At 40.6% G+C, this 72,089-nt stretch overlaps 6 protein-coding genes across 10 annotated transcripts; 3 read left to right on the top strand and 3 right to left on the bottom strand.

Annotated features, from left to right (window-relative positions):
* Window positions 1-3,455: 3,455 nt before the first annotated feature.
* Window positions 3,456-14,964, top strand: LOC308097275 (protein phosphatase 1 regulatory subunit 3A). 2 transcript variants are annotated; one of them, XM_080444964.1, is made up of 5 exons: window positions 3,456-4,479; window positions 9,509-9,558; window positions 9,748-9,830; window positions 11,124-11,150; window positions 12,773-12,909. In XM_080444964.1, the coding sequence occupies exons 1-4, from the start codon at window positions 3,635-3,637 to the stop codon at window positions 11,148-11,150; spliced, it is 1,005 nt and encodes a 334-aa protein (XP_080301090.1). In that variant the 5' UTR covers window positions 3,456-3,634; the 3' UTR covers window positions 12,773-12,909. The 2 variants fall into 2 exon arrangements, with proteins under 2 accessions (XP_080301090.1, XP_080301089.1); XM_080444963.1 differs by lacking the exon at window positions 11,124-11,150 and having other exon boundaries at window positions 12,773-14,964.
* An 8,851-nt stretch (window positions 14,965-23,815) lies between these two features.
* LOC308097293 (putative G-protein coupled receptor 173) lies at window positions 23,816-28,266 on the top strand. The gene is made up of 2 exons (XM_080445003.1): window positions 23,816-24,712; window positions 25,830-28,266. The coding sequence occupies exon 2, from the start codon at window positions 25,975-25,977 to the stop codon at window positions 27,178-27,180; it is 1,206 nt and encodes a 401-aa protein (XP_080301129.1). The 5' UTR covers window positions 23,816-24,712; window positions 25,830-25,974; the 3' UTR covers window positions 27,181-28,266.
* A 2,539-nt stretch (window positions 28,267-30,805) lies between these two features.
* Window positions 30,806-32,320, top strand: LOC308096570 (E3 ubiquitin-protein ligase TRIM39-like; the record flags this gene model as incomplete). Its single annotated transcript, XM_080443987.1, has 1 exon — window positions 30,806-32,320. One exon carries the CDS (start codon window positions 30,806-30,808, stop codon window positions 32,318-32,320), a length of 1,515 nt encoding a protein of 504 aa, XP_080300113.1.
* Window positions 32,321-34,143: 1,823 nt separating this feature from the next.
* On the bottom strand, window positions 34,144-40,573 carry LOC308097299 (eukaryotic translation initiation factor 4E type 2-like). The gene is made up of 3 exons (XM_080445012.1): window positions 40,277-40,573; window positions 38,518-38,715; window positions 34,144-36,893 (listed from the first exon to the last, which is right to left on the bottom strand). The coding sequence occupies exons 1-3, from the start codon at window positions 40,428-40,430 to the stop codon at window positions 36,541-36,543; spliced, it is 705 nt and encodes a 234-aa protein (XP_080301138.1). The 5' UTR covers window positions 40,431-40,573; the 3' UTR covers window positions 34,144-36,540.
* Window positions 40,574-42,568: 1,995 nt separating this feature from the next.
* On the bottom strand, window positions 42,569-51,504 carry wdr13 (WD repeat domain 13). Its single transcript, XM_080444997.1, has 10 exons — window positions 51,476-51,504; window positions 49,894-49,983; window positions 49,114-49,345; window positions 47,004-47,116; window positions 46,550-46,680; window positions 45,923-46,230; window positions 44,621-44,801; window positions 44,188-44,329; window positions 43,741-43,859; window positions 42,569-43,263 (listed from the first exon to the last, which is right to left on the bottom strand). The coding sequence occupies exons 2-10, from the start codon at window positions 49,932-49,934 to the stop codon at window positions 43,079-43,081; spliced, it is 1,452 nt and encodes a 483-aa protein (XP_080301123.1). The 5' UTR covers window positions 49,935-49,983; window positions 51,476-51,504; the 3' UTR covers window positions 42,569-43,078.
* A 4,124-nt stretch (window positions 51,505-55,628) lies between these two features.
* Window positions 55,629-62,963, bottom strand: LOC308097294 (protein-serine O-palmitoleoyltransferase porcupine-like; the record flags this gene model as incomplete). Of its 4 annotated transcripts, XM_080445005.1 has the most annotated exons (13): window positions 55,629-55,730; window positions 56,718-56,828; window positions 57,276-57,361; window positions 57,553-57,616; window positions 58,160-58,236; window positions 59,073-59,173; window positions 59,273-59,398; window positions 60,235-60,267; window positions 60,794-60,924; window positions 61,046-61,227; window positions 61,654-61,697; window positions 62,344-62,536; window positions 62,828-62,963. In XM_080445005.1, the coding sequence occupies 13 exons, from the start codon at window positions 62,961-62,963 to the stop codon at window positions 55,629-55,631; spliced, it is 1,386 nt and encodes a 461-aa protein (XP_080301131.1). The 4 variants fall into 4 exon arrangements, with proteins under 4 accessions (XP_080301131.1, XP_080301130.1, XP_080301132.1 ...); XM_080445004.1 differs by lacking the exon at window positions 60,235-60,267 and having other exon boundaries at window positions 59,273-59,434; XM_080445006.1 differs by lacking the exon at window positions 60,235-60,267.
* Window positions 62,964-72,089: the final 9,126 nt, after the last annotated feature.

Here is a 72,089-nt window from a genome sequence, read left to right as displayed (position 1 = left end):
CCCTAAAGATACACCTTCAGGAGGCTGCAATTTCGAAAATGGCCCCTGTCTAAGTCTTAACCTACCCCCCCCCTACCCCTTCATTTTCCTCTTTTGTATATATATATATATATTTTCTCTCTTCATACCAGTAACCTGAAAGCTGATTGTATGACATAGTAGTGTGTATATCTGTCTGCCTCTTATATATCATCATGATTTGTGTGCATGGGGTTCTCATCTTAAACAAGCTTAGTGCTTAATGAGAGTTCCAGTTTAGTAGACCTTGTATTGTGAATTTGTACTTCCATGTACTGTTATGTACTGTCATGTACTATTCTCATGTCTTACTAAATAAACTACATCAATCAATCAATCAATCAATCAATCTAGGCTATGTTGTGATAGAAATCATTGCTGTGCAGTGTTTGTTCAGTAACAGGGTCTCCCCGTATCTCCAGCTCTTTAGTGAAAAGAAACATTTTCATGTGGGACACCAATTTCATCCAATCAGTAGAGAGAACCCATGCGTAATCTTCAAAGCTTCAAACAAAAACAAAACAATGAAACAATTTCAATTATTATTATCCTGTAGTAGGCTATCTTTCATTGGATAAAAGTTGGTATCCCGACCTGAAAATATATTTTCTGATTACTAAAGAGCTGGAGAGAAGGGGAGACCCCTGTAACTGAACAAACATTGCAATGATTACTATCAGAATATAGAGCAATTTAACACTTATTTAACCAAAAAAAATAATTTAACCGTAATTAAGACCGTGAACCTAGCATCCATTCTGGGGCTTTTCGAACATGTAGAATTATAGTATTTTGTTGTTGCCTGTGGTGCTTGTTTTTTATTGGTTTTGTATTTTTATTATATTGCATTTATTTGCAATTCTTTGACTTTGATGTCTAATTTTAACATGTTTGAAATAAAGCTATTCATTCAAAAGATATTTTGGTTCAATGGGCACGTCACGCACATGGCACCATCTTGTGATGTTTTCAGCTATTACTTTCAATGGTGTTATGTCACGTTCTCTTTCTATATAGGGTTTAAGTGGTTAAATTGATGCATGAAAAAAACTGAATATTTGTTAATCATACTGTATCCCAAGTTGCAAGTTGCTCTGTTTTTGATGATGTTGTTGTTGGGCTCTCCGAACCACAGACTATCTCACATTGTGAACCTGTTCAAAGATAATGGTGGGCAGTGGCGTAAAGTGCATTTACTTAAGTACTGTATCCTACTTAAGTATAATGTTTAGGTATTTTTTACTTTACTGGAATATTTCCAATTTTCTGTACTTTTACTCTACTCCACTAGGCTACATCTCAGAGACAAATATTATACTTTTACTCCACTACAATTATTTGAAAACTTTTGTCACTAGTTATTGATTTTTATTACAAAACATATACCCACTTCAGCCCTATATACATTTTGGCCATTTAAAAATAGCAGATCAAGCTCACAATGCCTATTTTCAAAAGTTTCTGATTTGAAAACTTGTGAAATGGTACATTGACATTCTGCATAATGAGTACTTTCTACTTTTGGTACTTTAAGTACATTTTGATAAATACATTTTGAATTCCGTACTTTTACTTGTAGCAGAGTATTTCTACATTGCAGTATTGATACTTTTTCCACCAGTGCTCCAGAACGTAGATGACACAGATAAAAAAGCAGTTGCCTGGTAACCAACCATCGAATCACAACGCCACTAACTGTCCCTCTGGGCTATGGAATCTAGACTGCTGCAGCGATGACCGACAAAATATTTCTCCGCGATTGGTTAAAGCAGACCGCGCAAACTCTCTCCACCAATCATTAATTAGGGATATTATTTTTCTCGGCATTTCTGTTTCATTTCTCGTACTGACTGTGTGTGAGAGACACAGCAACACTTGTATTCACAATCACAACTAAATGTCAACATAACACCACCAGCAACTCAACCTCCGCGGGGAAATGGGAGAGACATGCCTGTCATGTCATGGTAACACATAACATAATTACATACAAAAAACAACACATGAATGACCCACTATAATACCCATCTGGCTTTTGTTTAGTGGGTATGGTTAATCGGCATTAATTCCTATAGGACAGATGACTGCAGTAGGCAGGCATGGACCAGGGTAGGTAAGGCTATTATAGGTATTTATTGGCTCCAACATGATGAAATTTGAAAACATGACATTACTGTATAGAGTCTGTTGGTTGTAGTGGACTAGTCTAGAACTGCACCTCATATTGTGTTTTCATTTTACTAGAGTAGGCTTAGGCTAGCTTCTTTACCATAGTCGTATGAATAGGCCTATAGCCTAATTTTCTTCATCAGAGGTGATGTAAGCACGTGCGCAAAATGACAGTATACACACACACACACACACACACACACACACACACACACACACACACACACACAGGCACGCACAGATGTATGGCTGCAGTTGAACTTAATTTGGGAAAATGACAGTATATTCAGTGGGTGTGTGTGTGTGTGTGTGTGTGTGTGTGTGTGTGTGTGTGTGTGTGTGTGTGTGTGTGTGTGTATATATATATATATACATATATATATATATATATATATATATATATATATATATATATATATATATATATATATATATATATACACACACACATACACACTGTATAGGCTGCAGTTGAACTTAAGTTGGGCCCCTCCTTTTCCAATATATCATTAGACCTTTTTCAGAGCAACCATATTGACATAAATAGTTGTGTTACAGTTACTTCCTTAACAGGTGTTACCTATAATAGTCTACAAATTAATTAAGGCTCTAGTCTGTTCCAGTTGAGCCTTAATTAGTAGGCTGTCACTGCAGACCTAACACCTGTGATTGTGAAGGAAGTAATAACATTAGCTACTGTACATAATTTGTGTCACTCACTATGACTGCCGTGAAAAGAGTCTAATAATGCTAAAATAATGTGCATTGTTGCATTCAATGTAAATTATTTATAAGAAATAAATGCCAACATTATTCTCTGAGACTCTCATGGTGTGTGTCTGGGAGTCTGATGATGCAACGCGCGTAGCGCAATAATATGACGCACAGACATTTCCGTCTCCTGTAAAAGTAACAGCAATGTGATATTCACCTGTTTTCTAGGCTGTGTGTTTTCCACTCCAATGAAATTCAATGAAACTGGTCAGATGACCAATGATATCCAATGAAATCGACAGGAAGTGGAAAACACACAGCCTAGGAAACAGGTGAATAACATCCGTATAATAAAATAGTTGAGCAGTGGGCGTGTAGCCTTCTGCCCGAACCAAACGACACTACACATGGGGGGGGGGGGGGTAAGGGTTATACCAACTTTAAACGACACGTTTGGGCCACCGAGTGCCGTGCGGGTCAGTGCTAAAATTAAACCGCGGCGCGTAACGTGCGTAACGTGCATACTAAGGTCATGCAGACCAGAGGGACTGACAGATGAGACTGAGAGATGATCACAAGGGCTGGCAGTCAAGGTAGCTCCTGCATGGGTGACACGCAACGCCGCACGTCCTCCTAAACTCGGTGCACTGCTGTGTGTACTCTATGTACTCTGCTGATCAAACACGCACGACACATTGCCACAGCTTCACCGAGAAAGAACCGCCGCGCAAACATGTCTTTCCTAGCCATCCCATGCCAAGAGGGTCTAGTGTTGAAGACGATGAGAGGCGGCAGGGCGGCAGAGGAAGGAAACTCGGATGAAGATGATGACGCCGAGGAGGTGTTTGAGGAGGGGGACGTGCGTCTGATCCCGAGATCATCCCCGGTGCCGAGGAAGCGCGGCGCGTCCATCTACGACGAGACCATCGAGTACATGCGGATCCACCAGGCCGGGCTGATCAAGAGGAGCGTGGCGTTCGCCGACACGGCAGGCGGAGATCTGGTCGAGGTCAAGGAGTTCTATCAGTTCGATTCGGACGACGAGGACGCCGACGCGAAGTGGGAGAAGGAGGAAGCTCGGTACCGAAAACTGCAAAAAGAGCCGATTTATAACGTGCAGCCGGAGTTCGTCGCCAAGTCCGGCGCCGACCTGGAGGAGGCGGTGATGAAGAACAAGGTGGAAGTTGAGCTGCTGTCTCCGGCTGAAGACGAGCCGCTCGCCTTCACCGGGATCGTCCGAGTCCTTAACGTCTCTTTCAACAAAGCCGTTTACATCAGATCGACCATGGATAACTGGGCTTCTTATTTTGACTACCCGGCCGATTATGTCCAGGGTTCTCACGAAGCCAACACTGATAAGTTTTCTTTCAAAATGTCTTTTGCGCCACCGTATAACACGCACGGCTCCCGCATCGAGTTCGTGGTTCGCTATGAAACCTCTGATGGTGATTACTGGGCGAATAACTCGCAGTGCAATTATGTGGTGACTCTTCTCCTGTCTTATGAGGACGATTCGGCTCAAGATAAGTCTGACCTGCGAGAAATCAGAGGCATTATGAGGCCACCAAAAGACTACAGGTAAATATGCTGTCCTGTCCTGCTACAACTCAACGCAACTTTATTTACAGGTGTAAAGTAAACTAAAGTGGGTGAAATTCTCCCACACCACATCACATCATTGCAGTTTCAAGAAAGGTGGATAGAAATAGAGAAAGACAGAAATAGGGGGGTGGGGCAGTAAAAATAGCAGCAGATGTAATATAACATAGATAAGGTGCATTGTTGAAGGATAATTTCAATAAAATGAGGCCATTAAAAAGCAGAAGTTATAATAACAGTGCATACATCCCAGTGTTAAGAGCAGAAGGTGAGAGATGAATGGCATTTTACAGGCAGGTCACCAAATATCTATCCTTTTCATCAATGGGAAAATATCAGATGGGAAGGTATCTTTCTGTTGTAAGCATGCTTGCCCCCATGAGAACCTGTCCTGCATGAATCTCAATCACAAGCAGAGATAACAGCTAGGCCACATCTGCAGTTTACTGGACAGAGTTCTATTCAGGGCTTGTTCTGCTTTTCTAGTTAAAGGGATATTTCACTTTCAAAAAAACTTTTGGTGATTTTATCATCTACTCAAGCCTTTGTGAGCCCCCAGACAGTTTTTAAGTTGCTCGATTCAGTATTTAGATATTTGATATTCATTTTATCAGACACGCCCCCTTCCTATACAAACCCATTGTAACTTCAAACTCCATTTTAACCATGTTAGATTCATCAAAAACACCAGTCCTTGGTCCTGGTGACTCACCCTGCCTTCCTAATGCGTGAGGGGGGCGTGTTTTTCCGAGAATTCTTTTAATTTTATTTTTTTATTGTATAATTTTTTTTTCATTTTCCCAAAAAAAAATTAAAAATAAATGAAAAAAGTAATTGAAAAAACACGGCCCCTCGCATATTAGGGGGGCGGTATGAGTCACCAGAACCAAGGACGGGTGTTTTTGATGAATCTAACATGTTAAAAATGGAGTTTGAAGTTTGTATAGGAAGGGGGCGTGTCTGATAAAATGAATATCTAATATCTAAATATTGAATCAAGCTACTTAAAAACTGTCTGCGGGGCTCACAAAAGCCTGAGTAGACGATAAAATCACCAAAAGTTTTTTTGAAAGTGAAATATTCCTTTAAGTATTCTTTTGATCTCTAAGCCTAGACTCAAGGTCCCAAACATTAAAGCTATACTGTAAGATACAGCTGCCTTAGCTAACAGGAATGGAATATAGAAGACAACAGTGTTTTGCTGGGGGCTATAATAAGCCACAGTGACAGACTGGGTGTCCAGCTTCATTCTGTGGGTCTGATTTATGGAATAAGAGGTCAATTTTAAAATGTCAAAGAGCAGACTGTTGTGACTACATACGATATGTGTGTAAGCTCCTAAATAAAATAAAACGTTTATTCAGGCAAACTTGCTGTGGATTTAGTGATGCAGTCAGATAGCTCAGTCACAGTCTTCATATTTTGCAAGGGTAGGACACACCCCTCCCAGGTGTGTGTGTGTGTGTGTGTGTGTGTGTGTGTGTGTGTGTGTGTGTGTGTGTGTGTGTGTGTGTGTGTGTGTGTGTGTGTGTGTGTGTGTGTGTGTGTGTGTGTGTGTGTGTGTGTGTGTGTGTGTGTGTGTGTGTGTGTGTGGTGGATCAGAAATAGGAAAAGGTCAGGTGTCATTTTCATGCACCAAGACTTATTCTACCCTTGACCTTTTCCATCCCTGGACAAGGAGAAACTAAAGCTGACATCAGACCAGTCCAATTTCAATGGAATAGATTGGCAAAGCAAAAGTTTTTTTGCGTAGTGTAACTCTGGCAAACACACCCTTTGCTCATGCCCATAGGGGACATTATCCACATGAACCCTAGTGTCCCTATTCTGGGGCGAACATTCAGGGTAAAAAGGTCTCCATTCAGGGGACCTAGTATAAGACTTCTGGGGGACTCTGGTCAACTAAGCACGCACTGTAGAGTTTAAGTGTTTAACTGAGAGGAAGATTTTAAAAGCATAATTTACTGTTTGGGGGTGTCAACTCACATGATGAATCTAGAGGGTTCAAACCAAGCCCCCGAGCTTGAAGACCTATAAAAGGACTGGATCTTTGAGCATCCAGGATATAAACTGATTTAGTTGTCACCTGGGTCTTCTTAGCACCATGTGTCTTTATAAACAAGAGAGGAGCTAGATGGGTTGCTAAGGTTGGGTGAGCCGTTGGTTGAAGTATGGGGGATGGGGGAGCAGAGGCCCCATCTATAAACACACTGCTACCACTACCACAACACTGACATGAACTCTTCAACTATTCCACATTTATTCATTTTTGGTGATCTCAACTAGGACTAATACTTGTTTACAGGGTTATTTATGCGGTCACGGTGAAAAGAAAATCTAAAATGGGTCTAAAATATATTGATACATTCTGCAGGGCAAGAACTCAACTTAACTGAACTTCATCTGATTACAGGTTTACAGGTGTAAAAAGTGGGTGAAATTCTTTGCCGTAGAAGCTCCACGATTGCTGTTTGAAGAAACGTGGAAAGAGAAAGAAAGAAACAGAAAAATAGATCAGATATCAACATGGCCGTGTGAAATATATACATAACATGCATGATACATACATATTACATACTGTAAGGTGTGTGGTAAAGATAGCAGTGGGATGACACTGTAAAAATAGCAGCTGATGTAATTACATAATATGTACGGTCGATGGGTTAAGGAAAAATCAATAAAAAGAGGCAATTAAAAGTACAAGATTATAACAACCGTGGGAGAGTGTATAAATAGTGATAGGCATATAGTCATATACACAGAAGAAAATCCTCTGTCTCGTCAGGACAGTATCGGTTTCAAATATTAGCCTAAATTGCGTTCATTTAGCCAATGTCTTGTCAGTATACAGTAGATATGTACCCATTTCTGGTCAACACAACATAACCGTTTCACCTGCGTCACAAGGTGTAGCAACACAACCACTACAACTTCTCCCTAGTGTTAGCATACCTCCATCACATTTAAACACACGTGTACCCAACTTACTCAAAACCAGGTGTCTAGCCGCCTATAAGAGGGTCTGTCTGTCTGTCTGTCTGTCTGTCTGTTTGTCTCGAGCTAACCTGGCAAACCAGCGACAAAGTGCACCATTTATAGAGCACACTGCCTGTAGGCTACTGAAGTACCTTCACAAATACTGTATGTACTTTTTTTTTAATATTCAACTTTAATCTAATTGTTAATCTAATCATGGAAATAAGGAGGGCTCTGATCGGGCTGTGCCAATATTTTGAGTCATAAGTCATATGTCATCTATGACTGATCTCATAGATGTCAGTAGATGACTGAAGTCACAGGCTGGCCATTAAGTCCGAGATCCACATTGGAGCCACGCCATTCCCACGTTGATCATTGATCCACATTTATTATTATTATTATTAGTAGTAGTAGTAGTAGTAGTAGTAGTAGTATTATTATCATTTTATTTATCCAGGTTAGGTTTGCTGAGCATTAATGCTCTTTTTCAGCAACGCTTTGCTACACACTGTTAGTGACTCATTCACACCTCGGAGCTTCCCAGTTCAACCACAGTTGTTTGCCACTGAGCAGCTCTACTGGAGCTGTTGGGGGTTGAGTGCCACAAGCGAGATCGTCTAACCTTTAGAGCATACGGTTAGATCCTCTAACCTTTAGGTTCCCCGTGCAATACGCACGGGGAACCTCAGGACCATGGTGGCTGGCCATTCAGAGATCTATTTACGTATCTCTTGTCACATGCTGATCATCGTCTTGGTCTTGAGTTCATTTGACAACCTTTGGAGTATAACTGCCAAGTATGTGTGAAAGACATTTCTAGACCAGTCCTGTGTCTTCTTTCTGATTATAAACATAAAATTATGTTCTCGGCTCGCATTATTTATTAAGTCTTCATGCTATAAACTAAATGCTCATTTAATATCGAAGATCAACATGCACACTTAAAAAAAAACAGGTGCTAAGGTGCATAACTTTAGTGAATAAAACGTTATTTTGCTCAATCTGTATGATAGAGTATGTTAATACAAGAAAATGTATATCTGGTGGTTGTAGTTGGTCTACCTACACTTCTATCGGAAAATATTGGGAGAGGAGGTGAGGGGAGTGGGTCTGGGGGGATTCTGGGGAAGATAATAATAATAATTATTATTATTATGATACACTTTATTTTATAGCACCATACAAAACAATGCCACAAAGTGCTTCGCAGAAGAGTTCATTTCACATAAAATATACCAATACAACATACTGTAGCAATAACAAATGCAACAAGATAACATTAATTAATTAAAACGGTTGGGGATTAAAAGCAGCTTTGTTTTCAGGAGGTATTTAAAACAAGGCACAAACTCAGCAAGCCAGATAGTGTGAACCTCTGTCTGCATACATTATGTCCTCCTGGTAAATATCCCTGCTGTCAGTTGACCATAACATTCTCCTCCTCCATGTGTATCAGAGGAACATGTGGTTGTCACTGCCCTCTACAGGACAACAGAGGGAGGGTTGGCAGCGACAGGGAGTGCAGAACACATGGCGGAACTGGCAATGACTGAATTGTGGAGAAAATGAAAACAAACAATTATTCAAAAAGAATGCAAGCTTACTCCCAGACACTTAGTCATTAATAGACTTTAATTTGTTGATATTTTTGGTCCTCTGACCTTTGCCAAGATATTGAATTTAATCATATAGTTTATTTGTATACTTTTAAATATTGTTTGGGGAAAAACTGGAAACCTAGGGCAGAGATGGATTCAAACTCGGGTCCACGTGACTCAGCCACAAGGAGCATATGGTCAGTGTAACTGGCTGAACCACCCGGCACTCCTATTTATGAATGTTTATCACCTGTGGGAATTATATTCACTCTACTGTACCACAGTGTTATTACTGTGCTATTAGGCTACTTAAATGCCAGCTGTTTGTGAGATTTTATGCTCGACGAAAGAACAGATTGTATGTTCTTTTGGGTGTTTTTTTGTCTGTTTAAATGCAAAATATTCGAATCAAAATATGATTTCTTTTTCAGCGCTGTCGATTTCAATTTTGAGATAAACAACCGCAATGGGGATGATGAAGGTACAAAATGACTTCTAATATAACATTAAAGTGTAATTAAATATGACGGTGTTGCATGATGTTTTCTTTCATACAAGCAAATGTTTTTATTTATATTTGTAAATGGAAATATATAACAAATGTAGTTCTGTGAAACACAATCACAGCACAAACCAACCGTCAAAGTATTTTGTATTGTTAAATTTACAGAGCACCCAGGGCCCTCCAGGTCAGATGATTTCAGGAGTAATCCCATCTGCCCAATCATGCCACCACCCGAGATTGACATAGAGGTAAGGCAAGGGTAAAATATGATGGACCAATACAGATGTGCTTTTCATGTTGGCTATAGAGTGCTACAGGGAGCAAGTTTTTTCTTTTCTTAGGATGGCAGGGGAAAACATTAATAGTGAATGAGCCAAAAAGTGTCTTCGTGTTCGGAGTCATCAATCACGTTCCAAAAAAGGCAGATGCACTGATAGAAGCAGGCGTGAGCCCCGTGAGGTGCACCTGAGTGAGGCATAAAAGCTATAGCATACTCCAACTGTACACAAACTTTGTATGTCAAGGGTAGGTCAAAAGAACAAAATGACGTCATAACAACTTAGGCAGTGTGTTTCAGAACTTTGATTGGTAGTTCTTGCACCTCCAACAATTTCTAACTAGCCGAACAAACAGACACACGATGCGCTCCGGATTTATATCGTTTTATTATTTCTGCAATCTGTCATTAATGTACGATGGACTGTTTTGATGAGGAACAACAAATGTAATGTTTTATTGCTTCCCTTTTTGTACAGAGTCTCCGGTACAGCGTCTGTATTGTCCTGTTCCTCATTGCTCCTTGTAGATGTCTCCCGCACCAGACAGAAAATAAAATCTACTATAGCATTATACATAATAATATGTGTAATGACACATATATGATATACACAACCAAGATGGCATTTAATTAATGGGAGAGAGATAGCACACAGTTTGTTTACTGTGTCTGTCGCCAGAAATGGCAAAATCACTGAGACACGTTGAGACAACGTATCCGGGGTTTTCAGAAATGTAAAATGCCAAAATGGTCGACTGCCATTAAAACCTAAATGAAAAGGAACATCATTGGATGACCCTGAATATGAGGACATTTGTCTCATTAATTATTCATAAGTCATCCTGTCATCTTAGGGGAAAAAAGGCCTACAGGGATGATGTCATTTTGTAGTCCAACCCGGAAGTTACCTTCAGCATAGGTTATGACGGCAGAGTTTGAATGGAATTATTGCATTGAGGTTTTCTTTCACGAGTTTTAGGACTACAAACTGTATCATTCTATTCAAGAAATGAATGGCTTACCTGCCAGCAGAAGAACTACATTTAGTAAATTGTTAGCTGTATGATTTCCAAGTAATTTTAATTTGCATGCGGTACAATCCCATTTAACCGTCAAACATGCTGAGTGCAATATCCCTTCATGAAAATTACATGTCTAATAAACGCATAATTATGCAGCATAATAATAAGTCATTTTGTAACGGGGAAAAATAATCTAATCGTCCATTTGATTACCTTGGCTTGATTGATTATATTGTTCACAGCTCATTGAAGCTTCAGCAACAACTTAGGTAATGTCTGGCTGCACCGCTGACTGCATGACTTTCATATTATTCATATAATTACAGTGGCATGCACAGTATTCTTGTCACTTTCACCATTTACTTAACCACTTAAACCGTATATACTTAGTTGACCGGAGTCCCCCAGGGCTCTATACTAGGCCCCCTCCTGTTTTCGCTATGCACTGAATATTTTTGTCGAAAATATCCGATCTGGCACGGATTGCATGGCCTAGCGGGCTCCAATGTAGCCTGACAGCGTGTCGCGGGTTCGAGGCCTTTGCTGCGTGTCACTCCCCATCTCTCTCTACCCGTTTCCTGTCTAACTTCACTTCACTATCAATAAAGGCATAAAAAGGCCCCAAAAAAATACGATCGACAAGCTCACAACACATTGCAACGTGATGTGTAGTGAGCTTGGAGATGTGCTATCTTCCCCGAATGTTCGCCCCCAGGATAGACACTATGGTTCAAGTGGTTAATTACTCATAGTTGTGGTCCTATTTAATTTGATTTCATGATGTTATGATATTCAAGTGACACATGCCTCATTTATTCTTGGAGGATAAATTGTCGCTTGCCGTCAAGAACTGATTTCCAAGCTAACAGCGCGTTCATTCTAATGTTATGTTTGTTTCATTGTTGTTTGTTGTAGAGGAGTCAATCCCACTCCCTAATATAACCTAATCAAATCGGAGGGAGTTACTTTTATTATAGTTGGTGGTTTTGGTGCAAAGGTTTGTTTTGTTTATATTTTATGTGTTTCACTTAAATCATGTCTCTTTCATCGACTCAAGACTCAAACAAAATGTCGGCATGGTTAAAGCTACAATCCAGGACTTATTTAAATGAATAAAATTTTATTTTACCCAATCTTTATGGTGGAGTATGTTAAACAATATAATTAGTACATCTGCAGTAGTACATCTAGTGGTTGATAATGTCAATAAAGTTATTTGAAGCTGATGGTGCACCGGTTTGAACACTAGATGCGCCACCACCTTTACTGTAGTTCAAAGATCATCTGCCGGGAAAGGGAGGCAAAACTTGGATTTGGATTGTAGCTTTAATAATATATGATCCATTGTTATCCATCTGTAATTGCTTTTTATGATTTGAGTGGCAAATCAGTTTTTGGTGAAACATTTACTTCATCACGAATATGAACTATAATGAGGGAGAGAGCAGTTGCACAGCTTGTGCAGAAACTGGGATCATTGTAGGACAGGCGCCATCATTTTGGCAAAAAAGGTTTTGAATCAGTGCCACATAAGTCACATCAAATTGGAAATCAGAAATTCAATAAAAAGGTGAAAGTTTCAATAATTTTGCATAAAGTTGATTTATCAGTAGTCCCATATAGCCTATAGTTAAGCATTAACATGATCAGATAAACCACTGTCACATATTGTCACTGTATGCTGAATTTCTGATTAAAAAAACGAAGGACTCCACCATTTCTCTAGTGGTTTGTATCTCTTCATAATTACATTGTTGGCATGAAATGCACCTCACAGAAAAGCATTAAGATGCACTACAATGCTTTTCCTCTGTCTGCATGTACCTTTGGTGTAATAACCTTTCCTCTTTGTGTTGATACTCTCATGGCTCTCACCTTATTCTTTTTACAGACACACACCTCATCTAGTCCCCGACTCCCACACCACCCAGAGCCTCCATCTGTTGATGGTACACCGTCCATTACCACTGTCTCCTCAGGTGAACAAAAATCCCCTTGTGTGTCTTCTGAAACCACGTCACATCCTTATGATGACGAGTTGTCCATCATATACCAAGCCAGCGAACCCATTCAGCCAACTGAGTCAGGACATTTGCACAAAACCCAAAGTGAATTTGTTAACGAAACCTCAGAGCAACTCAAAGACACTCATCTCTGCACATCGCTCCCTGCTTCAACCTCTGACCCAGCACACCCACATGAATGTAGCACCCATTCAGCCACAGAGGAGCAGATAGGGCTCTCCACACTCAGTAACCCTCAACCAGAAATTGTTACCAACCCGTCTGTCACTGAGATCCCAGCCCACACACGTTTAGATCAAAACACGGCCGAATGGAGCTTGTTTCCTTCAGCCTCCGAGGATGTAAAGGTGGAAGCAGAACCAATCGTTTCCATGGAAACGATTGAAAGTCTCAAGCAAGTGGTTAAAGATCCTGTCACAGAAGACGGACCTCAGTTATCTATTATAACTCATGGGCCTCCGGATTCTACATTACATTCTTCAGAGGATCATTCAGAATCAGACCTCGGTGAGTGCAAGACTGAAGATAGCCTTCAAACAGACATGTTCCAACCTCCTCAGGAGCAGATGTTAGATGTGGATGTTGAGTCTGATGCTCAGTTCTTAAGTACTGAAGACAGTGGCCCACAGACAGAGTCAATGGAAGCACTCGACATCTCCTTAGCTTTGGGAGACACTCTCTTACCATCAGCTGCTGACACACTGCCCACTGCCACTGTGACGCTGGATGAACGGTCACCCTGTGCGTCATCCACAACAACACTGCCAACCACGGATGAAGAGCCATCCACTGTGACCCAAAGCAGAAAACCTACGGAAACACCCGAGCCATCTCTGACCTCAGAGGTCAGTAAGGTCCTGGAGTCGGATGAACAATATGAGGGTTTGCAGCCAGAGGATGTGACGAACCTGGAGAGTGATGAGGAACAATACTTATCCCCTGTTCAATTAAAAAAGCCACCAACTGTCCCAGGGTGTATTTCGGACGTTCCTCCGTTCCCCCATGAGGTTTCTGTGGGGATGGACGAGGCAGCCCTGCGACACAGGGCTGCATGGCATGAAGAAAAGACTCCGTCCGCCATCTTCTCTCCTGCTGTGGAGAGTCAAGTACCACTAGCAAGTGAAGCTGAGAGAGAGAAGGAAGACTCTCTCCCGGATTCCCCAGAAATTTTACCAGAGAATCTACCAATCACCATGTCAGAAGCTGCCAAGCCATCCAGGAATTGGATACCACCAATTGTATTCCTGGGCTCTGCCGGCTTACTCGCTGTACTGTTTTTTACAGTTTTCCTACATTGACCTAAACTCTGTTCTTCCACTGAAGTGCCTTTTCATGATTCCAAAATGAGCCAATACGTTTTTCTGTGTGCTTGTGTGAGTGTGTAAATGTATGTACGTGTTCATGGATAGAAAATTATATTGGACATATGGTGAATATTTGCATCATTCGGCGATCTACCGGGGTGAAAATACAACTCAAGTGCACTTGAGTTTCTCCTTAAAGGAGCTACACCATGAATTTAAAAAAAATATTTGATATTTAATATCATATGGTGTATGTCCCTCAAACCTTTTTCAAAAGGTTTGAGCCTAAATCATCACTCAGATATACTCATCCCAAGTCAATTGTCTCTGGCTTATACAGCGCTTTCAGCTGCAATACCAAAACGTCCTCTTGGGCAGGGGGGGGCTACTGAGCAATTCTGTCTGTTAATACAAAAAAATATTTAAATAAATTATTAAAAAAAGGGGAAAAGATGGAAAAATTCTGCATAAAAAGAAGCATCTAAGAAAAATACAAAATCGAAAAAAAAACACTTTGAACATTTTTGAACAATTCCACCAAGTGTTTGAGGTGCCTGTTTCACCCACTTCCGGGGGGCGGAGCCAAAATCCGAGCCCGAAGTATTTGTTCGTAAACCCCCACTTAGGGGGGGTAGAAAAAGTTTCGGAGCGATTCGGGCACTTTTCATCTAACATTGGGTTTGCCATCAATAATGTTTGTGACATCATAAACATTTCCATTCTGAGATCGCCTGTTCAGACACGCCCATTCTGGAAATCCATGAAATGAGAAGGAATGACTGAATTAAAAAAAAAAACATTTTTTGGGGTACAAGAGACACTGGGGACCCCAAAAAATACAAAAAACCAAGAAAAAAGTGATTTTCATGGTGTAGACCCTTTAACTCCTACTGCAGAAGGAGATTTACTATTAAAAAAAGTTTTTGTTTACATACATACACACACACACACACACACACACACACACTGCACAGTAACCTCTAATAGCTGAAATATTAGTTTAGTTCACTAGTCAGAGAACCACACCATCAAGAAGGATGAAGCGTTGTTTACTGAATGCAGTGAGGGGTGGATCGCTGGATGTTCTGGGAGGGTTGCTGACCCTGCAGTCTGGCGTTGGAGGTCATCACATCATCAATGAGATGGTGGATGGAGACAGAGAGAGAGAGGGATAGAGAGGAAGAGAGCAGAGGACTAGGTGTAAAATGAATAGAGGTGAAAGGGTGGTGGAGGGGTTCTAAAAGCGCAAAGGCTTCTGGGATGTTTGGGTTGGGTTTAAGTTGCGCCTGTGATTGGTGTGCAGAGAGGAGTCATCTTGAACAGGTGTGGTTCTCTGCCTCCCGAACATCAGTTGTCCCAACACTGTGAACGTGTCCTGCAGGAGAATTAGTACAGTAATTGGAAGAAAGAAAAGAAACAAAAATGTTTCATACATACTAGATGTTTCACCAATGTACAGCAGATCCATCCTGCAGCTTGTGTAGCAACCTCACACATTGATTGACGTGGGAAGTGATGTATGTATAGGTTTTTGCAGTGCATTGCCATAAAATACAAAGTCTAATATTCCGCAGATCTACTTGTCTTTATTTTGCTGTCTTCCTCTTCCTTTAACCACACGCTTTCAGAAATGTGCTTCGCAACCACTGCATGCCCAATGATGATTATGCAAGGGAAGTGAGGAAATTTAAGAAAGATATTGTGCAAACATGGCAAAAATTAAAAATTAAAACTCCTGACTTTGAAAAATGCCATCCCTGTTAGGTTAAGATTTTCCAAAATCGATCTACAAGCTCACAACACGTCACAATATCACTTTTTTTAAGTATAAAATAGGGCTTAAAGGGGCATGAAACCCTATAGGCTGAATTAGTTTCTTTCCCAGTTGAGGTTAAAAACTACAGCAGGTTAAAAACAAACAAAAAAAGGCTAAGAAAATCATCTGCAGCAAATCAAATTAATAAACACAGATTTAGGTGTGCCCAATGCCATAGGTAATTATGCCAATGTGAAGCAAACACAATAGACAACAATATTGTCAATGCACATTGACACACCTAAACTTATTAATTTGATTAGCTGCAGCTGTGTTGCTTACATCGTGGTGTACTATCAAGGTACTTAAAAAGAAGGTACGGTCATCTATGTCATTTTCGCTACCCAGCACTTCCAGCCGGCAGATTCGTCGGACTGGGAGGCAAACTGCAGCCGTGGAATACATTGGAGTCAATGAGGGCCAGGTGGACCAGCTTAGAACAAACACTATTTCTGAGTGACTGTGACCTTTGTGAAATACTCTGCCCAGGAAAATAAAATAAGACATACAGGTATCACACATTGTTTTCTACTGTGTGTTTTTCCATATGTACACTGTATAATTTTATTGAGGATATCTAAAGAGCACAAAGTAAGCTTCTGAACGTGCCAACGTATCGCAAGACTGTCCATCATTGACAGCCTGACAACCAAATCTCACGATACTGCCAAGTCAGAAACGGTACAAGCCGCTGTTTAGATGCCTCAATAAAAATTATACAGTGTGCGCATGAAAAACCAAGTGATTGGAAAACAACCTGTGATATGTCTTCTTTTATATTCCTGAACCGATTAACTGACAAAGGTCCCAATGGTTCAGAAATAGTGTTTGTTCACAAGCTGGTCCAGCCGGCTCTCATTGACTCCAATGTATTTCACCGAACTTCCGGATCAAGTTTTGCCTCCCATGCCTGTCAATGGCACCTGACTGGCCCGTGGAACATCTACCTTCTTCAATTACCTACTATACTATAAAGTAAGGTCAACCTTATGCAGCCTGCCATGGTTTTACCCTGCTGTATTTTTTTTTTTACAACTTTATTTAGCTGTTTTTATGTTATAAACATGTACATAGCATACAAAAACCTGGAAACCAAACTACAAAATCATCCTTGTCCCCATTTAAGTGGTTTTAAATCCCTCTGTCTGTGTGGAGGCTGTAGTTTGTCCAACGGCAGCAGCGTATGTCAGGTTTAAATTAAAGTGGAAATACACAGAGCAACATGAGCCTCAGACAGCTGTTAAAGGTCAGACATTGCAGTGAAGTCAATAGTGTCGTGCTACAGGGGGCAAAGCTGCCATTGTAAACAGACCAGCGCTCAGGGGCTGACAATTCCCAGGGAAGCCCCCTTAAGCCGTTCAGTTGACTGATAACATATCACATTGATAACATAGCACAGGCTATTTCTGATTATACACTGTAGTACTCATTACTGTACGGATGGCCTACTTCTGGTCATGTCATTACACGCGAACATTCAGCGAAAATAGCCAATCTACTCAGTAGATTGGCTCACAATGCTTGAGCTTGTACAGTAGATTCTACTGTACAAGCTCAAGGATTGTGAGCTGCATGTACAGTAACCCTAACCCTGTAGATCGGCTATTTTTGGTGAAGAGGGGGAAAAGGAGGGGACTAACTAGCGTATAGACCCCTAGGGGACCCCAAAGGTAGGGTTTAAGTAGTTAATGAATGACCCACTTTTAGCCCATCCATTAAACAGTGGGGGAAGAAGGACACAGATTTTTTCAGTAAAGCTTGTTTTTTTTCAATAGCAGGTCTTTCTGTCTCTCCAGCTCTTTAATAAACAGAAAATAAATGTTCTGTTGGGTTGACAATTTCATCCAAGTCATCTGAATACTGCATTAGACATTTGCAGGGGCAAATTGGAAATAGAGTGCATATTGGGATGACAAAAGCTGCATTTGAGATTTGACCTCAATGTCTGCAATGTCATAGCTCTGAAATCAAAGTTAATTATAGGCTGTTGGAATTTAATTCCACCTCATGACCCACACAAAGTACAGATACTTGTAGCACGGAGACAATAAGGAAAAAACCAAACTCAGACAGGCAGCCATTGGGTATAAAGAAACATGTTTAGTATTCAGATCAGAGAGACAATAGAAGGTTACAGTATATCACAGGTGTCCGCAACATCGGCCGTCCGTCTCTCCGCAGTGTAACAGAGCAAGCACGAGCTTTTAACATTGTCCAGTAACATAAACATATGACATCATAGGATGTGACATCAATCGTCCAGCCGTCGGAGGTGTAATCCTGCCATTGGTGGAGAGCGATGAGGTTCCGTCGTCTGATGATGATGGTAGATGATGGTAGATTATGATTGTGTGACAGTTTATCTCTGGACAACAGCGTCCCCATGTCTGGGTCAAACACGTTTGACATCTCTGACCTGTCACTGGTCAGTGATGATTTGGTGACACTAAGGGAGACAGCTGTAGAAGAGAAGAGAACACCCAGATACCGTGTTCCCAAAACAAGATTGCCACAGAAAAGGCCTGCTTGGATTTGACCTTGGTTGGCAGACAGAGAGACTGAGAGTACAGAGTACTTTTACCATGACAAAGTACAGGCCCATATGAGACCATAATTAATAGGACATTTTAAGGTTAAGGACCCTAGACACATTATGATAATTAAGATAAGAGATCAAATGAAATGACTCTATCAAGCCTACATCTTATCATGATTTGGATAGGGTCAAAGGTCAAGCTGATCAGGTCTTACCTTGTGACATAATTCAAAATCAAATCAGACAGGCAAAGATTTAAATGACTTAAGGCCAAAAATAAATGCTTAGTTAGATAACATACACATTTATACTTCTTCAAAAGGACTGTATAATTTATTTATTCAAATAGGAAAGGACTGTATAATTTATTAATTTATTCAAATAAGAAGCAAAACAGGGTTTATAGTTCATGAATTTCCAAGACACTCCACACGTTTCCACAAGTTTTCCCTTTGCAACTTTGCAAATAACTTTATTATAATTCAAAAAAATCTCAGCTAATGTCACCGTCCCAAGCAAATCTTTTCTAAGACAGACAATTTTAGCACAGTTTAATGGCATGGCAGCAGAGAGATTGTAGGGAGGGACAACTCACCAGTCTGTAAGTTTTCATATTGAAATCTGACAAGAGACCTACGTCTCGGGTCATTGATTGTTTCTGTACACGTTCAGAAATAGAAAAGTTACCTTCCTCCTTGTGGAGCTGCAGTCCTTGTGCTTTATCAAGATACAAGTATTTAAAATGGAACGGGACACTTCTGTACTATGTAAATTTGTACATCACTTTACACTTTATTTTGGGAAAAAAACTTACGTGATATCATCTTAAAACTCAAGAAATACTTCCTGATTGCATGTAGGCATGGGGCATCAACATCTGTCTATCCAAGACATAAGTTGAAATCTGTAAGACAGAATGGAAATCAAATTTACTGTTCGGCATGGCAGTAGCCTACAGTTGACTGTATATGAAACACAGTTTAAAACAGGTTTAGAACCAGATATAAATTTAAAGTTTAGCCCTGTATGTACAATTGTATGTACAATTAGCAGGTAATGTGACCTTATAGTTGTCCAGGAATTGGATTAATGGGGTAATGGGGTGGCTTACATTCTCGTTCTAAAATGAAACACAAACTGAAAAAGAAACACAAAACACAGCAATTAAACATTTAAATCAAATATTTAAATCAGATATTCATCAAACTCCCCTCTATTTGACACCCATATATCTATAATATAATGTGTGTCAGATGATTTGTTGATGAGAAAGGGGATGAAAAAAAAATAATAATAAATTAATTTAAAATTAAAATTAAAAAAAAATTAAAAATTAAAAAGTTATAATTAAAACTTTTTTTAAAATAAAATATAACAATGAAAAATAAGGAATAAACATCTTTGTTCTGAAGAGTATATTGAAATGAGATCAGTACAGAAAAATAGCAAATCTGAAAATTAGCAAATCTACAAGCTCTTAAAAAATCTTAAGTTAAAATGATAAAATATTTTCAAAACTTTTTAAAATAAATCAAAAATGACTTTATAATAAACTTAATATTATAGTTAATGTTTCCCAATATTGATATAGAACAAATTGAATCTTATTAGGGTAAATTTAACGGATCTATGTTTTGAATGGAATTCAATAGAGACTGTAACCGGTAGGATCACGTTGTCATGGAAACGTGTCTATCGTACCACAAAGCTAACACTTCCTGCTGAAGGAATTATGGGAAATGGAGTCTCAGACCAGAAGGAATTATGGGAAATGGAGTTTTAGACCAGAGTGACTTTGTTCTAACTGACTGGAGAATGACTAAAATTTTGACTAAAATGGTTAGAACTAGCGAGACAGACACACGCATTCAAACATTCACGCATGCCTGCATATCACTCATACATAGATAGCAGAGGGAGACAAAGATAAACAGATAGACTTTCACTCCTTAGCTCTCTCGCTCGCTCGGACACTCACACACCGTAGACGACAGCTGGCGGACCCATAGAGAGAGAGAGAGATAGAGAGAGAAATCGTTCATTACTACACACAGACATACAAACATACCGAACATAGATATCTTCCAGCAACAAACTAATTTTGGAATGAAAAAGATTTTAACCTGATTGGTTTACTTATTATTTTAATTATATTCAAAATATTTTAAATAAATTAAAATGTATTTATTTTTTAAGGCAAGAATATATTGTACTGATGGTTCAATGAATTTAGAACAGTGTTAAAATATATATATATTTTAAACTTTTAAAACAAGCCTTCATAGTTATAGTGTGATTATTATTCTTGTCTGTAACTTAGCCTACTTTGTTATTAGAGGAGCTCTGAACAAGAGAATGTAAACAGATAAGACACGGGAGAAGTTAGAGGCTGTATTGGATCAGGGATTTAAAAGTTATTGTTAAAGCTTAATATATTAAATGGATGGATGATTTAACTACAGTGGTCAAAATAAAACAAACATATAAGACAACAGGCCCCCACCCGTCAAACAAAGCCCTCTCAGTGGAGTATCGGACGAATTGGTAGAACACGTGCAGGCCCCTACCCGTCCCTCTTAGTGGAGTATCGGACAAATTGGTAGAACAGGCCCCTACCCGTCCCTCAATGGAGTAATTTGGGTTGAATAATTGGTGGATGGAGGGGTTGTATTAATAGAGTTGATAAAGGGTCGTAAATCCTGCTCTATGTTAATTAAAACAGTATAGAAGGAAAATTAGTACATTATGACAATTGTAAGGATATATTCATGCAGGCACACAGACAAACCCCCCACCTAGTGTAAAACTAATATTAGATAAATTCACCCGCACCGAAAACCAAAGCGTGAAAAAGTGGTATTTCGAGGTACAAAAAAATAAATCCATATATTTATATATATAGCCATGCATTGCTCGAACACCCAAGTTGAATTGTGGGTTATTCTAGACGCCTTGACATGAATATATATATAAATAAAAGACAAATAACTGTAAGGAACAGCTGATAGTCAAACATCTGTGTAAAAAAACGTCGGGGTATCTCCGGTGGTCTCATAAACATATACAGAGACAAAGACAAACTATATAATGACCCAGGTAGATAAGAGAATTTATGAGACATTCAGGAATGTCCTCCCAGGAATATAAGGTGATAAAACATTTTTACTTGACTCACTCCCTAGCGGAGTTATGTTAAACAGTAATTTACAAACAGGCTGATAATTATGAGACACAGGGTTCGGTAAAGACAATACATACAATAAAGAAAAAGGTATACTCATCAGAAGGTTCACAGGGAGAAGTTGTAGGTCCCAATCACTGGACCATGGTACAATAAAAATAAAAATATATACTCATCAAATCTGATGTTGGTTCAGGGATCCCGACCCCGATGGCTGGACCATGTGGAATTTGAGACATGTCGAGGGTCCAGTCCAAAGGTCCAGCGATCGCGTCCAGGTCCCAAACAAAATAAATTGTGATACTGTTCAAAGTTAACCTTCATCTGAATAGAAGTGATAAGTCGTTACACCCAAGGCTGGTTCGTTTGATACGTATTAAAATATGGTCTGCCGGGGAAAGAGAGTCTGATAATAGCTCAGTTCCCCCCCCCGTACACCATATTTCAAACATATCCTGGCTCGATGGACCAATTGTTGGAATTTAATTTCACCTCATGACCCACACAAAGTACAGATACTTGTAGCACGGAGACAATAAGGAAAAAACCAAACTCAGACAGGCAGCCATTGGGTATAAAGAAACATGTTTAGTATTCAGATCAGAGAGACAATAGAAGGTTACAGTATATCACAGGTGTCCGCAACATCGGCCGTCCGTCTCTCCCCAGTGTAACAGAGCAAGCACGAGCTTTTAACATTGTCCAGTAACATAAACATATGACATCATAGGATGTGACATCAATCGTCCAGCCGTCGGAGGTGTAATCCTGCCATTGGTGGAGAGCGATGAGGTTCCGTCGTCTGATGATGATGGTAGATGATGGTAGATTATGATTGTGTGACAGTTTATCTCTGGACAACAGCGTCCCCATGTCTGGGTCAAACACGTTTGACATCTCTGACCTGTCACTGGTCAGTGATGATTTGGTGACACTAAGGGAGACAGCTGTAGAAGAGAAGAGAACACCCAGATACCGTGTTCCCAAAACAAGATTGCCACAGAAAAGGCCTGCTTGGATTTGACCTTGGTTGGCAGACAGAGAGACTGAGAGTACAGAGTACTTTTACCATGACAAAGTACAGGCCCATATGAGACCATAATTAATAGGACATTTTAAGGTTAAGGACCCTAGACACATTATGATAATTAAGATAAGAGATCAAATGAAATGACTCTATCATAGGCTATAGTCAAGTCATTCCATCAAGCAAGGAGCAGTCATCTAGAAACGATTCAAGACTGAACTCTGGGTGTGCATTTTGCAATAATCAGGGCTAATATAGTATAGCCTAGCCTATAGGCCTATTTCATAATTCTAAGTTTGTCTCATAAACAGTGTAAATGCATCAACTTTGTGTCATGTATGATGGTGTCTCTCAGTTGCGAGGGTAGTGGTTCTCAACCAGTGGTCCAGGGACCACCAGTGGTCCTTGAGGGGGTTCCAGGTGGTCCCCAGCTAAATGATGGAGAGTTGGTAACCAAATGGACCCTTATTGGATCTTTAACTCTTGAGAATGTAAAATGAAACCAAATGGACCCTTATTAGGTCTTTAACTTTTGAGAGTGTAAAATGAAAGCAAATGGACCCGAAAGGGTCCATTTGCTTCATTTTACACTCTCAAGAGTTAAATTATTGTTAAACATCTGCATTACTTATTTACAAGAAGTCTACACAATTAGAGAATGTAGAAGGATTGTTATTTTGATCAACGTCTGCCTGTTAATCTCTTCTATTGGTACATCAATACAGCATGGAATTGTGGACAAAATCTTGTCCAACGATAACTAAATATTCTAGGTGGAATCTCGTCAAATGGTGGTCCTGGTTCGTGGCTCAAATGCCGAATAAATAATGGACCTTTGATATGAAAAGGGTTGAAAACCACTGGTTTAGAACAAAGCATCACTTTTATGTTATTATGGCTGACCCCCCCCTCTCCCCCTCTCCCTCCCCCCCCCCCCTCTCTCTCTCTCTCTCTCTCTCTCTCTCCCGGTTCCCGAACAGAACCGACGGAATCCGTGAATATGCGAACTGCCTCCTCGCAAGCAGCCATAATTGGGATTATTCCGAAATAATTCGCTCAATCCAGCCATATACTAAATCATGTTTCGTCGTGGTTTTTGAGACGTGTGCGATGTGAATTGCGATCAGTGGCAATACTGGATGTGTTTGGAAATGTATTTGTTCATGGTGACGGTGGCTTTTATTATGGGCAATTGAGTCTACCTCCGCTGGACAGCAAAACAAAGACTGCACATTATAGCCTTCTGTTCGGGGTAAATAATATTTATAATACCTTTAGATCGACTCCAACATGGAAAAAAGAAATGCATCGGGGCTTTTGTCTCCGTGGATTAATTGTTCTCGGGCCATTTGTCTCTGATCTACATGCCAAGACTGTGTTCATTGATGGGATGCGCGATGGGGTTTTTTTTCCTCCCCAAAACGTTTGTGGGTGGGTTATTATAAGCATTGAAAATCTGACATCATTTGGATATACGAACAGATTGAAGATGGGTTTCCTTTTTGATCGTCTTATCTAGTCTTTTTGGAGATACATCTTCGACGTAATGCACCATAAAATCCATGTTCTCGGGTGATATTATTACATGGATGGAGACAAATTCAACACATCATTCGGTCTCTGAAACTGTAAAAAGGGTGGGAGTGAATGTTCGTCTATCTTAACAGTGGATCAAGCCTAGCATCCCCCATCCTGGATTTTTTTCTTCTTTTTTTGGTCAGCTGTTGATTATTTGATGGCCCGTAAAATGTATTATATTTGTTATTTGTAACTCAATTTGATTTCCTTGCGAGGGATTTCTGCATAACAGGTGTTGTTTGACAGCACAGCAACGAGCATGAGGCTCCATCCATGATGTTTTTCATCTTAATCTAACAAACAGTCAAACAAAGCGACTGGCATCATTCGTGGCAACATAAGAAGAATACATCCAGAGATGAAAGGTAGGTTGTCACACAGATATATCATACACACAGAGTACAGCTTATTGTGACACCTGTTCCATTTGTTTGTCACTTGAGGCTACATGGCTCAGGCCTATAGCAGTCATACAGGCCAGACATAAAAAATAAAAAAAACATTTGAAATGCTGTTTTTGTCAGTGTGATTAAAGTCTGCTGCTCAGGCAAAACACAAAAGGCATTCATCAAATTAAAATGTGTTACATGGCCTAGCAGCACCCCGACAATAGACTTCATTTTATGTCATGAATTTTGAATACCTCATATGATGTCTATCAAGTAATTTTTATAACGTTTGTATTCACTGCATATTACTGAAATGTAAGCCATTCTTGTGAAATCTCTCTTTAAACAAGGGTGACTTGAGATTCCTTGCTAGTAGGAATCAGGCTATGCTAATGTTAATCACTAAAATAATTTTCACCCCTTGCTGATTGAAGTGTCTGGCACTTAATATGCAAAGTTAAACCAAACCGGCCACCTGCCTGGCACTGAATCATGACAGAAATGAATGTATTCCTATGCCGTGTTAACCCTACAGATTACTGACTCTCACTCATTCACACAGAGCAGCACACAGAGAAATCATGACAGGTGTTTTGCTCATTTACATCAGTGTTTATTGGAGCTCTCTGTGTCTAGCGTTGGTTGTGTTCTGTCTGCTCCGTCCCTCTGAACACCCCCATGTATTCACTCAAACACCCACACTTGCACAAAGTATGTGAGCTGGTGTATCTTAGCAACGGGCAAGGTAATTACTGAGAGAGCCAAGGAGCTGGCATGAGCTGCTGATCTGAGCCCAGCCGTAGAGAAACGCATAACACTCCACTTTGACAGCCACGCTTTTTTTGTTTCTTTACAGGGAACGCACATCAGGACACCTTTTGTTTTGTGATGGCGACGATTAAGACTCATTTATACTTTTGTCGTACTCGTACTCGTACGACAAAATCATTAGATCTATAACCTCACAAAGCGTTGAGGATGCGACACATTGTGAGCTTATAGAGCTGCTATTTTCGGTGTGCAACACAGTTAGCAAAGATGGAGCATAAATTGGGCATTAGCCTTCATCCTTTGTGTGTGTTTACATTCACAGGTGGTGACATTCTGGACAAAGAGAAAAGATGAGTCTGTCGTGTAGAATAGGTCCTCACAGCCCCTCCGTGTAAGAAGAGAGAGCCGTGGTGGATCCGAGGTGCTGATAAAGGTCCCCTAAACGCAGCGCTGGTGGAAGTGGCAGGATGGCTAACCAGACCTTTGCCATCGATGGCCCTGGTAGCCTGCTGGCTGTGCTCGCCTCACAGAGTGGACTGGCAAGAGGTGGCAGTACTGGCAGCAGCAGCAGTAACAACAATAATGGAGGAATCTCTGCCATGGACGTGTCTGCCTACTTTAAGCTGGCCTTCCTGGGTTTGATCATCTGTGTCAGCCTGGCAGGCAACCTCCTGGTCTCCCTGCTCGTCCTACGAGACCGGGCGCTCCACAAAGCCCCCTACTTCTTCCTTCTGGACCTGTGCCTGGCCGACGCGGTCCGCTCCGCCGCCTGTTTCCCCTTCGTCATGGTGTCCGTCCACAATAGCTCGGCCTGGACGTACAGCGCACTGAGCTGCAAGGTGGTGGCTTTCATGGCCGTGTTGTTTTGTTTTCACGCTGCCTTCATGTTGTTCTGTGTGGCCGTTACCCGATACCTGGCCATCGCCCACCACCGGTTCTACGCCAAGCGCATGACCATCTGGACCTGTGCTGCCATCATTTGCATGGTATGGACTCTGGCCGTCGCAATGGCTTTCCCGCCCGTCTTCAACGTGGGGACGTACAAGTTTATCCGTGACGAGGACCAGTGCATTTTTGAACACCGCTACCTGAAGACCAACGACACCCTGGGGTTCATGCTCATGCTGGCCGTGGTGGTGCTGGCCACGCACGGCTTCTACGCCAAGCTACTGTTGTTTGAATACAGGCACCGCAAGATGAAACCTGTGCAGCTCGTGCCAGCTATCAGCCAGAACTGGACCTTCCACGGTCCCGGAGCCACAGGTCAGGCCGCGGCTAACTGGATCGCAGGGTTCGGCCGTGGTCCCATGCCACCAACTCTGTTGGGCATCAGGCAAAATTTACACAACCAACACCGGCGGCTGCTGGGCATGGAGGAGGTGAGGTCAGAGAGGAGGCTGGGCAGGATGTTCTACACCATCACCCTGCTCTTCCTGGTGCTCTGGGCTCCATACATAGTGGCTTGCTTCTGGAGGGTGTTTGTCAAGAGCTGCAACATCCCTCACAGGTACCTGTCCATCACAGTGTGGATGAGCTTCGCCCAGGCTGGAGTCAACCCCATCTTCTGTCTCCTGCTCAACGAGGAGCTGAGGAAAGTGCTGAGAGCCCATCTGCCCTCGTACTGGAGGACTAAACAACACCTACCCCAGGATGAGGCCTACTGCATCATGTGAGAAGATACAGGATGATTATTGATGCTTTTAATGATAGCGAAGGGTTTCATGCTTAGAAGGGAGATTTAGAGAGTAGAGGTAATTTAATGCACCTTGATTAAGTCTCAATGTCTGTTTTGTTGTTTTGTACAACATGTCATGAAAGGTTGCCAACAAATGCAGGCACAGTGCCATTTGATTCAGAATGTTAATATTTTAATGAAACGAGTGACCCTTTCTGGTCTATGGTGAGTCCAAAAAGGTTTAAGTTGGACCCTTGTAACATGTTAAGAAGACATTAAGGTTTTTTTTTTTTTTTCATGTACTGTATGAATAATATGTATGAAAGATCACAACGAGATCACGACGAGATCACAACAATCACCGACCGCACCAATTCAATATGACTGATGCCATTTTAAAATAATGTTGCCTTATTTCAGTGGCCCCCTGCAGCCCCCTGCAGCTCTTAACAGAGAATGACAAAGCAGATCCACAAAGGGTTGAGATGATGGACAATTGGTGGAGAATGTGGTTCAGAGTGTTACAAACTTTGAAAGAAGAGTCTTAGGGGAGATTCAGACCGCTGCGGTTTTTCTCCGCAACGTTCTAATGCTTATAACTTATGCTCCATAGTACGGCGGCGTCTCGTGGCGAAAATAGCCGATCGACAGTCAGCTATTTTGGTCATGCGACAGCGCTGTTACAACAAAGTATAAATCTGGCTTACAACGGTTTTGTCTTGTCATGAATCTTTGGTCTGAACTAGGCTTTACAGTATGCTGGACGCCTTGTTCAAGCGATTCAAAGTAGCCTGAACAACAACAAAAAAGAAAATCAAATGGACACTATATTCTTGGAGACATTTAAATTGCTGTGATGAACCCAAACCCCCTAACATGCTTGATTTTTGGGACTTCATTTGGGGTGTGTCAGGTTTATTTGTATCATAAATATTGCCTGTTTTCCTTTATTTGTAAACAATACATGTTAAGCAGATGACACTATTTTGAAATATGACTTGATTTCATATTGTACAGACTGTACAGGATAATATATTCCTGCTCATGTTTTTATAGAGCATTTACTTTGTGTGTGTGTGTGTGTGTGTGTGTGTGTGTGTGTGTGTGTGTGTGGCGGGAGGGAGGGGGTTATGATATAATAAAAACAGGTTTAAGTAACATTTAGACAGTACAAATCGAACCTCATTTTCTTGTCTTAAAATCATGACATACTGAGAAGGCAGTTTATGGAAATTAATTTTTTGAAGAGATTGCTGCAACTGATAATGTGTGTTGATTTTGATGCCAATGCACGTTCCTTTGAAATACAGATGGATAATGAGTTAGACAACAAAATAATTAGAACTGCAACTCTGCCGAGGGAGTTTAGTCTGACCTGAATGGTGATGTACTACTGTATGTGATATAATAATCATAATAATAAAAAAAGAAAACACTAATAAACACAATGAAGTTCTAGGGAATACTTCTAAAGTATGGTTAAGATTTCCTCAGATTAACCACTTAAACCCTATATAATTAGTCCCCCGGGGTCCCCCAGGGCTCTGTACTAGGCCTGCTAGTATTTCCCTCTACACCAAATCTCCTTGACGAAAATAGCCGATCTACAAGCTCAAAACGTGCGAGCTCGCAGATGTGCTATTTCTGCTGAATGTTTGCCCCAGAAATGGAACACATATAGGGTTCAAGTGGTTAACAACTTTTAACAAATGGAAGTGGCTCGTACAGCATAATGAAGGAAACATGAATGTCATTGGGCACGCTGCCATGAGCTTAGATGCCACTATCTGTGTGTTTGGGTTTACTGTGCATACAAAATAAATATCTGAGCTGGACTTTTGGCTTGGGAGATTTTTGGTGTATGGGGAATAGGCTCAGACAACAATAAGTCCGCCCTCCAAATTAAGATTTATGTAAACGAACATGTCTGACCTGTGTGTCAGGCATATATGCATATTTGTGCAATTTTCTAAATGTGGACACTTGCACTGCATACTGTATTAGCATGCATTCCACTGTATTTCATAGATCCAAGACTTGGGGATTTAAAAACATGTATAGATGTTGATATGGAACGATTTCCTGAAAAAGTGACGTGACACGAGGTCCATGATTTCTGCGTCTGGCATTCCTTTGCAAGATGATTTCCTGTATGTGTACAGTTCAACCCAGGTGGTGCTTTTATCCACTCATCAATAAAGACTCTACTTTTGATGCATTTGCAGTGTCGTCGTGGTTGGTCTACCACAGTGGTTCTCAACCAGGGATCACAACTGGTCCACAAGAGGTGCATCATGGGAAAACGTTTTTTTTTATATTAAAAAAAGATATTGTACCTTTGTTAAATATATCAACAATATGTTAAATAATATTTCATAAGTCTATCAAATTGAAGAAAACGCTAATAGGCTGAGTGTGGGGGGGAAAAAGCTTTAAAGGAAATGCTGACTGTTAAAGCAGCACAATGTAACTTTCCTCTTCTACCTTGGATTTGAACCCTGTTTCCTGCGCAAGTGCTGACATTTTTACCATTGAGCTAATGGAGCCTGCCTCCTTGCTCAGGTGATAAATTGAATCTTGACCATCAGGTCAAAACACCAAAAACAGCAGATCTACACAGGCAGATCAACACTGTGGCGTGTTGTGAGCTTGATTTTTGGAAGTCGACATCGGCACGCAACTAAGGATAACCCGGTATAATCTGATCTTAAATCCGGTAATATCCAGTTTTAAGATCATTAATGGTAAATATTAATAAAGAACTTGTGGGGGTGGTGTTTGAGGATTGTTCGAAATAATGTTGTGGTCCAAGGAAAAAAAAAAAAGTTTGAGAACCACTCATGAAGTGCTTTCTGTTAGAAACGGAGTGAATACTGTATGTTTAACCAGCTGGATTAAAATCCAGGTCTCCTGTGTGGGAAATCTAATATCTAGTGCAACAAATGTCACTTGTTTGTTGGAGAAACATGACCCTCTTGTCACTGCAAGAGGGTCTGGGGATCTAAGTATAATTTGATTTTCAATTGGAATTGAAAATGTTAAGACCTTGTTACCTTTTTCCTTTATCAGTCCCAAATTGGAAAAAAAATGCAATTTGTTCATTTTTGTTCTGGGACGAAAATGCTGTTGTAAATGTCAAATCCAATTGAAAATCAAATGATACTAAGATCTCCAGACCAAGAGGCTAGATGTCAATGACAGGATCTGTTGGGGTGGAAGCTTGGGAATCGAAAGGTATATGATGACGTCATCGATACAGTTAACTTATAACTGTTTGACTGTTTGACTTTTGACTGTCTACCATAACTAGCTGGCCAGCCAAGTCGTCTAAAAGAGGAAGTGAATGGCAGTCGAACCAAGCTGAAACCTTGTCCACATATGGAGTCTCAGTCATACGTCATAGATATGTCATAGACGACGGCCCTCATAAACTGGCCACATGGAGTCCGAGAGCTACATGCAGCCACACTGTTACTAGTGATGACATTGGCATGGTAGGTTGTTAATATATTTTGATCACAACGGGTGAAGTCCAGAAACATTCAAAGCTCTTCCTGTCTCCTGATATCTATTAATCTTGTACACCACTCCATATCGGTATATTTCTAGAAAGCCAAAACAAGATGGAGTACTCAAACTGGCTTAATTCTTTCTTGAGTTCAGAGATTGGGGCTTCACCTCAAACTTCAATTGAGGTCAGTGATTGTGGCTTCACAGAGAAAACGTCTTCCACGTTTTCTCTTTCAGAAGAGGATGTTTCCTGTCCTGTGTGTCATGACATCTTTAAAGATCCTGTTGTCCTGTCATGTAGCCACAGCTTCTGTAAAGCATGTTTGCAGAAATGGTGGCAAGTGAAGAGAATAAGGGAATGTCCACTTTGTAAGACAATACATTCATTGGATCATCCACTCTGTAACCTGGTTCTGAGGAACCTGTGTGAGGCCATACAGGAGAGACATGCGAGGGTTTCAACAGGGTCTGGGGTTCTCTGCAGTCTCCATGCTGAGAAACTCAAACTCTTCTGTCTGGAAGATCAACATCCAGTGTGCGTTGTGTGTCTTCATTCAGAAAAACACACAAACCACACATTCAAACCCATTGATGAAATTTCACTGGAACACAAGAAAAAAGTCCAGCAGTCACTGAAGCCTTTAGAGGAGAAACTGAAGGTCTTTAATGAAGTTAAAACAATCTGTGACCACACAGCAGAACACATTAAGGTCCAGACCCGGCACACAGAGAGGGAGATTAAGAAACAGTTCAAGAAGCTTCACCTGTTTCTACAAGATGAAGAGTGGGCTTGCATCAATGAACTGAGGGAGGAAGAGAGGAAGAAGAGTTGGTTGATGAAGGAGAATATTGAGAGTCTGGAAACAGAGATAGCAATCCTTTCGCGCACAATCAGAGCCACAGAGGAGGAGATGAGAGCAGAACACGTCTCATTCCTGCTCAACTACAAGACCACTATGAAAAGAGTCGAGCTCACACTACAGGACCCACGGCTGGTCTCAGGAGCACTGATAGACGAGGCCAAACACCTGGGCAACCTGACCTTCAGAGTCTGGTACAAGATGAAGGACATTGTCTCCTACACTCCTGTCATTCTGGACCCCAACACCGCCCATCCAAAACTCATCCTGTCTGATGATCCGACCCACACTGGTCATAGACATGGAGAGAGACAGAAGCTTCCTGACAACCCAGAGAGATTTGACCTCATGCAATGTGTCCTAGGTTCTGAGGGCTTTAACTCAGGGACTCACAGCTGGGATGTTGAGGTCGGAGACAATACACGCTGGAGTATAGGTGTGTTAGCCGAGTCCTTTCAGAGGAAGGGAAAAGAAAAAATTGGGGGTCAATTCTGTAAAATAGGGTTACATGATGGTGAATACACGGCAGTCTCACCAGAGACATGCACTGTTCTCTCAGTGAAGCAGAAACCCTGGAGCATCCGAGTCCAACTGGACTGGGACAGAGGAACGCTGTCCTTCTCTGATCCTGATACCAACACACACATACACACCTACACACACACTTTCACTGACACACTCTTTCCATTCATTAACACTCCTGATATTCACCCTCTGAAGGTGTTACCAAGGAAGGTCAGTGTAACTGACCCTTCATATTTAACGTAATTAAACATGAGTAATAATAACAATAAAATAATAATAATTATGTTGTTGTGTCCCGTTAAGTTGTTGTAGGGGGTTTTCTTTTGTCAAGTACATTTTCCAGTTCATTGCTGGACGCTGAAACCTGCGCTACAGAATTCCCTGGATGGGTGCAACACCAGAATGCTGCACGCAGTACTAAACATCAGTAAAGTGTATGTGAGAAGATAGCAGCCAGGAGAAGGAGGCAGGCCAGTCACTGCCTCACACACCAGGAGCTCCCAGCCAGCAAACTTGTGTTATGGGACCCAACACACTGGGATTGATCACGAGGGTGGACGCACTAAAGACAGATGTGGAGGCGGAAAGTACTGGCGAGATGTATGAATTATCCAGATGACTGGATACGCCGCTGGAGGGCTCGTCCTAGGACGACCCAGAGAGAGAGATTTTGGCAAAACATTGAATCTTTAAAGGGGCATATTACTAAAAAGATCTTTATTTCCATCTAACAAAAGAGACAGAATGAGTCGGGAGACTTTTTAGGTCATTTTTAGGGAGAGATTAGTACTTTGGTGAAACTACAGTGGGTGGATGTATGACAGTAGCACCCAATGATCATTATCTAGTAGGAAATAGGCCAGTCTCGGTCCAAGTAGAACAAATTGACAAATTGATGTTGGGGGGCAATTGCAAAGAAGAGGAACATGAATAGATATAGGTTAAAAACAATCGAGGATAAAACACAGATAAAACTTATTTAAAAAGACTTATTTCCATTATGATCCTCTCACAAACAAACACAAACGTGACAACCCACGCATGTGGCAGTCATGGTATAAATAAAACCAGTTTACATAACACATTACACAATGAAATGTATAAAAATGTATAAAAAATTAAAACAGCTTATCTCACACATGGGCCTTATCCAACAGCCATGTCGGATAAAGCTCAGACCTGAGACTATATGAGAAAACTGATGTAACTTTAACTTAGCATTGGTAAATACTGCAAAGCTTTTGGAAATTTTGCATGGACTCTTCCTTATATATTTTGTAAGTGTGGCATTTCAAAGGTCAAGTTGTAATTGTAACCAAAAGAACATAATGCACTACTCTCTTATCCACTATTGTAAGGTATTTACAGTAGCCTGTAGGGTTTTAAATTTCATTTACCAGAGTATTCCTGAAAGTCCCACATTAAAAACCTATTCTTAACATTTTGTTTGCAGTTTTTTGAACTAATCCCTATGTAACCAACAGTCATATCTGTTTTCATGTTATCTGAAAGCAAAGTTTGAGATTGACTGGAAGGTTAGCTGGTTGTACAGATGGGAATGTTTTGAAAGTGTGTGCAGTTTTGAGAAAATGGTGAATAGTTTCACAGTGTAATAATCAATAATTACATTGACCTGCACAGTAGCAAATTACACCAGTGAACGTTATATTTTCCGCCATACCCCGATAATATTAACCCTGTCCAAATAGGGCTTTATGATACAATGAAATTAGAGTGAAATTATGGATAAATCCATAGACCTATAAAATAAAGAACCCAGTAATTTATTAACATACATTTTATTAGAAATTTTGAATGCACATATTGGGACAAAGGAGAGTTTTAACATCAACTCAGACTGGATAAGGTTTAGTGTGTAGTACTGTAATTCAATGGCTTGGAGCACCATAGCGAGTGATTACATCCTGTTGCTGCCTCTCTCAATTGGGGATTAGTTCCTCAGGCGAGATGAGGCTTCACTGGGCCTCTTCACATTTGAGTTATTTCCTGTATTTTAAGATGTATCTTTGGGTGAAAGTTTCACAATACCAGAGACAGCCTTGGGGGATGGTAAACAAAAAACTTTAATCATTGGGTAAAACCTGTAAGTGACACATCTTTGTAGAGGTAAGTTCACTCTTAACACTGGACAGGTTCTTTTAATCAAGGGTGAGACATGGAAACAGACTAATTCAATTAAAAAGGTTCATTTTATTTTCCACTGCTTTTCTTTTGAGAGCTCATCACACCAGATCCAAGGCAGGACACCACCATCTCTTTCAATGAATTCACTATTCCGTAATTAAACATCCAATATATCACGTTATTCAATAAATACACTGCATCCTGCAATTACATTTCATTACGTACACAATGGCCTAGATCCAGCAGATAATCTTTAAAAACAACCATCACATACACAGTAAATTGTGTTAATTTATCCATTTCAAACTTGGTGTATACAAATTTAACCAAATGAACCCTTAAGAGGTCCATTTGGTTACATTTGTACGCTCTCAGTTTATCTCAGAGTACAATTAACAATGAGGATTTTACCGTGTACGCTAGGATGGAATAGCAGAGAAGCATGGCCTTTTAACCACTTAAACCCTACATACACTTTATGACCGGGGGTCCCCTTCTTGTGTCCCTCTACACACCAAATCTCAGCAAAAACCTACAAGCTCACAATGCACCGTGATGCGTTATGAGCTTGTAGATCGGCTATTTCCTCTGAATGGTTGCCTATTATGACATGCCTAGAATAGGGGACGTTTAGGGTTCATTTGGTTAAACTCTGTGCCAACACCCGGTTCATCTGAGCACTAGTAATTGGTCCACCTGGTTACGTCTCTCTCATTTCTAAATGTTTCCTTATACATTTTTTGCGAGCCTTAAAAACAAAGCACACGGCATAAACAGCAATCAACGGTGAAGGAAAGAAAACATTGTAGCACAGCAATTAACACAACACACACAGCCTGGGGGCTCTCATTGGTTCCGGTTACCATAGGGGTCATCACCGCTAGGAATATTCTGGACAGCATTCAAAGAAAAACTAAAACTGCATACACAATCACATCCAAACACTGCATCCAGCTGGCTAATCATCCACCTAAAACTTCTTAGAAAGATTCTCAAACTTCTTAATTTCATGGACCCTAGGATGAACTTCATGGAAGTTTGGTATGACTCCCATGTCTCTGAAAGTGTACAGATGGAACTAAATGGACCCACAAGGGTCCATTTAGCACTTAGGCTCCAATGAGGTTCGAAATCCCGATCACAACGACCTTTGCTGCATGTCACCCCGTCTCTCTCTCCCCATTTCCTGTCTATAAACTGTATACTATCAATAAAAGGCAGAAAAGACGGGGGGAGGAAAGAAAAAGATAATTTATAGTTGCCAATATCACAAGTTTAGTTGGGGACACCTGAGAACCACTGGTTTAGGGCACAGTCACACAATCTGAAGGGGCCACAACGCATGCAGAGGCGGCAAACGCTTGTCACGTGGATTGTGGGTAGTGCCGGTGTTTAGTTTGTTCGTTTGGTTGGCTCACTGAAAGAAAACTATAAGTCAAATACCTGTCAAATGGGGTCAACCACAGCGTTTTTTTCCTATTGGTTGATGCCCGGTCAAAGTTCACCAATGTTGAACTCCACACCTTGAACGTGTCGTATCAACGCACCGGCAAACCGCAACGGGGATCTCCACTCCTTCTCTCCCATAGAATGTAAGTGAACGGGACGCTGACGCTTCTGTTGCGTTATGTGTGACCATGCCCTGAAGGAGGGCAAAGCGGCAGCAGGGGAAATCCTTAACCATTTTTGCCCTATTTTATATACTTTAGCCATTTGAAAATAGTTCACAGCTCAGTCGGCTATTTTCGAAAAATGTTTGAAAACTTCTGAACATTTCTTTAAGATGTCGCCAGACTGAAAGCGGTTATGATCTCTCAGTCCCATCTGCTCAACTCAGCTAGCTAGTCAGTACCTTAGAAGAAAAACACACCATGCACAGATTAAAGACCCCCCCCCCCCCCCTCCCCAACCACCCAAAATCATGTTTTTTGTTTGGTTAATGTGTTTTTGAAGCTTACCCATTAAAACTCTGGTAGTTTTACTAAATTAGGGCAAAGATAGGACAAATAAAAAAGGTACTTTATAGCTCCTTAAGGGACGTTTTTTGGGGGACAAAAATAATTGACATGTACATTTATTGAACAGAGATGATTATTCTGAGGATTTAACCCTCAGAGGACGTGTGGAATGGGGTCTCAAAGCAAATGAATGCAAACAGATCCCAAAAAGCATCACTGGCAATATTAAGCCCACTTTACAAAATGCCCCATACTGTAATGTGACGTGATCCCCAGTAGAAAAACGTGTTTCTTCCTTTACCCCAAATCACAACTTGTCAAGTCAGGAATCACAACACAACACACAGTCTCTCTCTCTCCTCAAAGAGTGATCTTTGTGTTCCGGAAGCTGGAATGATCCTTCAGACTGTCGTTGTGCGTCTTGTATTCCATGATGGTGTTCGGGGGGAGGTTGAGGACTCGTCTCAAAGTGTCTCTGATTCTGGACGTGGTCATCTGGTCACTGGCCGTCTTGTTCCAGATCGACAGAATGTCCTCCTGAAAGCGTATGGACACCACCACTCCGCAGATCTCCTCTCCCACCATAAACTGTTCTCCCAGCATGGCCAGGACGATGTTCTCCCAGAAACGACTGGCCAGGCCTTTACGGAGACGAATGATCCATTTACCTCCGCTACGATTAGCGTCGTCCTCCCACATGGGTTTGATCCCCTCTTTAAAGACACAAATTCAAACAATGTTAACCACTTAAGCCCTATATACTTTGTCGTATACAGCGAATAGCGAAAATAGCCGATCTACAAGTTCACAACACGTCGTAGCTTATAGATCTGCTAGCCTATTTTCCCCCAAAAAAATTGGCAAGTATTATAGTTTTTACATTTTGATTAGTTTTCATGTCGTTTTGACATCATGTTTTCAAATTCAGTTTAGATTTAATTCATTTTTAAAGAGGCTTTGGCTAGTTTAGCTTAGTTTTTAATTTGAGAAAAGGAGTTTTTGTAATATGGGTTCAGAATTATTGTGTGCATGTGCAATAAAAGAAATATGCCATTTCTAAATATTGATTCACAGCTTAACATTTGGAAAATAGATCTAATAAACCCAAAATATATATAACTGATATAACTTATATATATATATAATATTTTTTTTTAAATAAAGCCTAGTTTTTAACTCTATAAACGCCATTGACTCGAAAACGTGTCAATAACTACTTAATCCACCCACGCCATTGACGCGTTTGACGCGTTGGATTTGCGTTCATTGTTTAATCTCTGATCGCGCTATGCTGCTTAAAATTCAATGTTATTCTCGAGTTCCACTTACTTCACCCATATCTGCATCCGGTTTCATGTCCTGGGTTCCGTTTCCGGTTTTTGATTATTTTCCCCCGGTCATTTCGTCCAAAATAGGTAAACAAACGGTTTTTCACACGGTATGACGGACAAACGGACAGTTTCTCTTCTATAATCTATGGTCTGGGTGACGATCGGTCATCGCCGTCGTGCATCACAACGTAATTTTGACGATCAAAACAAACTGGGAGGACGTCACATCCGTTTTCATGGTTTTCCCTGTCTAATGGCTCAAGAAGGGTGAGAGAGACACCAGGAGCTGATCAAGCTATCATGTGCTGCTCTCTGGTGGCGGATTTGTGCGGCGTCTTTAAAAAACACTCTGATCAATTATTTTCATGAAAATTTTCAAAATATAAAAATAAAAAAAACACGAAAATTGCTGGCAATGGGGGAGTACTTTATGAAAATACTCTGGCAGTCAAAGAGTTAAGTTAATAAAAAAAACGTTTCTTTTTTTTCCTTCCAATTCTAGTTTTCGTTCTTTCGTTAGTTTTAGTTAAACACAATAACCAATTTTGCATTAATTAAATATTAAACAATAACACTCACTGATATCGTTGTCTAGATCAGTGGTTCTCAACCTTTTCAGGCCGCGACCGCCCAAAATAATCATATTTGACCTGACGAGCACTTCGAATTGCAGGAGTTGAGGCATTACATTTAGTTTGACTCCACAGATAAACATTGTGAAAATATCCAATCTACAAGGATATTTTCACAATTTTTGCCTCTTTCATATATAATTTGAAAATTTGCCCAATGTTTGACCAGTTTTTATAGTATAGTTTGTTGATGACTTTTGATGCAGTAATGGTCTTTTTTCTTTTCTTTCTATATTTGTTTAGGTAATATTAAAAGTCCTTAATTGTCACTTCACTGTCATCTGGGGTCAAAAACCTCCCAAAAAATTATTATGTGGGGACCCCCCACTGGGAGAACCACCGGTCTAGATATGGACTAGGTTTGTACATTGTACCTTTGAACAGGTGGAAGTCACTGTGTCCCGGCAGGTCTCCTGGTCTCACCAGGTGACTGTACAGCCTCCAGAACTGCTCCACAGACGCCACGTTTCCGATCTGCCTGATGTTCTGCTCATAGCTCTGGGTGCTGGCAGGTCGGCTGGGGGTTCTCCTGCTGAACCAGAAGCTATAGCTGAACTGGAGCAGATGTTCTCCTGGAGATAGAGAGAGAATGACCATGTTGTCAAAAAAACAAAAAACAAACAGGGCCATTTAACGACCTGAGGCCGATTCTGCAAATGCCCTCTATATCAGTAGTTCTCAAACTTTACCGTTAATTCAAAATGATTCAAGATGTGTCAAACACTTTCAAGATTTATAAAAAACTTAAAAATAATAGATGTACGAGCTCGCAGCGCGGCACAAATTGACACGCTGAGAGCTTGTATATACGAGAAAACCGAAAATGACAGATGCTTTTCCCGGTTTTAATGGGTTAATCACTTAAATCCAGGGAGCTTGTTGTAGATCTGCTATTTTTGCTACATTTTTTCCCCAGACATTTTATTTTTACCTGGCGTTTTCGTTAGAATGGGGGACAATTATTTTAGCACTTAGTGGCTGCATCTCCACCAGAGGTAGTTTCCCTGACCTTGTCCCCCCTAAATTCAAGTCACTCAAGGGTAAAAAATGCATTCTACTATGCGGCCACTACACAGTGGAATGCTCTACCCAACAGTCCTGAAACTTTTAAATTCCCCATTTAAAATCTGCCCAAAAATCATGGGCTTGCTTCAGCCAAATTCTAATTGACCTAATAGCTCAATTCTCCAACTAGCCTGCCTTCAGTGAGCTTCACTTCACAATAAGCTTCAAAACGTCTCTAATCAATTGTTTAAACTGCATATTTTGTTGTTTATCCAGAGATGTTTTAATGTGTATATGGACCACAATGGAAACAAGCCTATGGTTTTTTTGTGATTATATTCATTTGACTTTTTATTTTACATAAATGTACTTTTAAACTGTCAATAAAATATTCAACCAACATGATAAACATCTAAGCTAGTAAAAAATAATACTTGTTTTGAGTGCATCAACAAGTATTATTTTTACTAGTCGAGAAAACTGGGACAATTTGGTGGTCAATATTGAAAACCGACAGTCTGGCATTTGAGTGTTTTAAAGTTTAAATAATTCTAAAACACTCAAATGTCTAAACCAGGACAACCCGGGCGACACTGGGACGTGTGGTCAGCATACATACATACCAGTGGTGTAAAGTAACTAAGTACATTTACTCAAGTACTGTACTTAAAGTAAAATTTTGAGGTACTTTTTACTATACTGGAGAATATCCAATTTTCAATGCCTTTCAATACTTCTACTCCACTCCATCTCAGAGGCAAACATTGCACTTTTACTCCTCTACAATTATTTGAGAGCTTTAGTTACTAGTTACTTTGTAGATTTACCGTATATATATATATATATATATATATATATATATATATATATATGTATTTCAGCCATTTGAAAATAGCAGGTCTACAAGCTCACAATGCTATGAGCTTGTAGATCGGCTATTTTCAAAAGATGTTTTATACATTTGAAAACATTCTGCATAACGACTACTTTCTACTTTTTGTACCTTAAAGTACATTTTGATGCCGATACTTTTACTCGAGTACATTTTGAATTCCGGACTTTTACTTGTAACAAGAGTATTTCTACATCGCAGTATTGATACTTTGGCTAAAGTAAAGTAATACATACCAGGATACACACACTGCTGTCTGCTGATGATGCTGTTCTTCTTGTTGCTGCCATCATCAACTTGAACTCGAGGACTCGTGTCCTCCTCCTCCTCCTCCTCGAGGATAATATCTTCACTTTGGTTCATTTCCTCTCCCAGCAGCAGCAGTTTCATTAGACTATCACGCGGGTATTATCATTAACCGATCGTTAGCAAGGCTTTTCTTTAACGAAGTTCTTCAACCACACAGTTTAAAGGTACATAAAACACTGAAACTGACTGAAACGCTGCTGCTGCTGCTGAGCTGTGTTCGGACTTCCGTCTTCCTGAACTGGCTGTGCGTGTGCGCAGTAGTGTTGCCAGGAAGTGCGATTGAAACAAGCCCAAATGAAGCGACTATGAGCCCACATGAGCACTTCAAACATAATATGTTTGTTAACTAACAATTGTGAGCTTGTATATTAAACAAGCTCACAATTGAGCTTGTAGAACATCTTGGAGGAAAAAGGCGAAAACTTTGAATATTTTGGAATATTTTATTTTAACAACATAAATCTGATATGGGGTCCGGGTCCCTGGCACAAAATATTTTTAGATGGGGGTCCGTGGCGTGGACAAATACATATTCATTTTGGGGGTCCTTGACATGAAAATGTTTTAGAGCCACTGGTTTAAACAACAATAGGAAACAAGCCCAAATAAGCAACTACACTTTAGAAACAACTCAAACAAGCCCGAAAAAAAACGCAACCACCAACTTTTACAAGCAACTTCACAGAAAAACAAGCCCAAAGTCGCTTATAATAAGCGGACATGGCAACAATAATGCGCAGCCGCAGAGTGATCGCCTCTGTACCGGGTGCTACGGGTGATCAGAGCGGTCAAAAAGGACGAGGGTTGCAATTCAGCAAGTATCTCATATCTCTCGTCATTCATAATACCCAAATCAAATAGATTATCATTATCATATAGGGGCGCCTGCACCAATCAATTATATTTGTATTGATAATTCTATTTATATATATTTTTTAAATGAAACAATTAAAATGTGTTTTTTAAATGGACCAAATTGATATAACCATAACCAACATTATCAGAGTAATCAAGGTCGTACAGTGGTTTAATTGATTAATGAATACAAATATTTTCATCATCAAAATTGATATAACCTAAACCAACATTATCAGAGTGATCGATCAAAATAGCAACAAGCTCTAACGTGTCACTTTACATTGAGCTTGTAGATCTGCTATTGTCATAATTTTTTTAAACTAAAGGAATTGTATTTTTAAATTGAAATAGATTTTGTTATAATCAATCAAATCGATTAGTTCAATTACGGTAACTGTGGCACCCTTATTATAATATACATATGTATGTGTTCTTGAATTTGTGACTTACAGTAAGTTCTAATTTGATAAAACCGCCACAGTTTTCAATTGATATGTACAAAAAAATGTCCCAACTATATACAATTCTAGTTGTATGGGGGAAAGCCACTTAAAAAAAGGACATGACAATTTGGAGTTGGAAAGTCAGCTCAAATGACATTATAACCTTCAGAGTGTTCACTAATTACATTTTAATGACAATATATTCTGAGACAATCAGTGAAAAAAAGACTGCAGATAAAGGTACAGTAGTTTATTGTGTGCATTTGTTAAATATATTAATGTGCAACTTACATGACCAGAATAACACTCACACACACAGTTAAACACAAACACACTGAAACAAACCCACATACATACACACTCATTTCTTTTTTTCTTGATTGATGTCCAGTCTGATATGCCAGAACTGGTTCTGGAATTCAATGCCATGCATGTTACAGCAAACATGGAAACACACCTGGCTGCCTAAAAGACAACTGCAGGAATAAAAAGGACAGAAGACGGTCTATTACGACTACACTGCTTGATAAACAGTTACATAAATAGTTAAATAGATCTACGTCAGAGGCCCGTCAGTGTCTTGTGATGGAATGCGTTTGAGCAGAGTTTCCTTTCATTCTCTTCTTCAAATGATTTCAGTGATGTCCATAAGAGACGACGCTCATGCATGCTAGTAGCACTATCTTCCTGTATGTTGAAAAGCAGACACAGTTTAACCACTTCAACCCTATGTACTTCACTGACCGCGGTCCCCCAGGGCTATATACTTAGTCCCCTCTTTTTTTCCCCCTCTATGCCAAATCAGTTCAATGTGAAATTAGCCGATTCATAAGCACAATAAAACAAGTCGCTGAAAAGCAACCTAAAAAATGCAAAGCAAAGTTATCTCACACCTAGAACTGCTTCTTGGCTGGAGCTGCCTTTGTTACTTTGAGCATGTTGAACCTCACTGTCTGAGGGACCTATTATGACATGCAGAAAAGGGACACTAGGGTTCAAGTGGTTAAGTGAAGTCAGTGGTTCTCAAACGTTGGACCCCCAGTTTTGTATGAATTAGGCGCCCATAACTCAGAGAGCGTACGTACGCTCTTGGAGCTACAGACCTCTAAGGGTCCATTTGGTTCCTAAATGTAGCTGGGGCCCCCCCGGAACCCCCTAAAGGACCCCTGGCGGTCCCCAGACCCCACTTTGAGAACCACCGGGTTAAGTGAGCATTTCTCAGACCCACCCCGTAGAAATCCCAAAACATACAGACGTGGATATGGATGGATTTCTACCTCATTGCAACTGATAACGGTTCAAATGTAGCCTGTTTACATTCAAGGGAAGAACAAATCTACAGACTTGCGATTGGACGGATTATGGAATGACACACAAATGTTCTTTCGTGTGTGCACTGCATGGAAGCATGTTGGTCGGTCGGTCAAATCATTTCTGCTCCCGCCTCCAGATGATGACCATGCCGGTGGAATCGGCTGACGCCAGCAAACTCTCGTCGCAGTTGAAGCTGACATCCAGCACCGGACCCCCGTGGCCCTGCAGCTTGTTCACGATGGCCTTGGCGTTGCGCTCCACGTCGAAGAAGTACACACACGCATCCTCACTGCCGGTCACTGTGGAAGAGAGAGGATGACGACAATCACTGTGAGGAGGAGTATGACCACTAGGTGTGCAACAGTTAATCAAACTCATTTATTATTTATGCGATTATTTAAAAAAATAATCAAATAAAAATTTAAATAATAATTGATTTTCTAAAATAGCTAAAATAGCAGTTCACGTCACGGTGCGACGCGTTGAGCTTATAGTGTTTTTGCGCGACACCTTGGCTCCAATTGGGCTAATATAATGACAATTCTTCCTAAATTCATCATAGTTGTTCTGCAGATATAATCATCTGTATACACAATTTCCTATTGTCAACGACCACTTGCTGGCTGGATATTAAATACTGATACTCCATTTTGTTTAGCGAAAACAAACTTCCGTATTATGCTCTGTTACGAGGTCGGTTTGGCGTTGGCGTGGAAGCAATGGATTCATCCAGCCATCCTTGCTGACTTCATTTGTTAAAAAAGTCATGTGCTTACCGACACAGGCTCCCTGTCTGAAAGACATGAGGGGGCAGAAGATGCTGTGGACGTGCTGGGAACCATGCTGGATGGGATAACTTCTCTTCAGCTGTAAAGTTCCTTCATTGTCCACCACTCTGCAATCCAATCCAACACAAGAGCATAAACACAAAAAAAAAACGCTTTAAGGCCTATATACTTCATTGTACGACAACTAGCACAAATTGCAGATATACAATCTCACAACACGTTGCATTGCGTTTGACCTTATAGTTCAGCTATTTAGCTTTTTTTTTTTACTTTTTGCCTAGAATGACATGCCCAGAATAGGAATGCCTGGTTGAAAATGGATCATTTATACTTTCTCGCACGACTTTCTCACGTCAACACCCTTGTAAAGTTGTTTAAAAACTAACATGCATTCTATTAGCAGGTGTGTGATAACTGCAGGCTGTGTGGACTGACCTATACAGCAGTAGTTTATTGACACAGGCGTTGACCAGCAGCGAGGGGTCCCTGGCCTCACGGCTGATCCAGGATCGAGCAGATATGCTGCAGATGGAGCTGCCTTCACTCACCACCAGACGCTTGGCTTTGGTCAGCTTCCCTGTGGAGGAGAGAGGAACCATCAACCTGGTGGTTCTCTCTCAACCAGGGCCACAATTCAACTCACAAACTAAAATTACGCTGGGCCTGCCATCAACTAATAATAGTCTATTAATCTGTCAATTATCTTTTCGATATATTATCTATCAATTCCCCAAAGAGTGAATCAGTGTGTCCTCCATGTATCTCGAAAGCCACGTTGCAGACCTCAATATAATTCAGGACTGAAACGATTAAATTATTCATCGTTTCAGCCGTATATGACTGACAGGTTTTCATATGGCGACTGTACCTGTGGCCATGTCAAACAGGAAGGAGAAAATGCTTCCCCTGTCATCGCCGGCCCAGAGGATCCTCCCCGGAGCATCGAAGGACAGAGACAACACTCTGCCTGTCAGCTTACTGGAACCTCCCTTCACCTTCTTACCCGTGGAGATGTTCACCACCTGGAGGTGGTGCTTGCTGTTTCCCACCTGCACAACAGAGTGGAGGGACATCCGCATTAACAAAAAGTAAGTCATTTCCTTAAAAAAGAAAGAAAACAAGCCATGGATGATGAGTGGTTTTCAGTGGCAATGCAGCCTTATCATGATTGTTTTGACTAGGGATATAGACTTAAATATATCTCTGATGTTTATCATCTTACTCCATTTTCACATCCATGTTTAGTTCCCTTTTATAAAGTGAATTTAAACATATTGCACACCAACTGGCACTATTGCAAGCCTCCCACAGGCCGTGTGTGAGCCAACAGACTGTTTTCCTGTACGAGTGTATCGTCATGCTGGGGGTGTGGAGATCAAACTGCTGTGATATGAGATCATAATGAATCATCTACAAACAGTCAGTGCTCCACCTAAAGCATAAGGAACCAATTCTCCCTTTCAAATTTTTTATGTAACATTACTATACAGCCTACTATACAGCTATATCTTGATATATTGCACTTTTACCTTAGCATTACTATACAGCCTACTATACAGCTATATCTTGATATATTGCACTTTTACCTTAGCGCTAGGTATACTCTTGGTTGCTTGTTTTTGCAGGAAATGCACTTAAGACTTCTGGTGATTAGTAGTTTCGTTCCCTACCTATGTTGAATGCACTTATTGTAAGTCGCTTTGGATAAAAGCGTCTGCTAAATGACTGTAATGTAATGTAATATTGGCCGTTCTTTTACTTTTCTGAAGACATCAGTATTTATGCAGCTGATGTGTTATTATATATTTGTTATTTTTAAGTTTCCTGGGGTGTTGTGGGCATCACTTCCTGTCGATTTGATCAGGTATCAGGGATCAAATCGACAGGAAGTGATGCCCACAACGCCCTAGGAAACTTTTTTTTCCCAAAAATATATAATTTTATGTTGTTGTTTTTTTTGTATCTATCAAAAAGTTACTAGTGTTTCTTTTTATTTATTTGTTTGGTTATAAGTTAAATGTTCTCAAATTGATTTTTTTTTTTTTTTACAAAATGGCGGTCAAAATATCAGCAGCAGGTGGTCTAGGACTCTCCAAAATCGTGAACGGGCCCAAACATTTGCATCTGTCGGGATCTACTTACAGTACTAGTATTATTACAACTTACTCACCACAGTAAGGTTATTATTCATGGGCTGGAAGGTGCAGCACAGCAGCTCGCTGGATTCCGGGTCTCTGACCTCACGGATGCAACGCCCGTCTTCAGTATTCCAAATACGGAGTGTCCCATCCAGTGACGTGGACACTATGACGTCATTGCTGAGGGACCAGGCAAAATCTGTGACAGGACCTCCGTGGCCTTTCAGGATCACCTTCACGCTGGGTGGGGGCGGGGACAGAGTCATGATGGACAAGGTGCCGTCCAATGAGCAGCATGCGAGCAGGTGCTTGTCATCGTTGGCGAACTGCAACCGTGGAACTAAAGCGAGAAAAAAGGAGAACACGACCAAAGGGATACTCAATGCATTCCAAATTGGCCGTGCTTTAAAAATACAATCGTGGCGATGTCAAGATCCACATGAGAACGGCAAGGTTGGGCAAGGTTCCAGCCCGATCCGAGCCCTTTTAACTTCCATCATAAAATTTAAGTTAAATATTTCAAACGTGAGGTACTAAGTTGGTCTACTGGTAGTGTGCACAAGAAATGTCCAGACACACATACACACACAGACTGACCTATTATAGACGGTTGGCCTCCTGCAGAGAGAGAGCCATGCTGTAAAAAGAAGTTGGCTTACCGGCAGAGTCCACATGCTGGTCAAAGATGTGGTGCATGCCAGCAAAAGCATAATTCTCGCTCAGGGTTGTGTCCCCTGCCATGGCACGGCTAGCCTCTGCCACCGAGGTGGGCACCAGGCTGCCCGGAGGCCTGCACAACAACACACAGAACAACAACGGGCAGCATATAATCAGTACGATATGGCTTATTAACCGCGGCCTGGCAACATGATGAGTATTCGAATGCGATCCAACTATGAGCAGTTACCGCCAATAAATACAGGGAAAAGAGGGGAAGTCCGCACACCGTTAGCTCCCAGTAGAACATTTTTTATTAAATAGTTTCAGGCAATGATTCGACCGCAAAAGGTCTCGCCAATAAATATAACAGAAAGCAACTGCTCAAAGCACGAATACAACTGACTGAATGCAATTCCATTGTATGGAAGCGTGTCACGGGCCGGCCCAAAGTACCTCTCATCGTAGACGGCTCTGTTCATCTGGGCCTGAAGCTGGTAAGAACCTCGACTGACAGAGCGGCGGTGACCACGGGCACCCTGGGCAGTACGAGGGTCCTCCTCGAAGTCCTGTCCAGATAAGAAACAGAGAGAGAGAGAGAGAGAAAGAACCTCATGGAATGAGCTTTAACCACTTTGAGCCTGGCGTCCCTGTTTTGGGCATGTCGTTATAGGCAAAAAACGTTCGATGTTTTGAAAACAGCAGCTCTAAAAGCTCTGACTGAGCTTGTTGATCGGCTATTTTCAAAAGCATATTGAACGTTTCTGAGGCTGCTATCTGAGTACATTTTCATTCCCTATTTTCAAAACTCTTGGGGGGGAAAATCACAAAACTTTCATAATTTTGTGACACGTTGTGAGCGTTGTTGTCAAAACCGTTTTGAACATTTTTAATGACATGCCCAAAATAGGGACGCCTGGGTTTTATGTGGTTATGTGAATGAAGAGGGAACCAACAGTAACATATTGGTACAGTGTGCACTGTGCACAGTGGTGGAAGAAGTACTCTTACGATGTCTTACTACGTAAAATAAGCTAAAAGAAGCAATACCACAACATACAAATACTCTGTTACCAGTTAAAGGCCAGTAGTCAAAATTTAAAATACGTATTATGAATGGCCCATTTCACACATGATTTTGAAGAACTTATTAGAAAATAGCAAGCTTGTGAGCTTTAGATCAGATATTTCCAAATAGACAAAAGTATAATATAGGGCTTAATTTGTTAATGTATGTTTTTTAATAATAATAGAAATAGAAACAAAGTAACCTCTAACGGTAATGGAGTAAAAAGTACAATATTTGCCTCTGAGATGTAATGGAGCAGAAGTATAAAGTACTGAAAATGGCCATACTCAAGTAGATTAAAAGCACCTCAAAACTGTACTTAAGTACTACAATACTTGAGTAAGTGTACTTAGTTACTTTCCACCACTGAGAGTGCGCCACCATGCACTGTGGAGTTGACAGCCATGCTTCCCTAAACATGAACAATGCCTCAGGCTCTTTCAACCAAGCTGCTCAGATTCATGTGAGTGCAGAGCCAGCATGTGTGACACGCGGTGACAGCAAGTGGACATTGAAGTCCAGTGTGTGCACACGTGGCTCTCATGTCTCAATCAGCCCGTCTAGTCATTGTACTTTGTCAAACACAAATTGCATCAATATAATGTGATTATATTTGCATTTATCTACACTTAGTGCTGACATCAGTTCCAGGTCTTTTAAGCCCAATTCTGACAGGAAAAGTTTTACCCGAGGAGGTCCTATAACAGCAACTGTTACCTTATTACTTCAGTAATTCCAGCAGAGCATGCTGACGGTATAATAATAACACCCTAATTACCACAGGAATCACAGGGAATGGCCGAACCACAAAGCAATGTTAGGGAGAATCTGTATACTTTAATGTGGCCACAGTCATATAACCATTAACTAACAAATCTAGCCATATTTTGCTGAGAGCTTAACAAAAAAACTGCAAAACTCCAATGGAGTGCAACAGTTAATCGAACTAATCGATTGAATTGTGTATATTATATAATCAATTTTAATTTAAAAAAAAATAGCAGATCTATCAGTTTGTAGATCAGCTATTTTCAGGATTTTTGACAAAGAATTAAGGGGTGAATCTGCGGCAGCATGACTGAGATGTCTATTCACACAGTACTGTATTAGTATTACCAGAGAGGTCCTCAAATAAAGTAGGTAATTCAGTCAGGAATTCTCACTTTCCAATCCGATAAAGATTACTGACATGGCAGACAGGATTAGAATACTGAAGTAACAGGTCATAAATCAAATTAGGGCTGAGCAATGATACTGCTATATAATATATTATATCAATATCGATATCGTGATACGAGACTAGATATCGTCTGGGATTTGGGATAATCCAATATCGTGACATGACATAAGTGTTGTCTTTTCCTGGTGTTTAATCACTTGATATTTAATTTTATCCGTATAGCCTAGCCCTAATAACAATCACAGGTCCTCCTCCTCAGGTAGATCTAATCAAGTCATTTATGTTATCTCTCTCCCTCGTCTCCCTGGGGCTCTGACCTCCATGCGGTCCAGTGTGGTTCGGGAGCTGCGCACACTGCTGGCCCTGAAGCTGCTCTGTTCGGACAGCGGGCCGTAGCGCAGGGCCAGCAGCTGGCTGCGCAGCCTCAGGTACTGCCTGCGCAGACCCGGCTCGAAGCCACACTTGGTGTTCTCTCTGAGCAGCTGGCTGCGCCGCCGGATGTATTGCGTGCGGAACTGTGGGAACGTAGGCGTGCGGTAAGCATTGTACCTGCAGAGGGAGGGAGGGAGGGTGGGAGGGAGGAGAAGGGAGGGGGGGAAAGTCACAAATACACAAACGATAAATCACTAGGGCTGTCACGATTACACATTTAAGTTGATGATCAATTGTCACTCAAATAATTGCGATTAACGATTTAATTGTGTGTTTGGCGTTGAACATTGGAACATATGAAGCCTTTTAGGCTTCTTAATCAAAAATTGCGCAGGGCAGATATGACAAATAACTGAAATATACAAAGAAATTATTGACACATTTAATATTTTTTATACATGTAAAAATAGCAGAACAATGAAATAGCTGATCTACAAGCTTACAACGTGTCACGAAGTGACGCGTTGTAAGCTTGTAGATCTGCTATTTCTTTTTTAATATTTGGAAATCTTTCAATATGGAAACGATTATGATGATAATGCAAAAAGAAGTGCGATTAGTGTGACAGGCCTATAAATCACAACTGGCCTATAAATCACAACTGATCTATAAACAATCACAATCAATTGAGAAACATCCATCCTGCTGCCCGAGTCGAGTCTCACCTTGCGTCCACTGCCAACACCTGCTGCCAAACGGCAGCCATTCCTCAAGCACTGTGGGGTAGACAGGAAGCCACTGCCAGGGGCAGATCCCTGTCAACAACAACAGAACAGCTGTCACTGTCTCACACACCCGAGGAGGATGATGTTGTTGTCCATAGTTATTAGTTACATTCTTATAAGTGAGGCATCTTCATGTCATAGCGGTCCGTGCCGCTATGACAGAACATGAAATACTTCCTGTATGCTTAACCACATGAACCCTAGTGTCCTTATTCTCAGTATTCTGGGCATGCCATAATAGACAAAAACAGCCAATATGCAAGCTTACAACACGACACGTTGTGAGCTTGTAGATCGGCTATTTTCAGGGAAGAGATTTGGTGTAGAGGGAGAAGAAAACAAAGTATGGCGTCGCCCAGATGTCTGTACTTGCTGGTGGAGCCCCCTCCTTTGTCCTTTCCCCCTCTATACCAAATATCCTTGCATTGCCATAAATACAGAACCTAACCTCTTTCTCATCAATATGCCATCAGGATGATCCAATTGAAACCTCTACCTCTAGCATTTTATTTGTGAATAACATCCTCTAGCTGCTAGAGGATGTTATTACAATGCTCTAGCATGACTGACAACTGGCCTACTGGTGTAAATGTACACCAGTTATACTGGTTATACTGGTCTGTGATTATCCTTTAGCCCAAATGTCTGACTGTACCTCGTGCTGTTTACATTTCTGTCTAATAAAATATTCAATCAATCAATCAATTAATGAATGATGGTATGTTGTTTAATATGCCATGTCCATACTTGACATATTAAATGTATGTCATCATGGTCCGTTTAATATGTCATCATGGGTCCATACTTCACTCACTTAAGTAGTTTCAAGTGCTAATTTGTGAAGTGTCGCGTGATGTGTTGTATATATACAGTAGGCTAGGTCTTGCATCTGCTGTGTCCCTCCATGCATGTTCATGATAACTGTAATAATAACTGTATTGTTACGGTGTGTCAGTGATCATTATGATCTGTTTTGATCTCTGACACAGAGAGAATTTCCTATTATGGATCTAAATAAATCTCTATGTAGCATTAGTTCACCTGAATTGAAATAAATCACGTTCTATCATATGATATAACACAACATAGATATAAAACAAGCACAAGATATTAACATGTAACAACATGTTCACAAGACATGACACAACACAACATATAACACAAGATAAGAAGATATAACAATATATCACACGAACGATATAAGACGATATAACAACATACCACACGATATAAGACGATATAACAGATACATTTATAACAGGAGATAGACATAGGGTATCAATAACAAGCATTCAACCAGATGTAACCAGAGCAAAGGGAAGGCCAACGGACAGCTAACACAACTAGCCACACTATTATTAGCCTACTCCTTGTGCATAAAACGACCACATTTCTTAAGGTTTTCATGAACATGTGCTCATTAGATATGTTTGACATGCTGGTGCAGTGTGGCCGTGTCTCAGTAAGGACGGTGACAGGCGGACACAACATCCAGGAATGAAGCTTTAAATCAGACACTCACCTTCCTTTAGCATTTCTCCATCGCTTGATTTTTTTTCCCTGACAGGTCACGTGACACACGGGCAGGAAGTAAAGGAAGCGACCGCTTTCCGCTGCGCTGATGTGTAAATAATGGGGATTGACGGAGTGCAGAGCAAATTATGATCCACATGCTTTATAGCTTAGTCAAAAAAATGTGTACCAAAGGTTACGTTTCACTGTTTTTTGATTTTTATGTTTTATTATTAACATTATTATATATAATCTCTCCACCCACAGAATACAAATAATTTACATTAACCCGGATTTTTTTTAGGCAATAAATCTTTTCCCCATCACGTTTCTGTTAAGTTACTGTTGCTAAGCAACGTTCATAATTTACTACACGAATGCACACATGCAGTTATCAACACAGTAAAAAGTTAAACTCACTGTTAATATTAATGAATAATTAATCAATCAATTTGTTCAATCTGACAGTGCAGCACTTTGGAAACCTTGTGTTTGTAAAATGTGCCATATAAATACATTGCATTGGTGGACAGTGTGCTAATGGAACCAAATGGACCCTTCTCAAACATTTTGAGGTCAAGGACCCCCAAAATGATTTGGCCGTGGAGCCCCATCTTGTGCCAGGGTCAGGTACTCATGACACGTCAGCTTGTAGATCAGCTATTTTTTAATTGGCAAAAAATGCAACAAAAGGCAGCCTACAAACACTCAAAACTGTGCAAAATCAGATAATGTTATTATTTTTATATAGCAAGCTTTTGATCATAAACCTTCTTCAGGCATCAAGATTTGGCAATATGTAAAATAGGGTTAAACTGATTGTGATGCTATATTGACCAATTCTGCTGCATGCAGGGGACCCCCTAGAACCCCTTTGAGGACCCCTGGGGGGGCCCCACTTAGAGAACCACTGCATGACTAAAGGCAGTTGTATTAACACTCAGGAGGATTAATGAATAACCTGATGAGATTGCTTTCTTGTGTGGTGAACAATGGACAATGCTGCGTTCTAGTGGCTCTACAATGGTGGGATTATAAAGGCCAGGTGGTTTCGCGTGCCTCAGCAGCCCAGCCCCTGCAGCTGACGGGGCTCTTTTCTTTTCGGTGACGCTCTTTCCCGAAGGGGCCCTGGTGACCCGTCCATTCACGACCCAGGGCCATAAATGTGCCCGTTGAACACCACATTAAGCACCGCATTTTTAAAGGAAGCACTGACTTTGGAGCACTGCCAAGATGCCCGGAACAAAAGGTAAAAACAAGAATAAATACAAATAAATGATGTTAAATGTTAATTTCAGTGCCTCTGTCACTGTAGGCATGGAGAATATATGGCTATATGAATTGTTTTCTTAGTGTCTTGAGTTAAGACTTTATATAAATGAAATGCAATATTTTCATAGATAACCTCAAAGGCTGTCACTCAAACCTAAATAAAAAAGAGTCAATTAAATGTTATTAAATAAATGCATTCATTCGAGATGCATTTTGTTTCAAAAAGTAGGCTTGACCTGATAAATCTGAATTCTTCCACAATTTACAGGTAATAAATCGGACAAGAAGTCAGCAGCTACCAAGGTACGAAAATTGGTTTCTCCACCATGCCAAAGCCATCTACATAATATGGTTTCTCTCAACCTGTGAATATTAGGATTAAAAATAATAATAATTATAATCATTCTATTTCCTCAGCAACCTCAGAGTCCTAAGGAGAGCAGAGAGCAGCCGAAGAAAGTTGATCAGAAAGGAGATGACAACAAAAAGCAAGGAGGTAAGCATTTATAAGCACAAAAAAACGGTATCATCTGTAAATTTTGATCTAAAAACCCATAAAACATCAAAAGATAATTTAAGGAGAATCACACAGAAAAGAGTTGGCGTGATTTTCCGCGTGTCCCCAGTGAGACTATCTGTGTGTGTTTCCATCCCCTCGCAGGACAGCCGAAGGGAGAGAAGCAATAACTTCCAGGCGTTCGTGAAGATGGCTTTGGAGACGCTGCTGGGTTCCTGCCGCCGCAACAAGCACGGGGGCCCTCGAGGCAGGCAGGGCTGAGTGCAACTACTCCTCTCCCCAGCTCCCCCACACACCTCCCCCTGGGCCTGTGGAGAGGCATGCTCCTGGGTGGCCTGGAGTTACAATTATACTCCGTAGTATGACGCTGTTGCTTGCCTAAAACACTGGTTCTCAAACGTTTTTAATTTCAAGGACCCCCCCCAGTTTAGTATACATTAGACCACAGACCCCATTTGACCACAGCTCCATTTGTACACACTTGGGAGTTAATTTGATTCCTATCTATCAATAATTTAGCTGAGGATCCCACTTTGAGAACCACTGGCCTAAATGATCTGGTCTACAAGCTACGGCTTGCAGAGCTGTTGTTTTTGGCAAGCGACACCCTCAGGCGATGGACTATAAAGAACCATCTGCTACCCTCTCACACAGAGGCAGGGAGACCTTGTTCTACATCCACTCCCCCCTTTCCATTTCCCTGTCCCCCCTCCCCTCTGCTCGGCTTGTCGGATGCCCCGCAACGGATGCGAGGTCAAACAAACGAGGCCAAACAAACTGAACACCATCACTTCTTATTCACCCCCTTTTCAACCCTTTTCTCAACCCTTTCCCCCCTTGAACTCTTTCACTTCCATGACACGATTGACTGTCAAACAGTTCATATCGTTCTTGTTGTAAATAAATAATAATTACAATTTAAATAAAACAAGTATTTATTACAGCAGTCCAGTATGTGTATGATCTGTGTTCTCACCTGATATCGGACTGATGGTTACCACCTTAAATGAAATGAAGACGTCGATTCAGGTTTCATGTAGAAAATTTATAAAAAGGGATCACTCTCAATAGCTGCACATTTACAAGAAGCTTGATGAAATAATTTCAAATGGGTACAGTAATCTATATGACATCATGGATTTTAAGATAATGCTACATGTTCTAGATGTAGCACAAGTATAAAAACAAAACATATCATATCACATACAAGGTGTATTCAGTGTCTTTTAGCTTGTGTCAATTTTCTCATAAAGTATTGGTGACTTACATAAAGGTATAATTATTCAAAGCAATATCCGTATAATCGTCAAAATACAATGCTGAATCTTTCATGGAATGAATCTTGAATTTGCAATCTGAAATCGGAAGTCTGGCTTAAATATGTCTACTGTATAGCAATGTATGAAACATTCTGATTATAAACTTTTATTTGTAATATTAAAGTGTGTTTTAGTATTTCAAAAGCTCAAATAACATCTCTAAACAAAATAAAAATTTCGGATGACCGCAGAACATACCACCACCCCTTCCGAAGTAAAACATCATCATTAGCATTAAAAGTTATTTATAAATAGTTATCCATTTATATTCATTGCTTAAAATTCACATTACAATAAGAGAAATTACAATTAATATCAATAATATGTCTGCCTCAATATCCGTACACTGTGCTATTTCACTCCAAAGTAAAGTGTTTGTATTCCTTATCCATGCTCAAGAGGTGAGCTAAATCTAAACGCACAACTGACACTTGCGTCAAATTAACCACTTGAACCTTAGCATCCCTATTCTGAGGCGAACATTAGCCTTGCGACACGTTGCGAGCTTGCAGATCTGCAATTTTTGGCAAAGAGATTTTGGCAGAAAAAACAGTGGGCCTAGTACAGACCCCTGGGGGACCCTGTCAATGAAATATATAGGATTCAGGTGGTTAAAAACGTAAACTGACCAGAATTTGTATATAGGGTTTAAGTGGTTAATGACAACCGTACTTGATGGGATGACAGAGTGCCTGATGGCCACCATGCTGTTAGCTACTGATTGCGACTCGCAGTGAGACATCTTTCTGCTGTTTGACAACTCCACGCGTTGATGTCTGCAGCACAGATCAGAGGACGGAATGGGGAGGCAATTATTCCAAATGTATCAAAAATAGTCCCCAGTGGGTTGTTATATTAATACTGTAGTAGATTATCCTGAGTGCTGCATGTCGGTGTAGAGGTGTTGCTTTACTGTGGTGTATTATATATACAGTATACTGTGCAGGGTGATTCCAGTCTCTTGATAAGGTCACAGTGCAGGTGTGGAGAGCCAGTCTCAAATACAGTGTCTCTTCATTATTGCTTCCTTCGCTTTTCTCTCTGTCTCTCAGAAATTAGAGAATCAGACGATACAATACCCAGCATCCAAACGTGAGCCAGTGGCTCGTCCAGCTGAGCTCTGACCACTTCTGAATGGTGTGATGCGTTACATCATCCTGTCGGGAGAGATATATGCATATTATTTAGTTTCTGTTGTGCAGAAAGCTTGTATCTCCATGTTCAAACTTTATTTATATTTTTTGTAAATTAATACCCTGCTACATTATACAAATGTCACCAAAATAGGGAAAATAGCCGATCTACAAGCTCGATGCGACGCATTGTGAGCTTGTAGATCTGCTATTTTCGCTATTTTCTAAAAAAAAGTCTGTGGAAGTATTGAAAAGTATTAACAAGACCTTGTGACTAAATAGTAACTACACTGGATCCATTGGAACGCAGGTTCTTTTTTCCATTTTCTGAAAAGTAGCAGTTTTGGACAGACAATTTTCCACCATACAGTTCTGTACATCATTTATGTAAGGTTGAAAAGCCAGCTCAATTGCAGAACTCTTCAGTCTTGCGGCCCCTAAAAATATCCAGGCTTAAGGTTACATTCTGTCCCAGGTTGTTACAATGTCACATACTGTACCGCCAAGTGTTCTACTGGATCTGAGTGCCACACCGTATATAAAGATAGACTCATATCGTCACTGTCGGGTAGAAATTGTATGTCCAAAAATATGTTCCAATCGATCCAATGTAGTTATTTATTCTCTTGTTAATACTTTTCATTTGTTAAATATGTATAAAAAAATCACACACACACACACACACACACAGACACACACACACACACACACACACACAGACACACACACACACACACACACACACACACACACACACACACACACACACACACACACACACACACACACACACACACACACACCACTTGAACTTTTACTTTTATAAAATATAAAATATAAATATTTAATGGTAAAAATAGCCAATCTACAAGCTCACAACGTGTGACACTGTGGTGTGTCAAAGTAGGGCATTCACTTACAAAAAAAACTAACAAACATCAAAAGTGGAGCAATATGGAGATTTCTGCCCAACACCAATGACGCAATCTTACAGATGTGTGGTGACCTTACCGCATCCTCGTCCATATAGTCCACGCTGGAAGTGAACACAGAGCCCAGGTACGTCAGGTGGAGGATTGCCATGGCGCTGAACACTGTATTAATCATATACACCCACAGTGTCTGCAGAGACAGGGAACATTATGTACAGTAGGAGGAATACAACACAAAGCCTGTTCATATTTGCAAGTGTGCAAGATCAGAAGGAAAAAGATTTTAAAAAATCTGCAAGATTGGAACACAAGTTAAGATCAAGTCAGCAGTGCGTTCCATAGCTATGGTGCACTGCTTTCTTTTAGAATAATTCATTATGTCTCCTCTCCACTGCTTTTTCAAGGGAAAATAAACAATCTATTCATCTCTCTATTGAGCCGATATATCATTAGATGTTTTTCTTCATGTGATTGACAGTGTAGTAGTAGAAATTTGAAGGCAAGATGATTTGATAATACATTCTGTATTCAGACAAACAACAGCAAAGCTCACTGCTAATGAATGAAAGTCAAGACCATATAGAATCTTATCTCTAGAAAGAAAAAAAAGGAAAGAGAAGAGACCAACACACATTACCTTTTTGTTCTGGTGTGTGCAGTTTGGTTGGCAATTCTTTGACAGTACACATGCATTCAAAATGGCTGCAAGCCTCTTTCGCAATACTGAAACAGAGTACACCAGTACAGGAGAGCATTAAAATAAATAATAGCTAGACGAATGATTTCATAAAATATAATGACAATGACAGATAATGCAATAGTGGGTGATATTAACCATAACTGCAAAGCTAAGCATTTTCTCTAAATGGTCAGGTTCTTGTTTGGAACGGAGTGGACATTAAACAGACACTTACCATGCTCAACGTACGTGATGAACCCAAGAGACAGCAGCACCGCTCCCAGATGGAAACTCAAACCCTAACCAACACACACAGAAGATCCGCTCATTTTCTCAACATTACAACACAATTGATTGATATTTGATTGATTGATGGATGGATGGATGGATGGATGGATGGATGGATGGATGGATGGATGGATGGATGGATGGATGGATGGATGGATGGATTGATTGATTGATTGATTGATTGGTTGGTTGGTTGGTTGGTTGATTGATTGATTGATTGATTGATTGATTGAATCAGGCCCTTCAATGTACATTTGACCTGAGATTATGCTCCGTACATTCAGGAAATAGTTGGAGACAGAGACAATGGTGTGGCTAGTCTTAATATACTATTACTATTACTACAATAACAATATTATTATTATTGTAATGTAGGATTATTCATAGAGTTTATAAAGCGGCTGGCCAGCAATCATTAAGCACATTTTCATTTGGTGGTTGCAGTTTTTACTTTAAAGTAGTGCACATACTGTGCACTTGTACCAAGTAGTACTACAATACTATAGAACACACAATGACTGGAGCAATGATGTCTGTTTAGACATGAAACTCACGTGTAGCAACGCGCTGGCTGTGTAGGTCACAAGGATAGCCGAGAAGGTACCAAATTTGAGGGCGCTCTTGAAAACATCTGTGAAAGGAGACAATTCTAGTTTGCTTCGCTGTGTCTATTTAAAGAGTTCATTGTAATTTCCTTCATAGTGGAAGAGGAATGCGAAACACAGATGCTTCAAGATTAGCATTACCATTAAAAGTTGAAGATTCACTGATTTCTAACTTGAACAATATCGCTCTATTGTATGTAATGTGAAAGGCATCTCTGGTCTACATAAGATGACACATTTCAATGTGTCATCTTATGTAGGTGGCAGAGACTACCGGACGGCATAAGGAAGCATTAGTCAGATTTTCATATGGCTATGGCTGGAACTAATCGATGTAATTATACTTATAATATTCTTAAAGGGATAGTTCACCTGAATAATTACTTTTTTCCTATCGATTAGTCACCCCATAGAGACTTGAATTCATGGATATCTTTGTTTTTGTCACATTCCTAAGCCAATCATTTGATGACCAGCGGACCGGTAGGCAGCGGTTCCGATAGGAGACACAAAGGTGACTCTTTGTGTCTCCTACCGGAACTGCTGCCGGTCATCAAATTATTGGCTTAGGAATGCGACAAAAACAAAAAAATATCCATGAATTCAAGTCTCCATGGGGTGACTAATCGATAGAAAAAAAGTCATTTTGGGGGTAAACTATTCCTTTAAGTTGTTAATCAGACTAATCAGTTTCTTGTGGTGATTTGAAAAACGCTCTTCTCGATTATTCGATTAAAGTAATCGGTAGAATAATCACTAAGAAAAATCGATAGTGGCAGCCCTAGACCTCCGTCACAGCAGAACGACAGGTTTCATCATCATAAAAATCGGCTACTTTGCCCTTTCAACTCTCCCAACTCACAGGTGTGGAGAAAGCGAGACATGGGTACATTCCAGGAGGTCACCACCTCCACCATCGACCTGGGGAGCTCGATATTCAGGGGTTTGGCTACAGTCATATCCCTGGAATACAAAAGAGGGACGTTATTATGAGGGACTTTAACAGGGTTAGTGGAACATAAAAATTCACTTTTCTTTTATGTTGCCGCATTTAACTCTGACCATTTGAGGTTTTCTTTCTCTTCCGTGAAGCCGGCCCCAGACAGAGTGGTGGTCGTCTCGCTCAAGAAACCGACGAAGTAGTTACTGAAGTGGAAAGAGACTGCATTCTCATAAGCCAACAGCCACCTGAGATACAGAAATAGTGACAAAAATTTAAATAAGCTCAGCGGAAACACAACTGAATTAATAGCAGATAATACACCACTGTGAAATGTTAGATTTGACTTTTCTCAAACATACCTGGCAATAGAACCTCTGAGAAGCAAATGTACAGAAGAGAAAAGTTTTAGAGTTATATCTCACTAGTAACACACACTTTTTCATACAAATCATCACAGTTGGGCGGAAACGTTGTTTCAGAAAATGGAAAAAGGAACATGCATTTCCAATGGATGAAAGGTAGCTATTATTTAGTGATAAGCTCTTGTTAATACTTTTTATTGGTTAAATATTTATAAAGCCCACAGACAGACATAACCACTTTCAAACTGGTGTCCCTATTTTGGGTATGTCATTGTAGGAGAAAAGTTGCTTTTCAAATCTGTAAAAAACAAATACAGGAAATAGCTGATCTACAAGCTCACAACACGTCACGATGCGATTGTGAGCTTGTAGATCTGCTATTTTTGAAAAATCTTGAAAACTTTTTTTTTTGTTTTTTTTTTCAAAAAACGGTTAGAAAACATTTTTAAGAATCGCCTCAGGTCTTAATGGGTTAAAATCTACTGGGTATCTCAACACACTTTTTAAGGCAGTCAAACAATTTCTGATCATGAAAAGTGTGAGGAATACGATGGGGGTGCGGGGGTGTCAAGGAGACGTGCAGGTGAGGGAACAATCACATTTTGTCACAGCTGGTAAACAGGAGATGTACAGGAGATGTACACGACAAAACCATATGATGACTTGCTGAATACAAAGAGTGTACAATAGTTGGTTATGTTGTGTGGTAAGGTGTTAACGAATGAACTAACCTGATCTTCCTTCTCTTTTTGCTGTGGGCGTAGCATTTAGGAAGAAGAACAACATAGCACAAATTAAACAAACAACACTTGGAGGTACAAACCCTGCCCCATTAACATCTCTTGTTCTAATTCCTGAGATATTTGACCTATTATTACGCAGTTTGAGCTTGACCTTGATTGTGACCTTGACCTTTTCAACCCAAAAGTTAATTATGTCCTCAGGGCAGCTAACTAATCAATCCCACCAAGTTTCATGAAAATTCACCCGTATTGCCAAGTTATTTCACCCACAAGTTAAGCATGATTTATACTTCATCGTACGACAGTGTTGCATACTGAATAGCTGATCTATTCTACAAGCACACAACGTGTTGCATCTGCAACTCATTGTGAGCGTGTAGATCGGCTATTTCTGGGAAGCGACACCGAAGTACGTCAGAGCATAAATTAGGCCCCACACAGAGAAGGAGCGTGCCACACATTGCTGCAGGCCAGGTGAGAAAACAATCCAAGCTAGAAAATGACCAGGAGGTTTGAGTTACTGTGATCCATTCACCTTCGCAGCAGCTTGTCTCCAAAGACAGGTATGAAGTATGGGAACAGGTAGGGGGCAACACAATTGGAGATAACCAGACAGGCTTGGCTCTTCACCCAACAAAGGGACATTTTCCACAACCACGACAAGCTCTGGCCCGGGGGAAAGACAGAAAGAAAAATTAAGATTTGAAAGAGGTGCCATATACGTATAGATTTGTTTTAAATCATTCTCAACCAGGTCTGCTCTGTCCCCCAAAAACATGAGGCTTACCAGCTTACGTCCTTCTAATGCCGCTTTGTAACTGTTGAAACTGATCCAGGGACCAAAGATGACTGTACCCACAAAGTAAATGTAACCCATGAACTCGACAGGCGAGGGCACACTGGTCACCACACCTCTGTCCAAATCGAAGGCGAGAGAGATGGCTTTCATGGCAACCACCATCTGGGAACCTGGGAGGCAGAACACCCACAGTGTTCAGAATATTGACCACATTTCATGATAGATCCATCATCATCAATGGAATCTGAGGTACGGTAAGCAGATTTGCATTGTACGGTCAGAATTCAATACTGTAAATCTTAATTTATCCACTTTCAACCTCCCTATTTTGGGTATGTCAATATAGGCATAAATGTTCAAAACAAATTCAGTTCTTTTAAAAAAATACCTAAAATAGCTGATCTACAAGCATTGCATCAAAGTATTGTGAGCTTGTAATTCGGCTATCTTCACATTGCTGTGTGACTAATAGGACTTAAGCGGTTATACTCTAGTGCACGATGGTGTCATTTGCCGAAAATCCGTTCTTTTCGCCAAACAACACTGGTGTACTACTCCTATAAATTAGGCTTAAGTGCCTCTAGAAGTGGGCCTACCTCTCATTTTGTGCCAGGTGGTTGTGTCCATCATGTGAAGCTCTCTGAACAAATAAGACAAAAACAAATATTTCAGTTTCGATAAAGTCGTAGCCACAAGCCAAGCCACTAACGCAGCACAATGGCTTTGATTTTTCAACAGCCTCCACTGCAGACAGAGAACTGATCTCTATTCCAGTGGATCCCAACCTTCTTTCTTCTTACCCCCCCCCCCCCCCTCCACACACACACACACACACACACACACACACACACACACACACACACACACACACACACACACACACACACACACACACACACACACACACACACACACACACACACACACACACACACACACACACACACACACACACACGCACACACACTTTAACCACTTAATCTCCATAGGCTACTCATGACAAAAATAGCCGATCTACAAGATCACAACGAGTCGCATTGCGACATATTATAAGCTTGTTATTATATTATTATATTATAACATTGTTTTAACAATGTTAGTGCGCTCCACCATGATGTTAAATGTGGGATTTAGCCACGTTTTATGCAACATGTTTACAATTTTGGACCACCTCCAAACAAACATGGCCCTCCCTGTGAAACATGCCCCCCCCAACAAGGGGGGGCCCCAAACCCAGGCTGGGAAACACTGCTCCAGACAGTCGACTAGCACCAGGGCTCTCTTACCCCAGCAGGAGGTAGATAAGGACGGTGATGGAGAGGAAGGTGCCGCGGATGCTGGAATGACGGCACAGGAACAGGATGAGGTAGCAGAGCAGGCTGAGGAGGACCACCCAGATCATGTGCAGCTCGAAGAACAGGTAGAGCGCGTAGAAGCCCCCCGCCACGGTGCTCAGGTGTTTCAAGAAAGGCGGGAGGCCTGTTTGAGGTGAGAGACAATGCAATAAATCAGTGGTGGAAAAAGTAATCCCATTTCTTACTTAAGTGAAAGTATCAATACCGCGATGTAGAAACACTCCGTTACAAGCAAAAGTCCGGTAATACAAATTTACTTGAGTATAAGTACAAAAGTATTGGCATCAAAATATACTTAAAGTACCAAAACTAAAAGTACTCATTATGCAGAAGGTCCCATTTCAAAAATAAAATGTATAAATATCATTGGAAAATTGCAGATCTACAAGCTCACATTAACTGTTGCACCTCTTACCCAACATCCAGAGGAGCCGGCACAGCAGGCAAATGAGGAGCAGCTGCCATACCTGCTCCAGGCCCTGCTGGGCTGTAGGCAGCAGGCAGCCCTGGAACAGCTCCTGGAAGAACTCCTGTCGACTGAACGCTCCCATCACTCCACTTCAAAGAGAGGAGAGAAACAGGAGCAGTGAGGCTCAAGCCTTTTCATTTCAAGGACACACACACACACACACACACACACACACACACACACACACACACACACACACACACACACACACACACACACACACACACACACACACACACACAATGGACAATTACGGGTCCATTTGGTTCCATTTGTACACTCTCAGAGTTACAAATTTGTAAGGGTCCTTATCTTAACTCTCAATAATTTAGCTAGATACCCCCTGGGAACCCCCTCAAGGACCCCTGGGAGTCCTCAAACCCCACTTTGAGAACCACTGCAGTAAGCTATATATTAGATGTAGGCACTGTGTATGCCTTCTGTCTGTCTCTATAGATCTGGTGGTCATATATACATGCAAACGTTTGAATTATCTGTCACTCATGGACTGGAACTTAAAATCTCAACAATCATTATCAGATGCTCCCATTCAACAAAAGTGCAAGATCAGAGTAAATGGCATGAACCTTGTCAACAAACAATTTAAATAATAATAATGACAATAATAATAATAATAATAATAATAATAATAATAATAATAATAATAATAATAATAATAATAATAATAATAACAATTTAGTCCCCTTTAGTTTTTCTTTGGGTAATTGTCATGTCACGTGAATAGAGTGCAAAGAAAAATAAGTGCTACAAAGTAACAAGGCAGGTAAACATCAAATGTATAGTATCTGTTAGCATGTGTGGACATTATCAAACAGTGTATGACTAGCTATAACACATAATATAAAGCAACTGACAACACCGCTGTCTTCTAGTAGGCCTATTCATTAATATTAACATTAATAATAAGCTAATATAATAGGTCATAATAATAATAATAATAATAATGATAGGTAGAATACTTTAATTCATTATTCATCAGATGTGTAGGCTAGTGTAGGCTATACCTTAAACCCTAAAAAATATGAATGTGTGTATTATAAATGTAAATCACAGAGGATCAGATGTGTAGGTCAAATAATCTTTACAGTAGGCTAATACTGTGTAGGGACTGTAGGCTATAGAGTAGGCTAGTCCATGCCACAAAAACACCCTGAATTACTCCTCAGAGAAAGCACTGAACCGATTACTTTAATCTTATATGTCATTATGTCCTTCTATGGGGCATGTTCTCTCCGCAATGCAGTCGACCCAGCAGTCGAGGAGACATTTCTGTCATCACAGCTGCACGATCAAACGTAGCGATACGCCGGTTATAACTTGAGAGAAATCAGCGTGCAAGCCCTATACAGTAGCCTACTGATCATTTGACACTGTGTGTGTGTGTGTGTGTGTGTGTGTGTGTGTGTGTGTGTGTGTGTGTGTGTGTGTGTGTGTGTGTGTGTGTGTGTGTGTGTGTGTGTGTGTGCTTAACCTACTCGCCAGGATTGATCGCTTTACCATCAACTCTATAGCCTATACTTTAGCTTAATTAATACTCGATCGCGCCGATGTGTCCCTTGCCAAAAAGAACTGATCTACAAGCTAACAACGCGTCGCTAGCTAGTAGGTCAGTTCTTTTTGGCGACACCGTCGGACTAAGAAGTATAAATGTAAGCAAATGGTTTGCGATCGAGCGAATCCCCCACCACCACCTCCACTAACTGACCACCACGCACGGACAATAAAGCTAACTTACCCTCTCAAATAAGCGTTTGGCTGTTGATCCGTTTAAGCAGCACGACTTTCTATAGCTACCTCGTTTATTATAAGGGACGCGTCCCCTTATAATAAAGCGCACAGTGCTGCTGGACGAGACGTCTGTCGGCGTTTCACGCAACACTCGGTTCGGTCCAGCTGATGCTTATCTGGATGTGGATGGATGAGCACCATTCACACAGCAGCATCAGGACCACTGGAGACACGCACATCATGCATCATTAGCCAATCCTCTGTCTTGGATTCGATGACGGCGGCCAATCATTGCACCAATCATCATCATTTACCAACGACAAAGGACCAATAGAATAGGCAAGTACAACTTAGCCTACTTTGACTTTCTGATTTATCGTATTAATTTACTATAAAATTAGCTATTAGGCCTACTATAGAAATAGCAATCCTAAAAGTCAAATTGTTTTACTTTAAAAAAAAAGCATTATAAACGTAATTATGGTGGTGATAGAGCCACAACAAACAAAACGCATAATTATGTTATTAATAATAATTGTATTACTCCAAGGGCCATGAAGTTGATCCAGGGCCTGGAATGGAATGTAGTCTATCCTCGACCAGGAATCCAGGCCCCATAGGCCTACTTCTTCCACGCTCAAGTCTGGCATTAACTGGCATTTAACTGGGAGAAATCCCAACCAAATCTTTATTATATACTGTACTGGAACAAATAGATGTTAATCTTTAATATTAATGTAGGATATTATATGATATAAGATAGCCTATATGTCATTGATTGTCCAGCAAGGGAATGGTCTTGGTGGTCCCCAAGCCGCTGCATCACACATCATACTTTACAAGGTCACAATGTATATACAGTACATGCATGCATCATGGTACATACAGGAGTAGACAGTGTGTAGACTACAACACATACAGTATACTGACTGAGTTACACTCATGTACCATTATGTATAGGGTAGACGGTGCCATCCTATGGTCAGAAACGGTAGTGCAGCTTAAATAAAATCAGATGAATTCCTAGAGAAAATCTCTAGCTGGAAGCCAATACTAATACATTTATTATGATGAGTACACAAACGTAATGAAATAAATGTATTATTAAAACAACCAAGAGGCAAGTCATAATAAGAAAACAAATATGTTTCATTAGCAGCCTGGCACCCACACACACACACACACACACACACACACACACACACACACACACACGTTACAGTCTGCACAAACTTCGACGACTTTCTTACATACCAGATTGATAGTGCTACTTTTTAAAATCTGTTGTATCCCTGTTGGTATCTCTTTTTATGTGACACTTGACTTTGGTAAAATGTATATTTTGTTGTTGTTGTTGTTCTTAGTATTTCTTTGTGATACACTGTGATAATTTCTATTGTTGTTATATGTCTTGGACCCCAGGAAGACTAGCTGACGTTAAGGCGTCAGCTAATGGGGATCCTTATAAATGAACAAATAAACAGCTCTTCAATCCTCTGATGAAGCTTTTTGCTGTTTGTTCAATACAGGATGAAGACTAGCTGTGATGCTACCATGTCCATCAGGGCCTGTAGATCAGACCAGCTACATCACTGTCACTCTTGAAAACACAGTTGTATAGGCTGGTTTTGATGTAGACTCCTGCCTTGGCCTTGAGGAATTTTTTTTTTTGTAATTAGTGGCACAATTTATTATTTATATCTTCAGAATAATTGATTGAGCCTTTGTACAGACCATGTGAATTATGTGCAATAATGTTAACAGGATGTAAACGCATCCTGGCTGGTGGCATCCTGGAAGCAGGAATGGGAGTCGGCTAAAGTCCATTGGAGTTATAATATATCTAGAGGGAGGATTGCCCTGCCCCCAGCTATTCATTTAAATGAAAGTTACTCAGTGGCGTTTGAAGCACCCGTAAGTCTGCCGGAAGTACCAATATCGGAGCCAATAGGGCACAGCAGTGGCGGCCATTTTCTGGTTCCACTCCAAAATAGTCAATGCATTTTTCCCATTGACATTTCCAAAAATATTTATATCAATTCATTTAAGCCTAGAATCAAGCAATCCAGGGTCCTGGAGAATCATGACCATAAAACATTTATTTCTGTGATTTTTAATTTTTTAATTTTTAATTATATGATATACTATGTTTAATAAATAGCACCCTTTGTTTTGCCTTTTTCATTTTTTTTCTTCTCACAGAATCAAACGTTTTATGGTCATGATTCACCAAGACCCTGGATGGCTTGATTCTAGGCTTAAAATAATTGATATAAACATTTTTGGAAATGTCAATGGGAAAAATGCATTGACTATTTTGGGGTGGAACCAGAAAATGGCCGCCACTGCTATGCTCTATAGAGCAGGCCATAGAGGTATGAGCAGAGCACTATGGTTTCAAACGGTAGAAGCACGCGCAGTCTCAAATTACCTATGAAGAAGTGGGGCCTGGCCAACAGCGCAGCATGCGAGTGCTGGGAGCTTGAGCAGACTGCCGACCACATAATCACAGGTGTTGATTCCCTCTGCACCACCTTCAGAGGAGGGCCTCTTCTGTGGGACCAGAGACGAGGGCGTGGCTGCACGACACTGAGTTGAACGATTTTTTTTTTGTTTTCTTTAAAGATTTTATTTTAATATAGAGGTACATGTATGTACTTCCATTTGGGTACACGGGAGGAAAAAAATGAAATCAATAAACATATCTTTTTAGTTTCTCATCATGAGACAATACACCTACCTAGACCTAGGTGGCCAAAATCTGAAGGTCAAAGGTCAAGACAGTGAGCACATTTGCAAGCAGAACGATAGTTCATTATTTCATTATTGAATAAATAGAATTAAAATCGACAAAGTAACAAATTATATTAAAAGGTTTAAGGTAAAAACACTGTGCCCATTGATGAGAAGGTTTACGGTAATTTGGGCAAAAGAATCAAAGCTGTCAGTCAATGTCAGAAGTTGATACAGAGAAGAGAACTAAAAGTCACCTCTATGGGAAACACCAGAGAAATAATAATACTACAGTTCTTCTCCACATGGTTCAAGACTGTGTGTTGTGTATTTGTATCTTTAAGAAGAGACAAGACATGTTTTTACTTGACGAGCAGTAAGTTAGGGCACCACAAGAGGGCGCTTGTCGTTAGTTGAGTAAATGTACTTAGTTACTTTACACCACTGGCCTGGAGTACTGGAAAGTGACAACGAATGTGAGCAATCTATCGCGTTCTGAAGAAAATTTCAGTGAATGAAATGAGTTTGGAGGTCGTTTTTGACTGCCATGCACAGACGCTACACAGCTGCTTCCCAAAGCAATCACCATCAAGCCGGTTGGTAAGTGTGTTTAGTAGTGTTTGTGTTGCATCATGTTTTCTTAACACATCTTCAACATTTTTATAACAACACAAGGGACCGCAATGTTTATTTATTGACACTGTGTGACAGTGTGAGGGTGAGGAAGTTGAATTTATTGTTGGTCTCTCTTCTGCAGTGCTGGGCTGGCAATCCTGTTGACTGGGAAGGTGCCAAGTACTACTATGAAGGAGGGGTGTTTGCTTCATGGGTTAAGATCCAATCTTGTGAGTGACCTGGCGCCTGAAATATGTATTTGGAATTTGTTTTGTAAAACAGTGTAATTGTGTAAGATAACTCATGGGCTGTGTTTTGGAGCAGTTGTTGTTGTTGTTTTAGTTTAGCTGCTACTGTTCATGTCTTATTTCCTATATTTGGAACTTTATTTGTGGCCAGTTTTAATGATTTTTTAAGTATGTTACCTTAGAATCTGATCGTCTGAATATGCAATTAGTATAACAATGAAACGTTTTCATGCTGTTTGCAAAATGAATGCCTTCTAGCTGTTCCTAAGATAAAGAATTGTCTATGGTGAAAAAAAGAAAGAAAAGAAAACATCCACCATTGTCATGTTACCTTAATCTGATCATCTGAATATGCAATTAGTATAACAATGATAGGTGTTCATGCTGTTCCTAAGATAAATAATTGTCTATGGAAGTTGAATTAAATGTATTTGATTTTCTTCAGAATGGAGACCTGGACAGGAAAGAGAAGTTCTGCCCGGCAGTACATCGTGTTCCATGATGACCAATCTGTGGTCTACTCTGGATCTTCAGGAAACTGCTCTGAGATAAAGGGAGAGTATGTTGAGATTGTATTATCTTAACCACTTAAACCGCTAGGGTTCATATGGTTAAGTGTCCTGTCAGACTGTGGTTTGACGCTTTTCCACTGTCATATTGTGTGATTGACACATTATGACAGTGGAATTGTGTGATTGACACGACAGGGTGCTCGGTTGGTGCAAGGGTAAAGCACGTGCCCAGCCCACCACCGTAGAGTCAAGGGTTTTGAATTCATTGTGGTGCATCCAGCTTGCCAAGCGCCTATATGAACATAATTGCCTGTGTTTGGGGGAGGGTAGCCAGGCAGGGAGGGTGATATTTGTCACATCCCTGTTGTGTGAATTTAATTCACATTATCATGTGTTCTCTGCAGACCGGTCTGGCCCCAAGCATTACTCCTACCAATTAATTCCAAACATAACGCAAATCGGTACACATTATCTCTATAGTCAAGTGACAAGAAGGATCCGTCCGATTTTTCATATTCCATCCTGATTGCCGAATTCCGAACATTGCAAAGTGCTTTATTTCTCTCTCTGTCGGCAGGCGTTTTGGGCTTCAGGTGAGGTGACACAGGTGTGGTTTTTGTGGGCTGGTGACATGAGCCTTTCAGACTTGTCCAGGTGAGCCATGTCTGTTACTCTGAGAGGAGGTAGGCCTGTCACAGTTATTACATAATCATCTGATTCCATTCATCTGCATATCGTCGCTGTCGGGCAGAAGCCTCTTATTTCCATATTTTAAAGACGGGGTGCCGTGATTTTCAGTGATTTTTCCCCCCCCTAAAACATAATCATCAGGTATTATGGTTATACTAGGAGGAAGATCTTTTTCAAAAAAGTGTACAGAAAGTGTTAAAATTATGTTTTTATGTGGACACGCCTCCAGTTCATTAAGTATACCTGGTTCTCACCTTAGCACCTCCTCCACCACCTTAGCACCACCCACCTGTCCTAGTCCCTCCTCCTCCTCATGCCCACACCTGCTGTGTTATGATAATGAGGGGGAGGGCATGTTTTTACTATGTCACTAAAGCGCTGTTTTTCTATTGGCACGTTTGACCCTCAAGGTTTCAGTCTCCAGGAAGAAACTCAAAGTAGTCAGAGAAGACATAAAACACCACCAGGGGGCTTAATAAAGTTCTATCAACCTCATAGACACATGAAAAACAGAAAAAGTGCAAAACCATGGCACCACCTCTTTAACTTTTTGTTTTTTCGTAAATGAACGCAGCGCGAAGCAATGCGTTTTGAGCTTGTCGATCTGCTGCTTTTTTTTCTTTTTCTTTTAAGATATTTTAAACCCGCGACACGCTGTCAGGCGAGAAGCCTGGTGCCCGGACTGCTAGGTGCGGGCACTGGGCACCTAGGCACTACCCTAGTGACTAGCCTAGGTGCCCGGACTGCTACGCCAGCCGTCTGGGCCGATCTGCTACTTTTAAAGTTATAATTTGTCATATCTGACCTGTGCAATATTAGTTTGAAAAGCCTAAAAATCTTTTCTGGCACATTATCACTGGACCCACAGGACCCTGGGGTTGAGAACCACTGATTTAGGGTACTCGTGTGAGAGACAGATTAACAAGAGCAGCAGGGGACAAACATACAGTATACTGTTAACAAAGTCTGCACCATAGCATTGACTTTTATTACACTATTATTACATTCTTCTTTTTGCCATTTGTGCTAATGGTGAACTTGCTCAATGAGGCCTTTCCCAAGTACACAAGAGAAACATAATGAGCTCATTACGCTTAAAGCATTTCACCCATTTTCAACTTTATCCTCATGCAGTATAATTAGTCCTCTACTAATGCTATACATTGGGACTGTCCACAGCCCTCCTTTGAGACAGTAGACTGAAATTATGCCTTACAATTATATAAAGATAGGTTGAAAATGTAATAATTGGTCCTTTAATGCAGGAAAGGTCCCTTCACATACATTTTCACTACAATCTGCCCAGGCATTCCTACATTGTGGGTTATTATTTCCTCTAAAGCATAATAATTTGGCTGATGTATGAAAACATGGTACAGAGAAGAGAACTAAAAGTCACGGGGAAACACCAGAGAAATAATAATACTACAGTTCTTCTGGACATGGTTTAAGAGGCGTTACACGGTAAATGTTCTTTTATGTATGTGTCTTGTGTATTATTATACAATGGTACAACGGTAAACTTAGCTTGAGAGACTTCAGTCTTAACTAGATGTCATAATTGGATGCACCTGTTTGGACTTGCCTATCAATGAATGGAGTCTTGCTTCATAATCATTATTATGGACTTAAAGGGCAAGACCACTTTTGATAGAGGTTTGGGTTGTGTAGTTACCTTGCCATGATGTAACTCCAAAGGTGGACAAGAAATTAAAAAAAAATTGGAGTTACATCATGGCAAGGTAACTACACAACCCAAACCTCTACCAAAGTGGTCTTGCCCTTTAACAACTTTAGCGCTGTCCATGGTGCTGACTTCTGACTGCTTTCTCTCAAGTAATTAGTTTAGTTTGACTATAAAATCCGACTGTAAAATCCGTAACTAAGTTAGGCCTACACAACTTAAGTTATAGTTTTAAGGACAGAACTGACAAAGCAACAAAGATGGTGAGCAGCAATTCCAATAACTAGCAATCAAAAGTCAATCGTGCAAGTGAATGTTAATTTGTTCAACAGCAAAACGTTGCATTCAATAACTTCACATTTGAGAAATTAACGAGCACATTAACGAGCACATTAACGAGCACATTTTTTAGAAATAGATGAAACACGGTACCGTAAATAGATGTTCCTAGTTTATCATGTTCCTAGGGCAGGGCCAAGTAAAGTGACTGTGGTTCTCAGCCACAACCAATGGATGTCGCTGTTGTTTAATGTGAGAAATGGCCACCACACTGATGTCAATTTCTCTGTTCAAGAAAGAAATCCACTTCAACGCCCAGTACCATTGCACAAGAGAACAATTTTCATACAGCACGAAACAAAGCAATATAACCATATGGGTTTGTATGTAGTATTGATTTGTCCTACCAGGATGGCCCACTGGTAAGCTCTGACAAATCGTGTCATGATTCATTTTCATGTTTCTTTTGCTTCATAATTTCTTATGCAAGTCATGATAAACCCAATCATATCCCCACCACTTGAAGGCCGTCTCACAGTCTCAAGAGTCACAATCAAGGATTTATGAGAGAGGTTGTCTATTATGATAAACACCTAATATGACCCTCAGGGCTGGAGTCGAGATTTATTACAATGTTATTTTAGGTAAGCGCTACTGGGACTCACTTCTCATGGACTGAACTCCAGATTCAAGGGTGG

Source organism: Gymnoscopelus braueri (assembly GCF_963280865.1).
Source record: "Gymnoscopelus braueri genome assembly, chromosome: 12".
In the NCBI taxonomy this organism is placed as follows: domain Eukaryota; kingdom Metazoa; phylum Chordata; class Actinopteri; order Myctophiformes; family Myctophidae; genus Gymnoscopelus; species Gymnoscopelus braueri.
Note: the sequence above shows the minus strand (reverse complement) of the source record. Positions and strands in the feature narration are given on the sequence as shown.

Excerpts from the sequence above, each read along its gene's own strand:
- wdr13 (XM_080444997.1), bottom strand. The coding sequence starts at position 49,934 with ATGGCTGCCGTTTGGCAGCAGGTGTTGGCAGTGGACGCAAG. Across the intron at positions 47,117-49,113 it reads CCACACTGGACCGCATGGAG|GACTTCGAGGAGGACCCTCG; the intron begins GTCAGAGCCCCA and ends TTATCTGGACAG. Across the intron at positions 43,264-43,740 it reads CAGACAGGGAGCCTGTGTCG|TGACCGGCAGTGAGGATGCG; the intron begins GTAAGCACATGA and ends TCTCTTCCACAG.
- LOC308097299 (XM_080445012.1), bottom strand. The coding sequence starts at position 40,430 with ATGAAACTGCTGCTGCTGGGAGAGGAAATGAACCAAAGTGAAGATATT. Across the intron at positions 38,716-40,276 it reads ACAGCAGTGTGTGTATCCTG|GAGAACATCTGCTCCAGTTC; the intron begins GTATGTATTACT and ends CTCTATCTCCAG. Across the intron at positions 36,894-38,517 it reads TGACTTCCACCTGTTCAAAG|AGGGGATCAAACCCATGTGG; the intron begins GTACAATGTACA and ends GTGTCTTTAAAG.
- LOC308097293 (XM_080445003.1), top strand. The coding sequence starts at position 25,975 with ATGGCTAACCAGACCTTTGCCATCGATGGCCCTGGTAGCCTGCTGGCT.
- LOC308097275 (XM_080444963.1), top strand. The coding sequence starts at position 3,635 with ATGTCTTTCCTAGCCATCCCATGCCAAGAGGGTCTAGTGTTGAAGACG. Across the intron at positions 4,480-9,508 it reads AGGCCACCAAAAGACTACAG|CGCTGTCGATTTCAATTTTG; the intron begins GTAAATATGCTG and ends TTTCTTTTTCAG. Across the intron at positions 9,559-9,747 it reads CCGCAATGGGGATGATGAAG|AGCACCCAGGGCCCTCCAGG; the intron begins GTACAAAATGAC and ends TTAAATTTACAG.